Genomic DNA, 72,089 nt, shown 5'->3' with positions numbered 1-72,089 from the left:
CATCACATCCTCATGTAACAATGTGCAAAATTAGAAAAGGGGAATAAATGTCACTTTTTGAGTCCTTATTTAAGAATGAGAAAAATTTCCCAGAAGGCTTTTCTCTGTGTCCCACTGATCTATGACCATTATTGAGTCATTCACAGGCAAAGGGGAAAATACCACACCTGGGTTAAATTGGCCAGCTCTAACCATCTATAGTTGGATCTCTGCCCCCATCATGGTACCTAAACCGCCTCTGTGTTACCCCAGATCCTGCCTTGAGCCTCAATTCCTTGGACTTCTCAGCAACACTAGATTCTGTTGGCTCCCTGTTGTAGAAACGCCATTTTCCCTCTGTTCTCAGACATCGTCCTTTCCTTTGTTCTTCTCCATTGTTTTATCCCTTGGCCCATTTGCTCTCAACACTGGCCCCTTTCTCTCTTCCTCCCAAATTCCAGTCCACATGCCTGTGCTTCTCGTGTCGTAGAAAAGACTGTTCACAACAATGGCTATGGTTCCATCCTCTGTGTTATCTTCTGCAAAATTTACACTGCTGCTCTGAGTAGAGGAGATGGGATAATAACCTAGAAGTCTAACTCCACCCTCCACGCTCTTATCCATTAAGTTCTATTGCCTGTGGCAATGTCACTACCTCTAGCACATTCCTTCCATAGTCTCCTAAGGCTATATTGGTTCCTTGCTCATTCCTGCCACAGAACAGATTCTTAAGCAGCTGATTATGGAACAGCCTCCTTCTTTGGGTATATCTAGTCCCCTTTTAAATTAAATTTACTCACGACCATTAGATAAACAGTTTATATTCTAATTGAATCCATCATCTGTCCTGACCTTGTTTGTTATTATCATCTTGCAAAACTTTGCTATTTGTATTAATCAAGGCGGAAGTCTCCTTTTGTCCACATAGGTTGTATTTACCATTCTCTCCCTAATTTAAACTTTGTTAGGAGTAAACTTTGTTCACTGGGAATTTTAAAGCATCCTACACATCCAGGTTTGAAAAAAGGTGTTCCAAATCAATGGAGCACCATCTGCCAGGATTATTCTCATTGCTTCATCAATTGCTTTTGGCTTTGCTGTCTCATGAGAGGCATCCAATCAGTCTTCATGGGAAGTAACTTGATAGGTAAAAAGAACACAGGATTTGGATTTATTAATTTATCCAACTACTATTACTCAATAAATTAAACACTTAGTAGGTGATAGTTTCCATCACATTACCTATCTGGAAGGATGTCATGAGGATGAAAAGAAGTAAAAATGTCTTTAGGATAGTTTCTGGCACTTAGTAAGTGAGCCATCATACGTAAGTCCTAATCCCCATTTCTTCTTGAATAAATGAATGTATGAATGAATCTGCAAACTTTTTTCTCCTATGGCATTCTTAAGCTGTGTTTTTCCTCTTGACTTTGCACTTGGTACTTTCCTCACAATCTGCCTCTTGGCCTGTGAACTAAATATGATGCCCTGTAAATTCTGCTCTATGTGGATTATGCCAACTATTGGTTTTGATCCTGCTTACAAGCTCCACTTTATGCTTTTCATTCAACTTTGATTCATCAAATTTTTATAAAGTCCCTACCGTGTGCCTGGCACTGGACTGGGCTCTCTGTATACAATGGTGGCCAAGATAGATATGGTACCTACATTTTACGTAGGAAAGAAGCAGTAACAATTAAGTGTGAAAGTGGATAAACTTGGAAAGTACAGGGTGGTATGGAAGAACATACTCAAAGCAGAGCAAATACATGCATAACATAATATTCCTCTTATCCCACTGGTCTGGGTTAATTACCTGTTTTCCTTGTGTCTAGTTAAATCCTGCTTATTTTAGGGTGCTGTTGGTTGTAGTTACAAGGACAAATATAAACTCAAAATGACTTAAATAGCAAAGGACAGTTTTTTTGGTTCATATGATGGAAAAGTCTAGAGACAACTAATTTTGGGGGAAGCTACATACAGTGACAAGATAAGACCAAGAATTGCTTTCTCTCCATTTCTCAGCACCAGCTGCTCAGCATTGCCTCTCTCATTGGCAAGCTCTTCCCCCAGTGGTCCCAAAATGATTGCCATTGTCTGCCCAGGATTCATGCTTCCTAGTTTACAGAAAGCAAGGACTCAGGGGACATTGAATAAAAGTGCATTGAATAAAACTGCTGACTTTGGTATAATGGGATCCCCTTAAGTCCTATAGCTTCTCTATGGGCAGGTAGAAGAATTTCCACCTATGCATTTCTATACATAGAATTTACTACTGAGCCACATGCCCTACCCCTAGACCCAGGGGTGGTTCTCCTAAAATATACAATCTGCCTAAGGGAAGAGAAACCTGATAAGCATTGCATGCACTCTTCAGATTTATGGTTATTGCCAAACTGCTCTACAAATAGCTTCTAATCTAACTCCAGCCAGCAGCAAATGAGAGCTGCCATTTCTCCACATCCTCACAGACACTTGATATTTCCTAAAACTTATTTATATTAATGTTAAAAAAATGAAGAATGGAATATAATTGTTGATGGGCCGTTCTTGTCCCCTTTTTCATAAGTTGCCAGTTTTTAAAAAAATGCCTATTCTATAAATAGGTTGTTTTTCCTCTCTGTATTTATTTTTTATACCAACAACATGTTTTGCTAATAATTTTTACCTGTCTGTGTCATTCCATTTCAATGTTGGTCCATTTGTTATGCAGAGGCTTTGAATTTCAAGGTGTTCAAAGTTAATCAATCTTTTCCTTTGTGGTTTGGTCTTTTTGTGCCTTATTTAAAAAAAAAAATAAAAACTCCTTTTCTACCCAGTACCGTAAAAAGTAACCTCATATTTTCTTTGACAAGTTTTAAAGTGTTGTTGCTCACCTTTAGGCCCTTAGTTCACCTGGCATTTGTTTTTGTGGATGGTGCGAGGTAAGAACCTAACTTACTTACGTACTTATTTATTGCAATTTGGAGGATCAATTTTTCTAGTACTATATATTGGCTGGTCCATTCATTACTGCGGATTTTTCATGGACTAGTCTCCATTTATGAATGAGTCTAATCCTGGCTTCTGTATTCCATCCATTCATACTACTTTGTGCTTTCTAACTTCCCTTCTTTTTTCTTCTTTTTCCCTCTTCCCTGTCTTCTTTCAACTAGACGGGATTGTCTTGACTCCTACTTCTATTCATGCTCCCCCGACTTAAAAGTTCTCACACCTGTGCAGTTCTTTAGAGATTATCCTAACATCGTCGCACTTAACTTTGATTTAGCAATGTCAGAGTTTACGTTTGCCTATCCCTCCCAAACTACAAGCATTTCTTCAGCACCACTTTTTATCTTTCATGGTATTGATAACTAATATTTTAATTCCATCCTTTTTGCAACACCTCAATTAGTAATCATCTTTCTGTTTTCTACAGTCAAGCCTCATTTACATTCATCTACATAATTCTCAATTCATTTGCTCATTATTGCTCTTTGCATTCCTCTTATTCATCCTTGTAACACTTCGCAAATATTATTTCACTGGTTTCCAACATCTATTGCTAGTGCCAGTCTAATTGTTGGATATTCATAGGTAACTGTCTTTACTCCCTACTTGCTTTTAAAATCATTCCTCTATATTTGGTGTTCTGTATTTCTCCACTCTGTGTCTAACTGGAGTTTGTGGTTTTTAATATCCTCAAAATTTAATGTTTCTTTATTCTGAAGATTCAAAGTTTTCTTTAGTTGGGATACTTCTATAAAATATTACTTTCCTCTTTACTCTCTTTTTTGGGGATAACTTTCTAGATATATGTTGGACAAACTTATTCTGTACTCTGTAGAATAGCTCTTATTTCATATTTTCTATTGAAAATAGAAACTCTTGTTTCATATTTTCTATTTCTTTATTTTTGTGGAACCACATTTAATGTAATTTCTTCAGATCTATATTCATTAATTCTTTCATCTTTTGTGTCTAATTTGCTGTTTAACCCTTCCACTGAATTTTTCCCTACAGCTATAATTGTTCATATTGAGAAGTTCTCTTTGTGTGTATATGCATGTTTGTGTGTGTGTGTTTTATAAAATGCACCTGCCCTTTTGTTCATTGTACATCTTTCTTTCACTTTTGTCATAATTCCTTTTATACTTATCTTTATTATATTCAATTTTTAAAAATTTTATAGTCCTCAGATTATTCTATTATATTGAATTCTTGGTATGCTGTCTCCCTAGTAGTTGTGTTTGCTGTCTTGCCCTTGTGATATATCTTTTCTCAAATGGTTTATGATTGGTGTTTATGAGTTCATCTTCAGTGGTGGTGGATTCTTTCTCAGTTGGAATCTCACAGGCCAAGTTGTGGATGCTTTATACTGTCTTCAAGAGTGACATCCAGTTTGTTTGTGGATCTAGAACTAATTTTATATCAATAAGTCTGAGATTGCTATGCCACATGGGAACTGTAAACTCAGATCCTATAACCTCAAGTGGTATAGCCTTAAGTTTTTATTTCTTACGAGAGACATTTGTTGTACACTCAGGGCCTTGTTAATATAAGTGAAAACCCTTATAGGACCCTATATCTGCAAGATATAAGTTTCACCTCTGTACTGGACTCAGGCTCAAGCTTTGATCTTCCTAATCACATAGGGAACATTCAAACCTTAACCATCAACCATACAAGTCTATTCTGTATCCATTATCCATTCACAAGTTGCCATAATGTCAGCTCATATATTTCTCACTGTGATAATTTGAGTTTCTTCTTAATTTATAGTATTTAAAGACATCTTTCTTTTGAGCTTTTGCCTATGTACCTTTTAAAAAGCTTATTTATATATACTTGGTGTGAGGTTGTACTCTTTTACTTTGATTTTCATGTTATTAAAAGTTAAGTCTCAAAGTACATCTCTCTTAATCTAGTTAGCTAGCTATGTCATCCAGGAGACTGTGAGTTCCTTATGGGCTTGGATTTTAGCTCTTTTATTAATTTGGTAATGAACATGAATATTGGTAAGTTCCAACAATCCCACAATTAGGAGTACTAGTAAGTAATAAATATTCCGAGCTCCAGTTTCCTCATCTAAAAATGATGATACCAATGTCACCTCTTAGAATGGTCATGCAGATGAATTAAAATAATTCATTAAAAAATAAAATACACCAGCACAATGTTTGAAGTGTAACAAAAACAAACAGCAAACAAAAGCAGAGGGAAAATATCCTCAATAAATGCTAATTGGTATCACCAGGAAATTTGCTAAATGAGTATGTGAATAAATGAAAGAACCTTAGCAATTTACACATTGAGGGCTGTGCATCCAAGATTTCAGAAAGTAGAGTTTTCTCAATATGGAAACCACGGATTTTAGTCTATAATCAAGGGCGTGTTGGACTCCTCTGGGATCCAGGCCCTAGTGAACATCCAAGTCAAATTGCCTCTCCGAGGGAATCAGGCAACATTTCCGAGCTTCCCTCCACACCTTTGTAGAGTAACAGCTCTCTGCCACCCCACCACTTGTCAGGTGAGCTAAAATTGTGTGGGTAAAAGCTCCCCACCTCCTTTGGGAATTTTGTTACCCCCATGTAATTTGCCACTTGCATGTATTCACAATGTCATATTTTCTAATATTAGAAGAGAAAGAACAATGTGGGTTAACAGGTAGAGAAGAGGACTAGAGGTGAAGAGTAAAAGCAGGTTAATACCATATTAAGAACAAAAATTTCAATGAGGCAGCTCTTCTGGGGAGATCTAAAAAACCACTTCCCATTGCAAATGCATGGTGCTCAGGTTCTAATCTAAGTGTTACAAACTCATCAAATATTTCCACCCAGTGGGCTTCAATTCACCCAGGTTAAATTCCCTCAACCGTGCTTTAAAGTTTTCCCTTCTTAAGAGTAGAAGGGAAAATCAGAGTAGTGTCTCATAAAGTGTGTCTTTTTTGAGAAACGGAAATGAGGCTAGGTGACCAGGGTGGGGGGCGGAGGAGGGAGTCAAACCTGTGACTTTCTCCTTTGGGCTTTCCCACAGTGACCCAGGCAGCCATTCTACGGGGCCTACATCCAAAGACATGAAAAATGGCCAGAAGGAAGGTGAGGGAACTGGCAATAGGTAGCCTTGAGAAGAGACTGGAAAAAGATGCTATAAATACCCTTTTCTATCTGTACAGTGCTTGAGTAGAGGTAGACTTTATCTGTGATGCTTCCAAAACTCAAAGTGTATGTCATCAGTTATTAAGCTGTCACTTATTGAACACCTGCTCTGTACCAGGGTCTGTCCTGGGGATAGAAATACCAGTGGAAATTTAGTACAAGTGAATACTATATGCCACTATGCAAGGTGTTTTATTTTTATTATCTCACCTAATTTTTTCAGTATTGCAAGTAAGTTTTGCAGCATTATGTCATGTCCTTGAAAACTATAGTATGTTGCTTCCCAGTTGCTGGAAAGCAGAATTTCATTCAACATAGAAGGCACTGTGATTTAATTGAAATAAACAGGTTTTGTAGCTAGATAAGCCTGGGTTCATTTCCCAACTCTGCCACTTATTAGCTTTGTTACCATGATCAATTGATTTCAAATTCCCTTAGACTCAATCTGTTCACACATAAAATGGGCTAGTAATAACTACTTTATAGAAGACTCAGGTATATTTACTTAAAGACTATTAGAGGTTAACATTTATTGAACACTATTCTTGTGCCAGGCATGTGCTAAATAATTTATAAACATCTTATTTAGTCCTCACAACACCCCCTCTAAAGTACAAAGAATTTCAATTTCTTTGAAAGAAACTGAGACTTATAAAGATTAGTTTTCTGCCCAAAGCCATACAACTAAGCATCCTGGTTGGCATCCCAAGCCCGTCTGTCTTAGTCTACAACCAATGTTCTTAACCACTGTCCTTCAAAGGATTAGGAAAACACTAGTCTGAGGGTTTCATCCTTAATTTCCCACATATTCTGTTTGCCTTCTCTGCCACACACAGATACACATATACATATACACTATCCCTGAAATTATTCCATCTAAAAATACATTTGGATAAGTAAACCTCAGGTCTTAAAAATTTGACTATTGCATAGAGGATTAAACTGTACACCAGACTTTTCTTTTTTTTTAATTAGATGGATTTTATCATTAGAGCACAGCACAGTGGAAAAAAGACCCTTTGAGTCTGCCCTATTTTGGTTTGAAATGACTCTCTCTTATTCACTCACTCTCTGACCACGAGTGACGTATTTCATGTCTTTGGGTCTCATTTTCCTCTTCTAAAGAGAGAGGATAAGTTCTTCCTCATAGGACTGTTGAGAGGATTAAACAAGCTTCTGAAGTTGGACATGCCTATCCTCTGGCTGTCACCTAGAAGGGTCTTCAACAAACATGAGTCTCTTTCCTTGAAGAAAGTGAGGTTCAGGAACTGAAGAAAAGAGGGTTCGGTAAAGTGCTGCGGTGAAGTGAACAGGCAAGAGACCAATAAACCCTCAACAACAGACCCATATTTGGGCTAACCACACCCAAATTCACAGCAGCATACAAGTGAGACACATGAAAGTAATAAAAACATAACTTGGCCTCCAGGTGCTGGAGATATTTCTAGAAATCTAAAGTAGCAGGCTTTCTAGGCTCCACAACACAGGGTGGTCTCCCTCACGGGGCACTAGACACACCTGCCAAGGCCCCTTCCAGCTCTTGGGGATGAGGATGCCACAGGGGCTGTCCCTTAGGCTGAAGGAGAAGAAGGAGGCCCATTTGCTCTCTTGGAGCCTGGGAATCCCAACCATTCCCCCAGGGGAGGTCACTGGCAGCCTTAGCTGGAGTGATCTGAGTCCGGATGAACCATGATACCAAGTTCCAGTAACACCCACAGAATGTTCTAAACTTGTGACTGAGCCTGAGCTAAATAAACAACCCCAGAACCCTCCTCAAGGAGGATGGCTATGTACGGTATGGCCTAGTAATCTCTTGACTCAAAAAAATCAAAGAGCCCAGAGGCTAGGCTTTGCAGTTTTCACCACTATTTTAACAATTACATGTTCAGCCCCTATTTCGTGCCAGTCATTGTGTTAGGAGCTCTGTCAAATGGGAATGTTATTAACTGTGTTCTCTGAAGCTCAGGGCCTTCTCGGGACCACGTGGGGTGTGTTATGTAAGGGTGGAGCTGAGTAGGCTTTGCCCACCTTCTGCTCCCCCGGGTCAACCAGAACAGTTTCCCTTTTATCTATTTTATTTTATTGGCCTTCCCCATAATATTTTATTGAAGTGATAAAATGTAAAAAAGTCTGCTTTTTTTTAAAAGTGTGGAAACAGCATTTAGGGCAATGATATGAAGTTATGATGGACATATCATTTACAGCCAGAGAGAGAGAGAGAGAGAGAAAGAAAGCCAATATTTATTGTGTATCAGACATTGTTTTCAATTAATTTTCACATGGCCCTAGAAGTGAGTACTATTATTAGTGCCATTTTAGAGAGGATGTTCAGAGAATTTGAGTGAACTTACTTGAGTCATGTTGCCAATAAACAGTTCAGTAGATATTTAATCCCAGGATCATCAGTGTAAGAGCGTGTGCCCTTAACTGACACACTATGTTGTCTCCTCCTCAAAATCTCCCTGTGTGACCATATCCATCCCTGCACTTTGCCATTTTCAGCTTCTGCTCAGAAGTTCCCTCCTCAGAGGGACCTTCCCTGACTACCATATCTCAAATAGCACCCCTCTTGTCAGTCTGATTCTTCTTTTCACTCCTTCATTTTCTTTCTTAGCCCTTATCCCAAACTGATAAATATTGCATATGTATTTATTTATGGTCTTTGGTCTATGGCCCCCAAGAATGTCAGCTCCTTGAGGTCAGGGGTTTTGTAAGCTCCCAGATCATGGTTCATCCCTGACAACTGGATTAGAAAAAGGCCCTGTGGAAATAAGTCAGGGGGTACACGGGTTGAAGAGGAAAACATATGGAATGTGAAAGGCAAAATGATAGAGGGTCATAAGCCTAGAATATACGGTCAAACAGCTTCAATTTGAATCACAGCCTTGCTCTTAGCTGCGTGAACATAAACAAGTTTTGGTTTCCTCACTGATAGTAGGGTCTCAGTGCCATTGTGGGGATTAAATGAGACAGTATACACTAAAAATGCTCTTTATCATTTACTTAATTCAGTCTTTTTCCTAGAGTTGCTCCTGGAAACATAGATAAGCACATAGTAAGTGCTCAATACACACATGATGGATGAATGGAATGCCAGACCACAGTTCATGATTAGAGAGGCCACGCTATATTATGGAAAAAGGAATAAAAAAGAACAAGGACACCAGCAACTAGACCCAGTTCTGCAATATAACTAGCTGTGTGCCCTTGAACAAGTTGCCTTGCCTCTTGGGTCCATGTTTTCTCCTGGGTAAAACAAGGCAGTTGGACAGGATGATGTATAAGTTGCCTTTCATCTCTGAAATCTATGAAATCGAAAACATCCCACCATTGATCTGGTTTCCCTTGGATTTCTGGTAGCAAAACCTCCTACCCCGATTGTTGTCTGGAAGCTAAAATGAACTATTACGTTTTTAAAATTTGCTTCCTGGGTTCCAGTCCAAGTAAAAATTTTTCATGTTACATCAGAGAATAACGGTTGGTGGCTTGGCCAAAGGATACTGATATTTACAATGGGCAATTAATTCACTCTCTTATCTGGGTCCTCAAGGGTCGTTCTGGATTAGTGAGCCTCTTGATTAGGTTGAAGGAATTCCATCACCCCTTGTACTTGCCCTCAATGAGTGAGAAAGGAATGAGAGGTATCAAGGTTGTCTTGGAGACTTCTGTTGCAAGTCTACCTTGGAAAGTTCAGTGGTTTTATTCCTGTTCCGTGGGAAGGGTTATTGTTGCTTTTGACACGCTGATTTACTAGACAAGCCTACAGCCAAGGATCTTGCAGGCTTAGAAAGTCATGCTGGCGACCTGATGTGAAAGTTCTGTGTTCTTAACCATCACTTCCTTAGTCGTCATTTCAAAGTAACTGATATTTGAAAAACAAGGATTTCGTATACAGCACAGGGAACTAGATTCAATATCTTGTAATAACCCAGAGTGGAAAAGAATTTAAAAAACCAATTATATAGATATAGATATAGATATATAAAACCAAATCACTTTGTAGTACAATTGAAATTAATACAATGTTGTAAATCAACTATACTTCAATAAGATAAATAAAAACAAAGTAGCTGATATTGTACCTTTGTCCTGTATTCAAAAACTGCATAGCCAAACAAAACAAAACAAAACAAAAAACTATGTAGCCATAATGACTTATAAAAATTCAACAGAGTAATCTTTTTTTGTGTGAATTTGTGTCCTCTGGCCAGTGGACCAGCAAACACTTCTCATAAAATATGGATTATCTGAAAATGCATTTTAAGCCTCACCTTTTGTTTGACATTAAAAAAAATCAACAATATATAGTATTTTTTTGTTTACCCACAGGGACACAGAAAATCTCTAGGAAAGGAGAAATGACAGTAGTTAGCAGCAACCTGTTTGCATAACTGCCAGTAAAGTAAGGCCTGAGCTGCTTCCTGGCTCCATGCAAGCTCAGTAGGAATACACAGGTGGGGAGGTGGAAGGAAAGTAGGGACTTGGAAGACACCTGCTGAGGAGTCAGCTGGACCCAGGTTGAAAACCCAGCTATGCCACCTGGACAGCTGTGTAATTTTAGGCAAATGATTTCCTCTTTCTGTGCCTCACTTTCTTCAGGGATAAATAAGAACATTTCCTTCATAAAATTGTCATAAGAATCTAATATAGTAATGTACATAAAGTGCACGGCAGAGTCACTGGAACAAAATAGTAGCTACAATTAGGTATGATTACAAACAAATCATTTCACCTCATTGAGCCTCAATTCCTTTATGTATCAAATAAAGTGGTTGAACTAGATGAATTTCAATTTTTTTCTTCAAGTGCTATATATGATTTATGACTGTATTCCATGAAATGGAGAGAGATGGGATAGTTAAGGATTACCACTGGGTATAGGGATGGAGATTCTAAACTCCCACAGTCTGCAGGTGAGGGCAAAGCTGCTCCTGTAGCCTGAGGGATATCCTCCAGAAGGAAGATAAAGTCCAATAAAGTGGGGAGGAAGTGGGGCAGAGCTTGATGAAACAGTAGAAGGCATCTAAGGGAATAAGAGTGAAGTACCAATAGTATCCACTAGAGGCAGTCTCACGGATCAACCATCCAAAACCTAACATAGTGGCATGTCACTGATATATGTTAAAGTGTGTAGCAGGACCTTATGAGCAAGTAGAAGGTGGCTATAGTTATTACATCTCATTGATAATAAGGATAATATGTTTAAAAACTATTTTTTATTGAGCACCTGCTAAAATATGTATTATCTCATTAATTCCCCATTAAAACCCCTAAAAAGCAGGTAATATTAGTTCATTTTACATATGTAGGGAGATTAAATCTCAAATAGGTTAACTGACTTGTTTAAAGCCACCAAGATCATCCATGGTAGATCAAATTATGTTCCATCTGAGTCTAGCTTTCATGCCCTTTGCAGTATCCAGTGCTGGCTCTATGCATTAAAATAGCTGTTTAATCTCTATATGACCATTTTTTCCCTTATTCCATATCGACTTCTCTTTCTATGCTCATTCTTCTACCTAATAACAATATAATGAATATTTAAATAAATGTACCCTCTGCTACATTGTGTGCTTTTGTAACTAGGTGATCTATTATTATCTACTTAAATCTATGTCTTTATTGCATAATTCAGCATTTTAATATTCTCTTTGAAATGTGTTTTGAGTCACTTCCCTACAAAGGTGCTGTATTAAATTACATTCATTATTCTTGCTAAACACAGAAGTCATGGTTCAGGTGAACGAGAAAGTAACTCCCATTATCCCCAGCACATTCCATTGCATTCGTTATTGTCTGTGACATTTATCAACACAGCATTTAGACATTTTAAAGAAAAGGAAAAAGTCACTTTATATTCCAAAACATTTCACTAACACAGAGCCAAATTCTGCAGGTGAAAAAGTCACTTCCTTGATACAAATTACACATGTTGCCTTAACTCTTGGAGAACAATGAGAAGATGTAAAACAACATCCTAAGAATCAAAGTGTGTGAACTATTCAATCTATCTGCTGTGACTTATGTTGCATCATAATTATAAGTATGCTCGTGTTATTCTTAATAACATGTGACTCCCTGTGTGCCAAGGATAAGATGTTGTGTTGACATTCTCCTAGGTCCCTTTTGTGACCTCCTCATGTTATTTTTTTTCATCCCTGTGCCAATGCTGTCTTCTAAGGAGCATGCTATCTGTCCATACTGCCTTTCAACTGTCACCCTAGCTGGCATTTACTAATCTCATTTCCTTTATTCGTGGAGAAATCACAGCCTTACTACCTATTCCAACTTTAGTCATTTTAGGTGCTGGGTGAAGACTCAACATTATCCTAGGCTGGGGTCCTCTGAAGTGGATCCTGAGATGAGGATTCAGATTCAAGTGATTTATGAAAGCAGTACTTCCAGGAGAATCTGGTGGGGAAAAAAATGGGGAAGCAGTCCAAGAGGGAGATCTCAGATAAAGCCCTGTGGAAGGGAGCTTCATCCTTATCCTGCTGGAGACCTCTGTAGTGGAGATTCCACCTCAGAGCCCAGAAAGCTGGCTGTTCCTCCACCCTCACCCTTCAGCCATTGGTCTAGGACCACTGGGTATAGGGGTGGAGATTCTAAACTCCCACAGTCTGCAGGTGAGGGCAAAGCTGCTCCTGTAGCCTGAGGGCTATCCTCCAGAAGGAAGATAAAGCCCAATAAAGTGGGACAGAGCTTGATGAAACAGTAGAAAGCATCTAAGGGAATAAGAGTGAAGTACCAATAGTTTCCACTAGAGGCAGTCTCATGGATCAACCATCCAAAACCTAACCTCATAATTCCTTGACATCGTATTGCTTTTCTAGGGCTGCCATAACAAAGTACCATAAACTGAGTGGCTTAAACAACAGAAATGTATTGCCTCACAATTCTGGAGGCTGGAAGTTCAAAATCTAAGAGTTAGCAGGATGGGTTTCTTCTGAGGGTTCTCTCCTTGGCTTGCAGATGGCTGGCTTCTCCTGTGTCTCCTCTGTCTTTCCTCTATGCATGTCTCTTTGTCCAAATTTCCCCTTTTTATAAAGACACCAGTCATATCATATTAGAGGCCCACCCTATTCCAATATGACCTTCTCTTAACTAATTATATCTAATATCTACCATGACCCTAGTTTCAAACAAGACCACATTCTGAGGTACTAGGGAATAGGACTTATGTATGAATTTTAACAAGATACCATTCAACCTATAACAGTATTCTGCCATTTCAAAAACTTTATTAAGAAACCCACTTCCATACCCACATTCAACTTCTTACCTCCTGGTACTGTTGTCTGGGACCTTTAACTCTTTATTTTGTACCCTCATTATATCTGTTTGTTGTCTTTATCACAAAATTCAATACTTGATGAACACAACATAGGAGAGCTATAAAATGTAAAGAGTATGAGAAAATGCTTTGTAAATTATAAAGTCCTATGTGAGTTGTATTTGCCATTTATTAGCAATCGCTCAATAAATATGTATTGAGTGTCTATCCTGTATTTAGCAAATATTCCCTGGTGTTTCTGATTTTAAAAAACTCTGTAAGAGCACAATGGATTAAAGGAAGGAGACAGTAACTGTCCGTCTATTGTGGTATTGCAAATTAAAAAGGATGGGAGTCTGGAATAGGGAACCACAGAGTGGATCCCAAGAAAGCAATGTGAGATTTGGCCCCAAAGGACAGAGGCATAGACTTGGTGTCTCATTGCATATTAACAGAGACATCATGAAAGAAAAGGCAGATCTTGATACCCTTTTTTCTGTATCAAATACTAAGAGGCATCCACTTTTTCTTTTATTGTATTCCTACACTGCCACTGGTTCACTATTAATTGCCAAATAAAAGGCAAGGTTTTCAGCAAACTCCTTCCTAACCTTGCCCCTGCCTGCTCTCCAGCCTTATATGTCTCCATTTTTCCTCTCATACCCTTCTTCACACCTTGCCAAACTCCTTGGAGCAGAGATTCTCACTTTTATTTCTTACTCTCCCACCTGCTCTGCTCTCTTACTGGAAAGTCCTTCCCTAGTGTACCCCAGACAAATGCCCAAACCACAGCTGAGAAAAGGAAGCCTGATTGGACTTTCCCAATTAGTCTCAACCTCTCTGGCCTTTGTGCTACCTTTGCACCTTGTAAATGCTTCTATTATCATTCTTCTCACAATGGATAGAAATAATTTCTTATCACCCCCCTCATTAAATCATAAACTTAAAGACAATAATATGTTACATTCATCTTTTTTTAAACATCTTTATTGGAGTATAATTTCTTTACAATGGTGTGTTAGTTTCTGCTGTATAATAAAGTGAATCAGCTATACATATACATATATACCCATATCCCCTCCTTCTTGCATCTCCCTACCACACTCCTTATCCCACCCCTCTAGGTGATCACAAAGCACCGAGCTGATCTCCCTGTGCTATGCAGCTGCTTCCCACTAAATATCTATTTTACATTTGGTAGTGTATATATGTCAGTGCCACTCTTTCACTTCGTCCCAGCTTACCCTTCCCCCTATTCGTGTCCTGAAGTACATTCTCTACATCTGTGTCTTTACACCTGTCCTGCCCCTAGGTTCTTCAGAACCATTTTTTTTTTTTTAGATTCCATATATATGTGTCAGCATATGGTATTGGTTTTTCTCTTTCTGACTTACTTCACTCTGTATGACAATCACTAGGTCCATCCACTTCACTACAAATAACTCAATTTCATTTCTTTCTATGGCTGAGTAATATTCCATTGTATATATGTGCTATATCTTCTTTATCCATTCATCTGTTGATGGACACCTAGGTTGCTTCCATGTCCTGGATATTGTAAATAATGCTGCAATGAACATTGTGGAACATGACTCTTTTTGAGTTATTGTTTTCTCCAGGTATATGCCCAGTAGTGGGATTGCTGGGTTGTATGGTAGCTCTATTTTTAGTTTTTTAAGGAATCTCCATACTGGCTGTATCATATTACATTCCCACCAACAGTGCAAGTGGGTTCCCTTTTCTCTATGCGCTCTCCAGCATTTGTTTGTAGATTTTTTGATGATGGCCATTTTGACTGGTGTGAGGTGATACCTCACTGTACTTTTAATTTACATTTCTCTAATGATTAGTGATGTTAAGCATCCTTTCATGTGTTTGTTGGCAATCTGTATATCTTCTTTGGAGAAATGTCTGTTTAGGTCTTCTGCCCATTTTTGGATTGGACTGTTTGTTTTTTTAATATTGAGCTGCGTGAGCTGCTTAAATTTTGGAGATTAAACTTTTATCAGTTGCTTTGTTTGCAAATATTTTCTTCCATTCTGAAGGTTGTCTTTTCATCTTGTTTATGGTTTCCTTTGCTGTACAAAAGCTTTTAAGTTTCATTAAGTCCCATGTGTTTATTTTTGTTTTTATTTCCATTTCTCTAGGAGGTGGGTCAAAATGGATCTTGACGTGATTTATGTCATAGAGTGTTCTGCCTATGTTTTCCTCTAAGAGTTTGTTAGTGTCTGGCCTTACATTTAGGTCTTTAATCCATTTTGAGTTTATTTTTGTGTATAGTGTTAGGGAGTGTTCTAATTTCATTCTTTTACATGTCCCTGTCCAGTTTTCCCAGCACCACTTATTGAAGAGGCTGTCTTTTCTCCATTGTATATTCTTGCCTCCTTTATCAAAGATAAGGTGACCATATGTGCGTGGGTTTACCTCTGGGCTTTCTATCCTGTTCCATTGATCTATATTTCTGTTTTTGTGCCAGTATCATACTGTATTGATTACTGTAGCTTTGTAGTATAGTCCGAGGTCAGGGAGCCTGATTCCTCCAGCTCCATTTTACGTTCTCAAGATTGCTTTGGCTATTTAGTGTCTTTTGTGTTTCCATACAAATTGTGAAATATTTTGTTCTAGTTCTGTGAAAAATGCCGGTGGTAGTTTGATAGGGATTACATTGAATCTGTAGATTGCTTTGGGTAGTAGAGTCATTTTCACAATGTTGATTCTTCCAATCCAAGAAAATGGTATATCTCTCCATTTGTTTGTATCATCTATAATTTCTTTCATCAGTGTCTTATAGTTTTCTGCATATAGGTCTTTTGTCTCCTTAGTTAGGTTTATTCCTAGGTATTGTATTCTTTTAGTCGCAATGGTAAATGAGATTGTTTCCTTAATTTCTCTTCCAGATTTTTCATCACTAGTGTATAGGAATGCAAGAGATTTCTGTGCATTAATTTTGTATCCTGCTACTTTACCAAATTCATTGATTAGCTGTAGTAGTTTTCCGGTAGCATCTTTAGGATTCTCTGTGTATAGTGTCATGTCATCTGCAAACAGTGACAGCTTTACTTCTTTTCCAATTTGGATTCCTTTTATTTCTTTTTCTTCTCTGATTGCTGTGGCTAAAAGTTCCAAAACTATGTTATAATAGTGGTGAGAGTGGACAACCTTGTCTTGTTCCGGATCTTAGAGGAAAAGGTTTCAGTTTTTCACCATTGAGAACAATGTTGGCTGTGGGTTTCTCATATATGGCCTTTATTATGTTGAGGTAAGTTCCCTCTATGTCTACGTTCTGGAGGGTTTTTAACATAAATGTGTGTTGAATTTTGTCAAAAGCTTTTTCTGCATCTATTGAGATGATCATATGGTTTTTATCCTCAATTTGTTAAAATGGTGTATCACATTGATTTGCATACATTAAAGAATCCTTGCATTCCTGGGATAAACCCCACTTGATCGTGGTGTATGATCCTCTTAATGTGGTGTCAGATTCTGTTTGCTAGTATTTTGTTGAGGATTTTTGCATCTATATTCATCAGTGATATTAGCCTGTAGTTTTCTTTTTTTGTGACATCTTTGTCGGGTGTTGGTTTCAGGGTGATGGTGGCCACATAGAATGACTTTGCGAGTGTTCCTTCATCTGCTATACTTTGGAAGAGTTTGAGAAGGATAGGTGTTACCACTTTTCTAAATGTTTGATAGAATTTGCCTGTGAAGCTATCTGGTCCTGGGCTTTGGTTTGTTGGAAGGTTTTTAATCACAGTTTCAATTTTAGTGACTGTGATTGGTCTGTTAATATTTTCTATTTTTTCCAGGTTCTGTCTCGGAAGGTTGTGTTTTTCTAAGAATTTGTCCATTTCCTCCAGGTTGTCCATTTTATTGGCGTATAGTTGTTTGTAGTAATCTCTCATGATCCTTTGTATTTCTGTAGTGTCAGTTGTTACTTCTCCTTTTTCATTTCTAATTCCACTGATTTGAGTCTCTTCTGTTTTTTCCTTAATGAGTCTGGCTAATGGTTTATCAATTTTGTTTATATTCTCAAAGAACCATCTTTTAGTTTTATTGATCTTTCCTATCATTTCCTTCATTTCTTTTTCATTTATGTCTGATCTGATCTTCATAATTTCTTTCCTTCTGCTAACTTTGGGTTTTTTTGTTATTCTTTCTCTAATTGCTTTAGGTGTAAGGTTAGGTTGTTTATTTGAGATTTTTCTTGTTTCTTGAGGTAGGGTTGTATTGCTATAAACGTCCCTCTTAGAACTGCTTTTGCTGCATCCCATAGGTTTTGGGTCGTGTTTCACTGTTATATGTTTCTAGGTATTTTTTGATTTCCTCTTTGATTTCTTCAGTGATCTCTTGGTTATTTATTAGTGTATTGTTTAGCCTCCATGTGTTTGTATTTTTTTTTCCCTGTAATTGATATCTATTCTTATAGCATTGCGGTCAGAAAAGATACTTGATAGGATTTCAATTTTCTTAAATTTACCAAGGCTTGATTTGTAACCCAAGGTATGCTCTATCCTGGAGAATGTTCCATGAGCACTTGAGAAGAAAATGTATCCTACTGTGTTTGGATGGAATGTCCTATAAATATCAGTTAAGTCCATCATGTTTAATGTATCATTTAAAGCTTGTGTTTCCTTATTTATTTTCATTTTAGATGATCAGTTCTTTGGTGAAAGTGGGGTGTTAAAGTCCCCTACTTTGATTGTGTTACTGTTAATTTCCCCTTTTATGGCTGTTAGCATTTGCCTTATGTATTGAGGTGCTCCTATGTTGGGTGCATAAATATTTACAATTGTTCTATCTTCTTCTTGGATTGATGCCTTGATCATTATGTAGTGTCCTTCTTTGTCTCTTGTAATAGTCTTTATTTTAAAGTCTATTTTGTCTGATATAAGAATTGCTACTCAAGCTTTCTTTTGATTTCCATTTGCATGGAATATCTTTTTCCATCCCCTCACTTTCAGTCTGTATGTGTCCCTAGGTCTGAAGTGGGTCTCTTGTAGACAGCATATATATGGGTCTTGTTTTTGTATCCACTCAGCCAGTCTATGTCTTTGGTTGGAGCACTTAATCCATTTACATTTAAGGTAATTATTGATATATATGTTCCTATTACCATTTTCTTAATTGTCTTGGGTTTGTTATTGTAGGTCTTTTCCTTCTGTTGTGTTTCCTGCCTAGAGAAGTTCCTTTAGCATTTGTTGTAAAGCTGGTTTGGTGGTGCTGAATTCTCTTAGCTTTTGCTTGTCTGTAAAGTTTTTAATTTCTCCATCAAATCTGACTGAGATCCTTGCTGGGTAGAATAATCTTGGTTGTAGGTTTTTCCCTTTCATCACTTTAAATATGTCCTGCCACACCCTTCTGGCTTGCAGAATTTCTGCTGAAAGATCAGCTGTTTACCTTATGGGGATCCTCTTGTATGTTATTTGTTGCTTTTCTCTTGTTGCTTTTAATATTTTTTCTTTGTATTTAATTTTTGTTAGTTTGATTAATATGTGTCTTGGCATTTTTCTCCTTGGATTTATCCTGTATGGGACTCTCTGTGCTTCCTGGACTTGATTGACTATTTCCTTTCCCATATTAGGGAAGTTTTCAACTATAATCTCTTCAAATATTTTCTCAGTCCCTTTCTTTTTCTCTTCTTCTTCTGGGACCCCTATAAGTCGAATGTTAGTGTGTTTAATGTTGTCCCAGAGGTTTCTGAGACTGTCCTCATTCTTTTCATTCTTTTTTCTTTATGCTGCTCTGCAGTAGTTATTTCCACTATTTTATCTTCCAGGTCACTTATCTGTTCTTCTGTCTCAGTTATTCTGCTATTGATCCCTTCTAGAGAATTTTTAATTTCATTTATTGTGTTGTTCATCATTGTTTGTTTGCTCTTTCGTTCTTCTAGTTCCTTGTTAAACATTTCTTGTATTTTCTCCATTCTATTTCCAAGATTTTGTATCATCTTTACTATCATTACTCTGAATACTTTTTTCAGGTAGACTGCCTATTTCCTCTTCATTTGTTTGATCTGTTGGGTTTTTACCTTGCTCCTTCACCTGCTGCGTATTTCTCTGTCTTCTCATTTTGCTTAACTTACTGCGTTTTGGGTCTCCTTTTCACAGGCTGCAGGTTTGTTGGTCCCTTTGTTTTTGGTGTCTGCCCCCAGTGCATAAGGTTGGTTCAGTGGGTTGTACGCTTCCTGGTGGAGGGGACTGGTGCCTGTGTTCTGGTGGATGAGGCTGGATCTTGTCTTTCTGGTGGGTAGGCCTACATCTGGTGGTGTGTTTTGGTGTGTCTGTGAACTTATTTTGATTTTAGGCAGCCTCTCTGCTAATGGGTGGGACTATGTTCCTGTCTTGCTAGTTGTTTGGTATGAGGTATCCAGCACTGGAGCTTGCTGGTCACTGAGTGCAGTTGGGTCTTAGCATTGAGATGGAGATCTCTGGGAGAGCTCTCGTCGATTGATATTACAAGGGGCAAGGAGGTCTTTGGTGGACCAATGTCCTGAACTCGGCTCTCCCAACTCAGAGGCTCAGGCCTGACACCCGGCTAGAGCACCAAGATGCTGTGAGCCACACAGCCCAGAACAAAAGGGAGAAAAGAAAAAGGAAAGAAAAAATAAATAAATTTATTTTAAAAAAATAGGTCTTCCCTGGTGGTGCAGTGGTTGAGAGCCTGCCTGCCAGTGCAGCGGATGTGGGTTCAAGCCCTGGTCCAGGAAGATGTAGCCAAAAATAAATAAATATATAGAAAAATAAATAATTAAATAATAAAAATAAATTATTAAAATAAAAAAATTAAAAAGTAATTTAAAAAAAGAAGAAAGCAACCAAACCAATAAAATCCACCAATGATAACAAGCACTAGGAACTATAGTAAAAAAAACAATGGACAGACAGAACCCTAGGACAAATGGTAAAAGCAAACCTATACAGACAAAATCACACAAAGAAGCATACACATACACACTCAGAAAAAGAAAAAAAGGAATAAAATAAATATATATATTAAAAAAAAGGAAGCGAGCAATCAAATCAATAAACAAATCTACCAATGATAATAAGCTTTAAATACTAAACTAAGATAAACATAAAAGTAGATACAAATTAGACACAGAAAGCAAACCCCAAGTCTACAGTTGCTCCCAAAGTCCACCTCCTCAATTTGGGATGATTCATTGTCTATTCAGGTATTCCACAGATGCAGGGTACCTCACAATGATTGTGGAGATTTAATCCGCTGCTCCTGAGGTTTCTGGGAGAAATTTCCCTTTCTCGTCTTTGTTTGCACAGCTCCTGGGGTTCAGCTTTGGATTTGGCCCGGCCTCTGCACGTAGGTCGTCCTCTGGCCTCTCTCCTTCACCCAGACAGGATAGGGTTAAAGAAACATCTGATTAGGGGGCTCTGGGTCACTCAGGCCATGGGGAGGGAGGGGTACGGATGCGGGGTGAGCCTGCGGCAGCAGAGGATGACAAGATGTTGTACTAGCCTGAGGCGCACTGTGCGTTCTCCCTGGGAAGTTGTCCCTGGATCACGGGACCCTGGCAGTGGTGGGCTCTACAGCCTCCCAGGAAGGGAGGTGTGGATAGTGACCTGTGCTTGCACACTTCTTGGTGGCTGCAGCAGCAGCCTTAGCATTTCATGCCCGTCTCTGGTGTCCATGCTGATAGCCGCGGCTTGCGCCCATCTCTGGAGCTCATTTAGGTGGAGTTCTGAATCCCCTCTCCTTGCGCACCCCAAAACAATGGTCTCTTGCCTCTTCGGCAGCTCCAGACATTTTCCCGGACTCCCTTCCAGCCAGCTGTGGCACACTAACCCCTTCAGGCTGTGTTCATGCCACCAACCCCAGTCCTCTCCCTGCGCTCTGACCGAAGCCCAAGCCTCAGCTCCCAGCCCCGCACGCCCCAGCGGGTGAGCAGACAAGCCTCTCGGGCTGGTGAGTGCCGGTTGGCACCGATCCTCTGTGCAGGAATCTCTCCGCTGTGCCCTCCACACCCCCCACTGTTGCTGCACTCTCCTCTGCGGCTCTGAAACTTCCCCCTCCGCCACCCGCAGTCTCAGCCCATGAAGGGCCTTCCTAGTGTGTGGAAACCTTTCCTCCTTGACGGCTCCCTGCCATTGGTGCAGGTCCCGTCCCTATCCTTTAGTCTCTGTTTATTCTTTTTTCTTTTGCCCTACCCAGGTACGTGGGGAGTTTCTTGCCTTTGGGGAAGTCTGAGGTCTTCTGCCAGCGTTCAGTAGGTGTTCTGTAGGAGTTGTTCCACATGTAGATGTATTTCTGATGTATTTGTCAGGAGGAAGGTGATCTCCACGTCTTATTCCTCTGCCATCTTGAAGGTCCTCTTACATTCATCTCTGTATCCAGTTTTCTTAGCACAATGGCTTGTCCTTGAAAGGAGTCAAGAAATAGTTGTTAAACGAATAAGTGAATGTAGACACAGACTAAATCAGATGCTGAGTAACAGTGCATTCCACCCCATCCAAGGGATTTTATGGACACTGGGAAGTAGATGTAGGAATCCTTTGGAGGGTGCTTTCCTGATTCATTTTTTGAATCGGAGAAAAAAATATATTTCACAGAGGTGCTTTCCTCTAGTGCCTTCAACTGTATAATGTTGATGTGTTTGACCCTTCATTTAATTACCAGATACCTCCACACATTAGCTCAGAACACCTACGTGGGAAGCTTATGAGGTGTTCTGGCAGCCACTGTGGATGCCCAGGGCATCTCCATGGTGTGATCACACCATCTGTGATAGTAGAGGCTCCTGATGTAGGAGAGATCGGTTATTAGCAAGACAAGCTCCCTCCTGGCTAATGAGCAGCTTCTCACACAGCTGAAGCTGCTGAACTTCAACTGTCGCCCTGTAAATTAGCTATTTTTTTCCCCACCCAATTAGGGTATTCCTATTCAAATTACGATAGGAATACATGGATTCACCCCCAATTTTCCATTTTTCTGAAGGACTCAAACACCAATATCTGGATCCCTGTAATCAAGAAAGCAGAGTGTAGCAAAAAGCACATTCAGTTTAGAGAGAGAAATGTGTGAATTCAAAACCAAGCAATGCTAATTAATAGATTTTTGACCTTGAGCAAGTTACTGAAAATCTTAGTTACCTCATCTGTGAATTAATGGTAATAATAACTGACCTTATAGTATTTGGTAATGATTAAAAATTATGCAACCCACATTATAAGTCCTAGCTCTGTGTTTCCCATCAAAAGTACTATTCACATTCGGGGTGGGGAAAACCCCCTTTTGTGCAAGTCTGTTGCACACATTGTAGGACATTAAACATTTCTGGAAGCTGAGTTCTAAATAGTAGTAATACCCCTAGTCACCAAGGCAACTGAAAGCACCCCCTGCTCCCTGCCCCTTCTCCCACCCCAACACACATTGCAAAAACTCCATCATAATAAGAGATGAAACATATCAAGTGCTACCACATGCTAGGGAGTGTTCTAAGAACTTTATTTGACTGATCTAATTTAATGATCATAAAAACTTTATAATGCACTGGAAGATTAAATAAATTTCTAGGTTATATAAATGAAGAGTTGAGAATCTGGGTTTGTAGCTTTGTGAGTTAAAGCCTCTGCACTGTCTTGACTGGGAGCATGGTAGGTAAACATTCTTTTCCTTTCTTCCTCCCAATTTGGTTTCATTTCTAGTGTCTTTGACTAATTCATCAGTAAGCTACAATTAGATTTTTTCCACACATCCCTCTCAGGGACCCCAGATGCACAGACTTCATTGGCCCAAGCCCAATTTTGACAAGACTGAAGACACCTTTTTTTTTTTTTTTCTAGTGACAGATATCTCAGGGACAAATCTGTCTTGCTGTAACATGGCATAGCTCACTGAGGGTTTTCACAGGGGATAAATGAATAAAATATTAGCCCACACATTTTTCCTCCTGCTGATTCTTCTTCTTCCTTTCCCCCAGGGCCCTCCTATTCTTTGGGTAGCATCTCACTTGATTGATTTTTGTTATTGCTGCATTTGGCTGGGAGGTAAGAGTTCTGCACCCAGTTTCAGTGGGGAGGGTTCCCCAAACATCTAAGCAATACTCCAATACTAAATGGGTGTCTTACAATTCAACTCAATTCTGACACTATGTACCTAGGGTTAGAGGCAAATTCCACAGGCTAAGGGTTCAGTTCTACAAGGCTGCCCCCAACCCAACTACAGATCCCAATCCCAAGCCCAGGTTGTCATCTGTGCTTCTGACCAGCAGGCTATAAATCAGAGTTTTCTACAACTCCCTCCCTGAGTTCCACTAAGTTGCTAGAGCAGCTCACAGAACTCAGAGAAACATTTTACTTACTATTTCACCAGTTTACTATAAAGGGATATAACTGAGAAACAGCCAAATAGAAGAAATGAATAGAGCAAGGTACAGGAAAGGGCAAAGCTTCCATGCCCTCTCTAGGTGTCCCATTCTCCCCAAATCCCCAGCTGTTCAACAACCCTGAAGCTCTCTGAACTTCATCCTTTTGTGTTTCTATGGAGGTTTCATTATACAGGCATGATTGATTAAATCATAGGCCATTGGCAACTGACTCAACCTCCAGCCCCTCTCCCCTCCCTGGAGGTGGGTGGGTAAGGCAGACTGACTGGGGCTTTCCACCAGGACTGAAGGTTCCAAACCTCTAATTTTATGGTTGGTTCTCCTGGCAACCAGCCCCTATCCTTAGGTTACCTAGGAGCATTCCAAAAGTCACCTCATTAACATAAACAAAACCCTTGATTTTTCTCATGACTTAGGAAATTCCAAGATTTTAGGAGCTCTGGGCCAGGAAGGAGGTCCAAGACCAAATATTTATTTCTTACTATAAATCACAATATCACAGTAAGCTTTCAAAATAAAGTCAGTCATGTATACTTGTAAATAGCAGTCAGGAGTCCCTGGCCCAGAATCTTCCTAGCCCACCTGATATAATGCAGAAATACCCCAATCAATTCTAACATTGTAGGGCCGAGATGCTTTTTGCCACTTAGTGCAGCTGTAGGAATAGGAGCTGCAGTGTGGTTTGATTGAGGCAGTGGGAGTCGGGTAGGAAGAATCCTGCACTGAAGAAAGAACTTCCTCTGCCATCAGCTCACTTCGTGAATTCAGGCTCCTTCCTAAAACAAGAAAGCATTAAAATAAATGCTCCTTTATCTATTCTACTTTAAGATTCTGATAATTGTTTTAAAAACAGGCTTCAAGTCAATAAAAGTGCTGCAAAGACAAGAGCAGGAAACAGAGATGGACAAAGTACATGGTAAGCTCAATTCAAAGAAGCAGGCATTGAGGCCCTGCCATGTGTCCAGAGGGTACAGGGAATTCGAAGGGGAGTGACATCATCCACCCTAGATGGGAGCTCATAGCCAGTGTGCTGGTTATTGGTCTAAATAAGAAGGAAAAGATTGTAGATTATTTAATTTTTGTCTAATTTTGTCTAAGTTCAAGGAGACTTGACCTAAGAAGACAGTGTTGGAATCATTGAGAGGCTGGCATGGGAATCAAGGTGTCTTAGGATTGCCCCCAACATTCCTATATATTCCAACGTGGCACCATCTCTGAGATAAGAGTATCATATGGCAGAGCCGTGTGGGGTCTTGATAGTCTTCAGGATCTGGTTTACATCCCAGTATTTCCACTTTTTGGTGTTATGACCTTGGATATTTACTTGCTCTCTCCCAACCTTACCTCCTTCTTCTTTCAAGTGATGATATCATTTAACTCCAGGGTGTTTCTGTGTGTGTGTGTGTGCATGTGTGTGTATATATATACACGCACATGGACATATATCACATGTATATACATACGCATACATATATGAAGTACTTTTCATATAATATAATTTGCATATAATTACTACTGCTTGAAAAACTCTCAGAAATCATCCCATCTACACTCAGAAAACAGGTGTGGGAACTGAGGTCCAGTGGAGCAGTCACTTGTCCAACGTCATACTTGCCCAGGGTCCATTCCATTGAAACCTAGTTTCCAAAATTTCACACCCAAGTTGAAATCAAACCATGGACCAACTAGATGCCTCAGACTGTGCTAGTTCTTTTCACAGTTAACCTCTTAGGATAAGTATGATTATCTCCATTTTACAAATAAGGAAACTGAGTCTTAGGGAGACTGTAAGGGACCTGCCTTCCTGAGGTCACACAAATTGCAAATGATGGTGATAGAGCAGAACCTGCACTGCCAAACTCTGAGTTGATGTCCTCCTTGTTTAGCTATACTTTTGGACACAAATTACTCATTATTTATAAAAATTCGATGTTTGATTTCCAGAGCAGGGGCATCCTCAATTAAAAGGACATACAAATTAATTTCACTTGTTCAAGTAGGTTCTTCAAAAGCCTTCAGAGAAGGGAGTCTTTGGCTTGACCTGGACCCATATTTCTGTTAATTGCTCTTGTTGCAGTTTCAGCATTGTAGAAACTAAATTTTACCCCAGCAGCATTAAAAGGTCCAGGAAAACAATCAGAAAAAAGGAGGTTTTCCTTATTTACTTAGCCTTACACAGAGATACCTTTGTTCCAGATAAGTTCCTCAGAAACGTGAATGGCCATTATGATTGCATTTATCTATGAGATAGCAGATCATTTCCTGAAAGGGGAAGCTGGATCCTCAAGAATTCTGCAGAGACCAAAAAGCAGAAGAGGACAGTAGAATCAACTTCGATTTCTCTGAATAAAGAGACAAGAGATTTTTAACATCTTGCTAAATGAGGTGGCTCTGGAAAGGTAGAGGAGACGTGTACCTGTCAGTCAGTGTTTTCTGGACCCAGAAGTAAATGAGTCCTTAAAAGTTAGAAATGAATGGGCTCTAAGACTATCTCTTTCTGGAGTGGACACCCAGACACATCTTGCCTTTCCTGACAATAAGGACAGAATGACTCACTCTCAGCAAGGCCTGCATTTAGCATCATTTGTCAGGAATGAAATGGATTTATTCATTTGTTCCATCTTTCCATGCATTATTAGGCCTAATGCATGTTTCAGCACCATGCATAGTTTCCCCTGCTGAACTGGCCAAACTCACGACCATTTGTACCTTTGTGCATAGCTACAAAGTGATGATCCATGGCTACAGAGCTGAGCAAAGTTGCGTAGCCTTAGGCAAGATAGTTCTCCAGTGTGACTTCATTTTCCTTGTCTGCAATATCAGAAGATTGGACTAGATGACCTCAGACCTCTTCCAGCTCTGACATTTAAGGATTTGAAAGATGGTCCCTGGGGGAGAATAAAAGCCATGTCCATAGTCCATGAGGTACTGTGATCTCGGTCAATGACACATCCATGGCTTCTACCCATTAATCCATTAATCAGTTCCTCACTCTCCCATGACAAACATGTCCTGAACATCTCTGTGTATGTGTCAGCATCTCCTCTGTGTATGTGTCAGATTGTGTGTGACATTGATGAACTAGTGTGCTGCCCTATCCTCTAGCAGTGAAAATGGCAAGGGGCCAAAAAGGATAGAGATCTCCTTCCATCTGGATAAGATACAGATAAGATTTTCAGTAGAGAAAAAAATAAGCCAAGAAGAGCCTGGACCTCACATAGAGCTAGGAATGAGGCAGCTCTCAGCTCTGTCACATACTGAGTGAATATGAGCATGATTTTCATCTCACTAAGTCTGTTTTCCCATCTACTCTATGAGGGTGGTGATAACACTATTTAAAAATAATAATGATACTTCCAAAATGTTTGGGAGGATTCAATGAGATAACCAATGAGAAAATACTTGTTAGACCGTAAGAAAGTTTGAAAATCCTTTTTTTTATACCCACTCCCTTTTTTTTCTGATCCTTACACAGAATATAAGACTAAGTATACTTAGAAATCCTTACTTGACATTCTTTCTTCATAATGCTCATGCTTATCTCCAGCCCAAAACAGTGAAATCACTGGATTCATTCTCTCTCCTTAGAGATTTCAAAATCCCCCTACCACTTTAAGCCTTCCTTTTATGACCTCCCAGAGTCTAAGAGAGGATTAGCTTACATTTATGACCATGAATACACCCTGCCCATTTGGAGGGCAGAAGCTGATAGAACAAATCCCCAGCAATTGATTTCCCTCCCAACTTTAAGCTCACAGTGCTCTATTTTCCTTGCCCCTCTGTGTTATCTTAAAAAATACTATTTCATGATGCTCATTTAATATTTGCAGCAGAGGGAGACAATAGAGGTAAAATCGGCATGATGGATTTTAAAGAATTCTGAGCCAGAAGTTAGAATTGGGGAACCAGGCTTAAGATCCAGCTCCAGCCACTAATGAACTGTGAGAACTTGGCTAAGCCATTTAATGTCTCTGAACCTCCATTTCTTCATCCAGTCTTATAAGATTGCTGTAGGATCAGAAAAAAAGAGATGATAAGTATGAACATATTCTTCAAATGCTAAAGCCCTGTATAAACACTAGCTCTCTGGAAAATTAATGTTAACACTGATAATAAAATGTGTTGATGCTTACTGAGCTGTATCTAGCAAAAGCATCAGAATGAATTTTCCATATTCATTCCTCATGACAAATTATGGAATAATACGGGAGAGTGTGACCATGTTTGATGATAGCCCTAGGATGCCATAGAAACAGAATCCATGAGAACCTGAATGGCGTGGCCATCTCCCCAAGTCTGGTGATATAAAAGGCAGCAAGACCTCAGTTTCTTTGCTTTTCCAACCTGGTGGGGCACTTATTCTTTGCAGATGGTGTTGATCCCTAAGCGTTTCCACACCTCCATGGGAGCTCAGGAGGCACTTACCTTGTTTATTAAATGGTTTAAGCATCAACTTCAACAGAAAACAACTTAAGCTAAGTTTGAGTCGTCATCCTTCTCCGCAGTTTTTGAGTATGGGTCAGCCCTGTATCAGCACAATTCAGAGATACTGTGGGTTCAGTTCCAGACACCAGAATAAAGTGAATATTGCAATACAGTCACACAATTTTTTTGGTTTCCCTGTGCATATAAAAGTTATGTTCACACTATACTGTAGTCTATTGAGTGTGCAACAGCACTATGTCTAAAAGAACAATGTACATACCTTAATTAAAAAATCATTTTATTGCTAAAATTGGCTATAACCATCATTTGAAACTTCAGGAAGTCATAATCTTTTTGCAATAATAACATCAAAGATCAGTGATCACAGATCACGATAACAAATATAATGATAAGGAAAAGTTTGAAATGTGATAAATACCAAAATGTGATACAGAGACACAGAGTGAGCAAATGCTGTTGGGAAAATGGCACCAATAGATGTGCTGGATGCAGGGTTGCCACAAACCTTCAGGTGTAAAAAATGTAATATCTGCGAAGCTCAATAAAGTGAGGTATGCCTGTATTCTGACCTGAGACTGATCCTCACTCACATATCTGTGCCTCTTTTGTGTACCTTATATAAACTCCTATCATGGCACCCACAAGATGTCACTGCATTTGTTAGTCACTTGCCAGGCCCAGGCCGTTAGATTCCAAGCTTCTCAAGGGCAGAGACCTGCAATGCAAGTCTTTGACACATAGTAAATAGTTAACATGATTAGTGTGAATGCATAAATGAATGAGTCAGTGAGGGAGCAGATGACTGGATAGATGAACGAAGGTGTCCTGGCTGCTTAGAACACAGGGCAAAGGAAACGCATGCCATTTAGATTGCTTCCTTGTCCTGGCTATTGTAAATAGTGCTGCAATGAACGTTGGGGTGCATGTGTATTTTTGAATTACGGTTTTCTCAGGGTGTATACCCAGTAGTGGAATTGCTGGCTCATACAGTAGTTCTATTTTTAGTTTTTTAAGGAACCTCCATACTGTTCTCCATCTTTTTTTTTTTTTTTTTTTTTTTTGCGGTACGTGGGCCTCTCATTGTTGTGGCCTCACCCGTTGTGGAGCACAGGCTCTGGACGCGCAGGCCCAGCAGCCATGGCTCACGGGCCCAGCTGCTCCATGGCATGTGGGATCCTCCCGGACCGGGGCACGAACCCGCGTCCCCTGCATCGGCAGGCGGACTCTCAACCACTGCACCACCAGGGAAGCCCCTGTTCTCTATCTTTCAAAGTAAGTTTGACTTTAATGTCCGAGCAGGTGTTTGAAATGGCATGACTTCTGTCCCTACACTGGTCCCTAAATCCCTCTACCACCACCAGCACCACCACGGACAGCCTCGTATTTTATCTTCTCTTCAGTGTCTCTAGAAGTATTCAAGTTCAACCCCAGTTCCGTCCCTGAGTACTGAGGTCCATCAGCTGACCTCTCCATATTTAGCCTCACAGGGGCAGTTACTCTTGGGTCTGGCTGTTATGGTCACCAGTGATCACTCCCTTCACCTCATCACACAAAAGCCAAGGAAGCTGAACTCTTGGGAGGCACTAAAACCAATCAGATGTTTCCCCAGGCAGTCTCTCTGTTTTTATCTTGTCTATCTGCCATAGACTGCAGAGAAATCCCAGCTCAGCCACTTAAAGCTAAAGGCAGTCTAGGACACAGATCAGCAAGTTGTGGCCCACAGACAAAATCTGGCCTGCTGTTTATATTTGTAAATAAGATTTATTGGAACATAGCCCTGCTCATTTGTTTACAGGTTGTCTGTGGCTGCTTTTACGCTAGAACTGCAGAGCTGTGACAGAGACCAAATGACCACTAAGTCTAATATGTTTACTATCTGGCCCTTACAGAAAAAGTTAACCACTCTCTTTTAAAAATTAACTAATATGTATAAATTCGTTGAACAACTCTGATGGAGTTGGCTTGGCACTAGATTTGGTGGTGAGTGGGCCACCATGCTTTTATTCACAAACACTCCAAATTCTGACACCACCAAATTAAAATGTTGGCATGGGATGATGGAACTCCAACAATTCTAAGTTCTAAAATGGAAGGAAGGAAGGAAGGAAGGAAGGAAGGAAGGAAATAGGAAGAGAATGCTGCAAAAGACATTCCTGATACTAAAAGATCCAGCCAGGGCTTATAAGAACAGCCTTTTAGAATGAAAAGAATGTGGACAAACTAACCTGTGTTCTCTATTTAGTTAATACTTACTACCTGAATGACTGTGCACAAGTCCCTTATCTCAGTCTCAGTTTCTTCACCTGTAAAATGGTTAGAATATTTACTTATACACACAGTATTTGAGATAAATGTAAGTGAAGCAAAGAGGAGAGAATGAGCTTGCCTTGGAATCTGGGCACAGGTCTTCCGAAGGTTCTTTCTCTGGGTACCCTAACTCCTCCATGCCCCACAATCACAAGAAATTTTCCCTATAGGCACTTTCTATTTTATGACATTCTGATGTCAGAATGACACAAGTCACTGCAAATTAGGTTCCAGTATGTGTTGTCACCAGCCCTGAAAATGTGTGGATTAAAAGTGGCAGAGAGTAAATCACTGACATGGCAGCCACAAATCACAGCTGGAGCACATCACAGGCTGGAAACCTAATTGAACCAAATGCCATTCACACAAACGGAAATCTGGGAATCCTGCCAGTATCTTCCCAGAATAAGTTTTCATTTAAATTCACCCCATTTTTCCCCCCTGAAGGCAGACCTTCTCTATCATCATCTTAACTGCCTAACTCTTCCTCCCCTCTCTTCCCTGTTGTAGAAGCAACTAGATTCTTCCTGCACCTTCCCAAAGTGAGTCCAATGGCATTTCATGACTTTTATCATTTTACACATGGACCATCATCTACGGGGATTTGAAAGTGGCTAGATTGGAAGTTCATCTTAAATCTAAAAGCCTAAAATATCATTTGAGTTAAAAAGAAAATATAATTGGAACTTTGGGCAAGGATGCATTTAACTCATACTTGACTGTTAAAATAACATATACTGTCATGTACAATCCTAGAAATTTGCCAACAACAACCTTAGAGATGTACTTCAATTCAATTAATGAATTAAGTTAATTCACTCAGCAAACATATTTCCAATGCCTATTATGAGTCATAACTATATAGTCATAACTATATAAAAATAACATTGGTATAAAGCATTAACTTTATAGAGTATCTCATCAGCTCTCAAAAAATTATCTGATGATGGCGATACTGCCATCCTTATTTTACAGGTTAAGGAACCAATTCTTCAAGATCAAGCCCATTTATTCAAGGTCATAGGCTTGAAAGTGATGGAGCTGTGAAAGAAATTTATGTCTTTTGACCCCAAATGTCTGAATTCATGCCTATCTGCTCCCCACCACCTTAGCTAATTTCACTGAAATGCATCTTAGTTCTAGATCTTCCAGGCTATTTTTTCCCATGTTCTGATGTTTAGTTTTCTCAAGTCTAATTTACTTCCACAATAATATTTATCAGTTCAGACCTTCAGGAGTCTAACCCCTAAATTTGCCTCCAGAGATCAGCTCTTTAGATTAGGGGTCATCAAATATTTTCTGTAAAAAGCCAGGTAGTAAATACTTTAGGCTTTGTGAGCCATATGGTCTCTGTCACAAGTACTCAACTCTACCATTGTATTGAGAAAGCAGCAGTAGACAATATGTAAACAAATGAATGGCTGGGTTCCAATAAAGCTTTACTTCTAGAAACTGGCAATGGACCAGATTTGGTCCAAGGGCGGTAGTTTACTGACCCCTGCTTTAGATCTATATTGCTTCCAGTAATCTCTCAACTAGTTAAAGTTCTCAAAGTTAGGATTTTTATTAACTGCTGAGTATCGTAGTCATTTATGGAAAATGATGAAGTTTTCTAACCTTCATGTCAAAGAAAGCACATGTCAATTAGAGGCAGAAAGAAGCTACACAATAAGGATCCAAAAGATGACAAGATAAGTGGCTACCAACACACAAGCAGAACAGTAGCTCAGCTCATCCAGGGTGAAGTGTAGAAAAGGACCTCATAGTGCTTTGATATGAAAAGTAAGTCTAGAAAAGGAGTAAAGCAAGGAAAAAAATAATCATTTTTAAGTGTTTATCATGATCCAGCCACTGGGCCATTGTCCATGGCTGCTTCCATGCTACAATTGCCAATTTGAGTAGTTGTGACAGAGAGTAAATGACCACAAAGTTTAATATATTTACTATATGGTCTTTTAAAGAAAAGTTAACCAAAGTTTTATATTTGGTTATGTTTCATATATATTTTATATATTTCATAATTCTCAAAACCATGATTTTACACCTTTTTAGATCGAGAAATAGAGCCTTGAGTTACTGAGCCTCTTGCCCAAGCTCAAACAACCAGCAAGCAGTGAAATTAGAATTCAAACTCCCTCTTGTCTAATTCCAAAGTGCACATTCTTTTGAGTTGCCTTGGGGACCACTTAGGAAGGAGCTAACATCCTTCACGGATAGAAATGCAAGCTCTCGTGCATCCCCAGCCCTGAACACAAAATAATACTAAAAGCAAGTTTATTATAAAGATATCATTGAATTGGTGAGCATTTTGTTCAACTTCTACTGTCAGTGAAAAATCGATTGAACATTTAAGCTCTCCAGTATCATTTATTCTGAGCCCTTGTCTCTTCTGTTGCTGATCCAACTCAGATGAAAAGGCTTTATGGTCATTTATGAGGGAAAAATACTTCACTAACCCATGTGATTAACAAGTCAGCAAAACAGACGTCATGAAACAGTGAGTCAGCTGTGGGCTAAATCAGAAAGCAAAGCAGGTTCCAGGACAACCAAGACATTTCCCAGAGCTCATAAACAATAATGATGCATGGTTCTATGTCTTCGGGTGAGTATGCAGGGAAGATATTCGTGCTTAGCAAAATATGTCTCTATAGCACAACATCTCTATTTTTTCATGTAACATGGAAAACACAGAGTTCAGAGGGCAGCAGATGATAGGCTATTTTCTGAAGCAGTTGTTATTTCTGTTGATTTTCCATAATTGTATTTCTTTTTTACAGTGGTGTGGGAACACTGATCTGAATAATAACCTCCTTTTCTTCGTATTTAGTGTGCACGTAACATTCAGTCTTTCAATCTTAGTGTATTGTTAATAAGTCTTTTTGTGATGTGGATCCCTTTCTGTCTACCATGGACAGTTAGTTTGTGATCTTTCTGTCTCCTCTGATCAGGATGCCCTATGTTCTTACGGTGCATCACAGTTTGCTCAGAGTGTTGCATACATTTTTGTATTTGATTCTTACATCAGTCATGTGAGATTGCTCAATTGATCCACATTTTAGAGAGGGGAAAACTGAGATTCAGAAAGGTTAAGCAGCTCACCCAAAGTCACACAGCGAGCAAAATTTGACAAAGTTGAGACAACTTGCAGAAAGGGATAAGATATGATCTGTCTCTGTATCCTTCAGAATACCTTGTTTTTAGCAGGCACATAAGATATTTATGTTTAATGACCAGCTGAATTAATGAACAAGTGTATAGGATTTAACCTTCCTAATCAATTATGGTCTCTGTCCTAAATAGGACAGGATTTGAAATCATGTCCTATGAGAAATGATAGAAGGATATGTTTAGATCAGGGGGAACATGTCTTAGGGTAAAGAAGGCAGTTGGAAAGAATTGAGAGCTGCCATATGGAACAATGATTGAATTTGGGCTCTTTGTCAATGGAGATGCAACTGGCATTGTTGTATGAAGGTCATAAGGACTTCAGTTTGGTATAAGAGCACATGTTCATAGAATTGTCTAGACTTTAGGAGAATCTCGTGGGGAAGTGAGGTTTCCATCCCAGGGGATGTTTCAATAGAAGCTTGACAAACCTGGGTTAGAATATGGTGAAGGGACTCATTGTATATGGCAGTTGAAGTGGCTGAACATTATTTCAGTCTCCTTTGACTGTAGGAGTCTAAGACTCTCTATTTAGATGCATTTTGATATCTGTATTTCTTTCGACTGTCTCCCCAACGTGTCTATCGACTATTTGAATTGACATGCCGCTGAGCATTCTGCAGTACTGACACAAGTGTCTACGAATTCTACATCTTTGTTCCGTCTCCCAGCAACCATTCTTGTTTTGATGTCAAAGCATCTGAGCCTTAGCCACACATATGGTAAGAACAGGTGTGAGCCATTTAAAGATGGCTGCATCATAGTATCAAAAAAAATGAGGTTGATGTCACTGGGACAGACTGCTCAGAGACAACTCATTACAAGAGGGCTTGGCCTCTTCCTCAGGTCCTGAGTCAAGAAATTGGATACTCAAGAAACAATTCTAAGACACGTTTCAATTGCAGGTCCATGGGAGAAGGAATTCCAGCTAACCCCCAGTTTACCTTTTTTCAGGTTAACCTGAACACACACATCATCTCATTGACCACTGAAGATCGCTGGCAAGTGGGCAGTGGGAGAAGATGTGTTTATAGGTTTTTAGCTCTCACTGCATAGGAGGTAAGAAACAGGTGACACATGAAACAAAGCTGAGTAAACCTGGCAGGGAATGAAGAGATGACAAAAATGAATTCTAAATTTTATAGATGAGGAAACTGAGGCAGAGACGGTAATTGATGGGTCCAAAGTAACACCAGGTGAACACTGGAACTCTGGCTCCAGATTCCTGCACTCTCCGGCCTCCCAATCCTCTGAGGAAAAGTGGAAAGTACAAGCGTGCATCTAAGTCAGAATCCAACAACTGCATTGCTTATTGTAGTGGAGAGCATCCCCACCGTAGACCTTGGGAGGATACTGAAATGTCCTAATATCAGGTACAGTTGGGTCATTCTACTTTCCTAAACCTTATTTCCTTTCTCTATAAAGGCGGGGCTTGCCAGTGAGTCATTCAACTCACATTCATGACAAGCACAGAGAAGCAGTAAGGCTCAGTGGTGAAGAGTGGTGACTCTGAAATCCGAGGGCTACATCTACACCACAGGTTCCCTTGCATGTGCCTCTAAATCCTGCTAAGCCTCAGTTTGCTCTTTGGGTGCTCACCATGCACTGAGCCCTGTTCTAAACACTTTGCATGTATGATCTCAATAAGACCTTACACCTAAGCTCTTGAGATAGTACTGCAATGATCCCTATTTTACGTATATGGAAACAGACACCCGAAAGTTAGGTAGTGTGCTGAAAATTATACTATCTACCTCAAAGTGTAGATCTTAAATCAGATAATGCAGGTAAAGCCCTAAACACAGAGTAAGTTTTCAGTAAATATTACCTTCTTCTACTAAGATTTCTTCTTCCTCTACCACCACCATAATCAAGCCCATATCTCTAATACAATATTTCACACTCTCTGTAAGGTGCAACGTATATGAAAAGAAACACCACTCTTTTTATCCTTGGGAGCTCATAGCTAGCAAGGGAGCAAGTTAGTTGCATGCAGTGAATAATATAGTGTGAGACGTGGCCTCAAAATATTGTTGTCTGCAGATTTCCTTAGAGTGGTCAAGACCTGTGGTTTATTTACCCAGCCTCCTCCTACTGGTCATCAAAAAAACAACAACAGTGGGACTTCCCTGGTGGCGCAGTGGTTGAGAGTCCGCCTGACGATGCAGGGGATACGGGTTCATGCCCCGGTCCAGGAAGATCCCACATGCTGCGGAGCGGCTGGGCCCGTGAGCCATGGCCGCTGAGCCTGCACATCCGGAGCCTGTGCTCCACAATGGGAGAGGCCACAACAGTGAGAGGTCCGCGTACCGCAAAAAAAAAATTAAAAGAAAAACAACAACAGTGACAACCACAGCATCCTGCGACGTCCTGCTACCTGTCATTTCTCAAAGTCATCAACTCATGAGGAACGCCCTTCAATCAGAAGTTAGGAGGTTATCGTTATTATCGTTAACATATATGGGAAATCTATATAAGTTGGTGATATGCTAGGTTCTCTTTGGCATTACCTAATGTAATTCTTATGATTCTTTGAGGCAGTTAGTCTTGTCCCAATGAGAACATAGAGGGTTAGAAGGTCCAAATTTACTATGCTGGAGGCAGATCCAGAATTTGGACCCAAATTTATTTCCAAAACCAGCACACTTGCCTCAAAAATAAATATTAAACATTGCTGCTAATTTATGTTTAAAAATGTTATTCACCACTATGGAGAACAGTATGGAGGTTCCTTAAAAAACAAAAAATAGAACTACCATATGACCCAGCAATCCCACTACTAGGCATATACCCTGAGAAAACCATAATTCAAAAAGAGACATGTACCAAAATATTCATTGCAGCTCTATTCACAATAGCCCGGAGCTGGAAACAACCTAAGTGTCCATCATCGGATGAATGGATAAAGAAGATGTGGCACATATATACAATGGAATATTACTCAGCCATAAAAAGAAACGAAACTGAGCTATTTGTAATGAGGTGGATAGACCTAGAGTCTGTCATACAGAGTGAAGTAAGTCAGAAAGAGAAAGACAAATACCGTATGCTAACACATATATATGGAATTAAAAAAAAAATGTCATGAAGAACCTAGGGGTAAAACGGGAATAAAGACACAGACCTACTTGAGAATGGACTTGAGGATATGGGGAGGGGGAAGGGTAAGCTGTGACAAAGCGAAAGAGAGGCATGGACATATATACACTACCAAACGTAAGGTAGATAGATAGTGGGAAACAGCCGCAGAGCACAGGGAGATCAGCTCGGTGCTTTGTGACCGCCTGGAGGGGTGGGATGGGGAGGGTGGGAGGGAGGGAGATGCATGAGGGAAGGGATGTGGGAACAGATGTATATGTATGACTGATTCACTTTGTTATAAAGCAGAAACTAATAAAAAAAAATTGACTTTCAGAGACTATAAGCAGATCAGTGGTTACCAGATGGCAGGGGAGAACCAAATAGGTGAAGCACAGGGGAATTTTTTTTTTAAATACATTTATTTATTTACTTATTTACTTATTTTTTGGCTGTGTTGGGTCTTCATTGCTGTGCACGGGCTTCCTCTAGTTGTGGTGAGCGGAGGCTACTCTTTGTTGCAGTGTGCAGGCTTCTAATTGAGGTGGCTTCTCTTTGTTATAGAGCACGGGCTCTAGACACGCGGGCTCCAGCAGTTGTGGCTTGCAGGCTCTAGAGAGCAGGCTCAGTAGTTGTGGCTCACAGGCTTAGTTGCTCTGCGGCATGTGGGATCTTCCTGGATCAGGGCTCGAGCCTGTGTCCCCTCCGTTGGCAGGCGATTCTTAACCACCATGCCACCAGGGAAGTCCCAGGGGAATTTTTTAAGAGTGATAAACTACTCTGTATGATACTGTAGTGGTGGACATATGACATCATGCATTTGTCAAAACTTACAGAAATTTACAGCACCAGGAGTGAATCTTAATGTATCAAATTTTAAAAAAAATCACTTAGGAGGCCGAGGGATCCTAGACAGAATGTAGAATGTGACAGAATGATCTATCTGTATTACAAATGTATGAAACAACCTTATTGAAGTGGGTGGGAGGAAACGTGCTAACCTAAGTAACTCTGGAAATGAGTGGAGTCCATAAAACTAAAAGCAAAAGGGATTGTACATAAGCCTTGTACTCTAGTTGATAAAGCTGCTTCCCACAAGGATATGGATTAATAATTCTGATATTGCCATACATGATTACTGGAACTGAACAATTAAGCAAATGGATGGGAGACTGTGGAACCCAGATTTCTCACTGTTGGAATAGGAGGTTACAGATAAGCAAGAAAAGGTCAACATCAATAACGATATGGGACTTCCCTGGTGGTCCGGTGGTTGAGACTCTGCACTCCCAATGCAGGGGCATGCGTTTGATCCCTGATTGGGGAACTAGGATCCTATATGCTGCGTGGTGCAGCCAAAACAAACAAAAAATAATAATAATGATGTCATGCTGATACTATGATATCTTAGATAGATGATATGTCATAAACATATATGATATATATTTTTAAAGTTTTGGTATAGCCACTTTATTTTATTTATTTATTTATTGTCCACATCATGCAGCTTGTGGGATTTTAGTTCCCCGACCAGGGATCGAACAGGGCTCTCGGCAGTGAGAGCGCAGAGTTGTAACCACTGGACCACCAGGGAATTCCTCATATATGATATTTGACACCCCTGATATAATGTGATGATAATGGCATTTTACCTCTGTGGTCTTCTTCCCCCAAACCCATAAACGCTAATTATGAGAAAACTAACAGACAAATCTTAATTGAGATACATTCTACAAAAAACCTGACCAAAGCTTCTTAAAACTGTCAAGGACATCAAAAACAAGGGAAGTCTGAAACTGTCACAACCAAGAGGAGCCTAAGAAGACATGATGACTAAATATAATATGGTATACTGGATCAGAAAAAGAACATTACGTAAAACCTAAAAAAATATGAATAAAGTACGGACTTTAGTTAATAATAATGTATAAATATTGGTTAATTAATTCTGACAAGTGTATCATACTAAAAGTATAAGATGTTATAAGTGAGAGAAATTGAGTGTGGGGAATACGGGAACTCTCTGTACTATCTTTAGAATTTTTTTCTATATATCTAAAAGTATTCCAAAGTAAAAAAGTTTATATAAAAGATAAAAAAAAAATGTTATTCAGTAAAGAATTGATTATATGATGGGATATTATGAACCTATTAAAATTTATGCTAATATAGTAAATAACTCAGGTAAATTAATTGAAAAAATGGAGAAATGTCATAGTAAATGATTTTAAAATAATATATCCATATTTATACACATATATACATTGCAATTTTCTTGAAAGTTCTATGTGAAATTGTTACCTGTGGTTACTTTTAAGAAGTGGCACATAGGTATTCAGGGTAGGTGAAGAAGGATTTACTTTTCACCATATGCACCCCAGTGCAGTCTGAATATTCTTTTTTTTTTTTTTTTGCGGTATGCGGGCCTCTCACTGTTGTGGCCTCTCCCGTTGTGGAGCACAGGCTCCGGACACGCAGGTCCAGCGGCCATGGCTCAGGGGCCCAGCCACTCAGCGGCATGTGGGATCTTCCCGGACCAGGGCACAAACCCATGTCCCCTGCGTCGGCAGGTGGACTCTCAACCACTGCGCCACCAGGGAAGCCCTGAATATTCATTAAAATGAAGATATATTATTGTACAATACAAATAAAATTGTATTTAAAAATTAATTTTAAATAAATTTCATTTAGCTAAATAAATATTTGACATAGTCACAAGGAAGACTCCCAATATAGGAAAATGTGCCCCATATCACTTAGCAGCCTGTGAAGGTGTAAGGGAATGGAGGTAAGATTTTCTGGGCCCTCACAAAAGACAGGCAGCATCATACTGCTTCCTTCACACAGGCAGGTAGGCACAATGATATGTATTTTATAGATGAGGCCACCAAAGTCCTGAAAGGTTAAGATATATGCCCAAGGACACACAGTTGGTTGGAACTTCAAGTGTGAGCTTTAACCCCGGGTCTGTTGCCTCCTCAAATGAATGCCCTTCCCAGCACACCACAGTGATAATTCCAGAAGCACTTTGAAAACCATTTTTTTTTTCACTCTCAGAGATGCCATGGGAAGAAACTCTTTGTGAGGTTCTTCAGTGGCAGAGGATAAATGAAACATAGATGTACATAAAAGGTATCTTTATTAATAACAATAAAAAGTTTAAATTGTTTCAGGGGGCAGTGAGGTGCTTGAAAGTCATCTGAATTATTCATTTTAGGGAAAGATTCATTCCCCTGTGTTTCTGGGCAGGGAGCCCAGATGAATAAGATCATAAATGCCGTGGCTATTCTGAGGTCATCATGAAAAAAAATAGATCCCGATGATAAAAGAACTAGGTAGTCATCAATTCCATTCCCTTTGCCAATGAAGAAAGACAATATTTATAGAACAGTCATCATTTGTATTTAATTTAGACTCAATTCTTTGGAAGCAGACCTGAAAATACTCTATCTACTAATATGACCTGAATTTCTATAGCTTTCAATGAATTTTAACAAATTGGAATTCCCCATAACTATCCTTGTACGATTTAAATAAAGAATCTTCTACAAAGTAGAGCTTATCCTTTTGCACATAACCGAGGGAGCTGAACGGTGGAACATCTAGAGCATGAGTTAGAAAGAAATGACTTAGAATTCTGGTCTTGCCAGTTACAGCCTGTGTGCCCTTATACCTAAGCAAAACCACAGAGGGCTGGATTGGGACCCAAGATTTCTGAGAATGTTGACTGGGACTAAGTTTAAGGTTACTTCCATCACTAAACAAGTAAACAAGCTTTGTAGATGGAACACAAGACAAGGATACTGACGAAAGGACACAATTCTTTGTGCTTCTCTTGTTGTCTGTGCCAAGTGGGACTGAAGTGGTCCCATGGGAGGTGGGAATGGGAAAGTCATTATGTCAGAGGAGTAGGAAAAGGGAGGGCTTGCTGTTGTTTATATCACTAAGTTGGAGCAGGGGCAGACAACATTCAAGGCTTGGTCTTTGTGGTGCCATAATTCACACACTTTCTATCTAATTCTCACTTTGCTTGCTGGGACTCCAGCAGGCTGCCTATGACCTACAATACCTAGGGTAAGTTATTCAAGCTCTCTGAGCCTTAGTTTCTCCACTTGTAGCATAAAAATAATAACATCTCCCTCATTGTCTTTGTATGAAGCTTAAGGTAAATGAGATCACCTATGCAAGACAACATGAAGCCAAGTAAGTAAGTGCTAAAATGATCACTTTCCTTTCCACTCTGCCTTTATGCCCATCAAGGATACCTATGCTCATTCTTACACTCCCACCTTTCAAGGCTCTTGTGTCTACAGGAACAATTGTGCTTTCAACTTTGTCACATTGAAGGAAGGGAAATTCATTCACCCCTGAATGTTTCTTGCAGGGCTCCCACCTGGACATGTAAAAGCCCCCACCTGGATTTTGTGCAACACCTCAAGACTTTCATATTTATATAATGCTTCCTCACCAGCAAGCAGCACTCTCAAATAGAATCCTCTTTTGATCTTGGAGTGGAAGCAAAACAACTCTTATCACACCCATTTTACAAAGTCCAAAATTGAGACATAAGAGGCAGGAACAGAATTGTCTCTGTCTAAGGGGTTCTTGAACCATTCATCTCAGCTCCCTATATAGTTTACCCAGCCCCTCAGTCCCTGCACTGGAAAACCAGGCAACCATCGGGGATGAATTATATTACATTGGGATGCCAACAAACAGTTTTGTCACCTACACTTTACAATAAAATAATGTATCAACTCATTTAATTAACAGCAAACTTAAAAGAGGCAGAGAAAATAAGGAGGATCTGATAGAAAGAATCAAAATCATATTCTACATTTTACACATGAGAAGTCTTGGTCTCAGGGAGATTGAGTGTCACAGCTATTAATTGACAGGCCAGGATTAGAAGATACAGCCCAGCATTCTTTCCACAGGAATACACTTCCCTGGGGAGTTCACTGAGCATTTCCAGCAGTGGGTTCTCACTGCCTCACGAGGTCTCCTTGGCTCTGATAATTCTTCCTTATTATAAGTTCAACTGCCCCTGTGTCAGTGTATGCTTTGGACCATTAATTAACTTGGAACTTCTATGTAAATCTCTAGAAATAGAACCACTTTGCCTGAAAGTACACTGTTATCTTCCTGATAGGATGGAAAGCAAGATAATGAAAATTACTTGAGGATGTTGCCTGTTAAAACTTGTACCTGCTTTACTAATCTTTTAGGGGTATTAGGCACACTACTTGATTGGATCTGGAACTGGAACTCAGGACTCACAATTTCCAATCCAGGACATGTGAATATCGACAAAAACTCACTAAGTATTTATCCTGTACCATGTACTATATTAGGATTAGAGGACTTTTCTTTCTTTTTTCTTTCCTTTTTTTTTTGCGGTACGGGGGCCTCTCACTGTTGTGGATCTCCCGTTGCGGAGCACAGGCTCCAGACGCGCAGGCCCAGCAGCCATGGCTCATGGGCCCAGCTGCTCCGCGGCATGTGGGATCTTCCCAGACCGGGGCACGAACCCGTGTCCCCTGCATCGGCAGGCGGACTCTCAACCATTGCGCCACCAGGGAAGCCCAGGATTAGGGGACTTTAAATAAGACAGACCTGACTCAAGTGAATGTATAATTTATTGTCCAAAATGACATACTTTAGAGAATGGAAGGGACAATTATAAGAGTCAGAACAACAGGCATACGGCAGGAGTATCCAAATAAATTAAGGTAATGTAGTCAACCAGGCAGAGCCTCTGTCCTTACAGTGTGTTCTTTCTAGTTGAGGAAGGCAGGGAATAAAAAAGTAAAAGTAAAGGTATGTGATATGTCTTAGGATATAACAGGGTGATGTGATGGGAAGTAGCTGAAGGAAGGAGAGCTACTTTGGAAGGGATAATCCCTTAGTGGAAGTCTTCTCCCACTGAAGAAGTGGTATTTGAGTGGAGCTCTTAAAGATTAAGAAGGAAGTAGTCATAGATGTCAAGGAGTGTAGAGAAAACAATAGCTAATACAAAGAACTTCCAATGGGAAAGGATTACTCTGCTGAAGATACAGAGAGGGGACGATTGTAGGAGGTGTAGGTGGGGTAGCAGACAAGAACCAGAACATGTAAAGAGGTGTAGACCATAGGAAAGAATTCTCTCTCTGGGGTGTTTTAGAAGTTTTACAATATTCAACTCAAATATCCATAACATATATACTATTTTTAAAAAACTATCACAGTAAGCACACTCAAACATGTTAAATTTTAAAATCTCAGACACCCGCTAATATGATATCTTGGGCTAAGTTAACTAGGTTTTGTGCAGAACTTAGAACTTCTTTTTCCATTTCTGCACATACGGCTAAACTTCATGGAATTATAACATTATTTAGAAAGCTTTTTACTTGGAATTTCTTCTTCTTGGAATTCAGCCCTGTACACATCTTCTTGCATAAAGCAGCACAAATGAGCACACATACACTGCATTCAGTTAAATGCTAGGCAGGGCTCTAGGTGCTCAGAGCATACTTTCAACACACAGGGTGGTGTAGGTGGTCCAATAAAAAGTTACATGAAACACCAGAGCATCACCTTTTTTATTTTAGCACTTGTAGGTTTTGGATCCTCTAACACTTGTGTTTATAAGGACTATGGGCAGTAGTTAGATGTTGTTAGTGATTCAACTTAGAGTAGAATAGACTCAATGCTCTTCGAAGCTTCTTAGTCAATTTAACAAGAGAACGTACAGCACTTTGCAAGACAAGTCCTTCTCTTACTGTAACTTTTACATCTCTGTTTCCATGCGAGTGGAGGCTTACATAAGACTGCAAAACCCAAACAAGAAACAAAAAACTAAAGTAAATGGAGTGAAATAATTATCATCTCAGATCTGAAATCCACTTATTTATTTCATCAAAACTGCCTGAAGATTTTTTCATTTATTGATAGTAAAATAAACGTTAAAAAATAGAACTTCTGAAACAAAGGCATGCCAATTGCTTTAATGGGTTTAAAAACTGGGTTTCTCCATAACACTTCCTTTGAGAAAAGGATTCATTGCTTAAAGAATTTAAAAACAAGGGAGTTTCACTTCCTTTTTCCCTATCACCTATTTGAATCTTTTGGGGACATTTTATCTTGGTTAACCTCAGTTGGTTCATCAACCAAACAGGGTTAATAATAGCTCAATGACAAGGAATTGAACCAAGTGCATGTTGACATTCCTGTTTAAAAATCAACAATTCTACAGTGTTGAGAAGGGAAACTTCTAGGACCTAGTATGTGGTAGTTGACTTCTCAGTGATCAGAACTATGTCATCGTGTGAGGCCCACATAACTACAACACAGGCAAGCCAGAGTCCTTTCAGAAAAATGCGACTGTCAACATTAAGAGACAAGTAAGTGCTGTGATTCTGAGCTTCATTGAAAGAGTCACATTCAATCCACTGCTTCTTTGAAAACTGACTTTATTACCATGGCTCCAAGTTCTACAGGAGAAAAAAACCACAAAGTATGCACAAACCAGATGAACAGTCTCTGCTGATGACAGAAAAAAATAGAAGGGCATTGAGGTGCAGGGCAAGCCTGACAAAATGTCTTTTGTGTATCTCTTGGAAACATGGGTAAGAACTAGGTGCTAGAATCCACATCTTTGATTGGTGGCTGCAGAGAGGCAGAATAGTGGCCAGTCTTCTCCAGGCCAAGCAATGGAGCAGGAGGTGGTTTGGATTCAGGAGTCAATAAGGAACAGGGCAACTTTGCAATACAGCTTCTGGGGCAAAAGGGAGAAATATGCAGGGAAGGGGAAGAGATAATTACCTTCTTTTACATTTCCCCTGACTGGAGACCAGAAAGGAAAGAAAACATGTTTTCCACTTGCCTGGAAAAGATTAAGAATTCATAGAATTGGGTGTTGTTTTTTTTTCCAGATTCCAACATTGATCATGAGATTTCAAGCACCTCATCCAAACTCTCTGTGACTCAGTTTTTTCCTTTTGTAACAAAGGGAATTAAAATGTCAACAATGTGATACCTGATATACATGTGTGAAAATGAATCCTTGGAACTCAAGTTTAGTACTTCTATGATTTGTGAGAATTCCTGAAATTTTGAGTACCACTCATATAATTTCTTCCATAAAATGCAATGAAGTATAAATGAAAAATTGAAATCTACAACTTGTAGATACTTGGCAAGTGTTACAATATATATGAAGTTGAGAAGAGAAAAACAAAGCTTGGGAGGACTCTGAATTATGATTCAGTGAGTAAATGGCTCCAAGTACCATTGGTACCACGTGGTACCCCAGTGAGTTGTTCTCAGACTTTCAGATTTCATGGATGAGCAAAAAGGTTTTTTTGCTTGTTTTTTTAACTAGGAGACTAAGTTTTCCAGGATTTTATTTTAACAAAATAAAATCACTTAAAATAAAATACAACTACTCTACTATTTGGCATCATTTTTTAAAACAAGAATCACTTTAATAAAATAATTTGAAAGCCATAATCTCAGAATAAAAGAAAGTCTTTCCCAAGGCAGTACAGTTGGTTAACCAACACAAATATATGAAAATACAGAAAAATTCCAATATGCATTGATAGATGATAGTATTAAAAAGAATATGCAATTTTTGATGCTTGTTTAAAATTTGGATATCTGTATTCAACATTCTCGCATAAGGTAGAACTAGAATATGCAACTTGATCTGGAACACCATTGTGAGAATGAGAACAATGCCCTGAATTCTATTCCTTCAGTTAAGTTAGAATTTTATCTGAGACCTTTACTCAGCTTCAGACCCATGACATGGGTCTTGGTCATGAACAACCCTGCTTTACAGACCATGATGTTCCCAGCTCAATAAAATTAGAAATTAAGCCCCTTATATATGGAATCTAAAAAAAAAGTAAAAAATGGTTCTGAAGAACCTAGGGGCAGGACAGGAATAAAGATGCAGATGTAGAGAATGGGCTTGAGGACACGGGGAGGGGGAAGGGTAAGCTGTGACGAAGTGAGAGAGTGGCATGGACATATATATACTACCAAATGTAAAATAGATAGCTAGTGGGAAGCAGCCGCATAGCACAGGGAGATCAGCTCGGTGCTTTTTGACCGCCTAGAGGGGTGGGATATGGAGGATGGGAGGAAGGGAGATGTAAGAGGGAGGAGATAGGGGGATATATGTGTATAAATAACTGATTCACTTTGTTATAAAGCAGAAGCTAACACACCATTGTAAAGCAATTATACTCCAATAAAGATGTTAAAAAAAAAGAAATTAAGCCCTTATGAGAAATTATTACTAATCCAATATTTCACAATGAGTCAATGAAGCCATAAAGAGATTAAGTCATTCAAAGTAGCACTGTTCCTAAGTGGTATCTGATTCAAAACCAGTGATTTCTGGGGTCCTAATTAATATAATCAATAATACCTAATAATAGCTAACGGTTTGATTATTTATTTTGGACAAGTCATCATGTGAAATAGTTGACATTCATTATGTTATCAGATTGTCACAGTGATCCTATGAGATGAGTTCCATCTTTATTCTCAATTTACAAGAGAAGAAATAGAAGCCCAGTGGTGAAATCCCATGTCCAGGGCCCAACAAAAGCTGCATGGCAGAACAGGAATTCAAACCAAGCAATCTGACTCCAGCCCTGCCCACTTTACCTCTGATATGTACCTATGCATCTCAGATGTGTAATTTCAGTGATGATGGTGACTTCCATTTCTAAGGAAGTAATCATAGGCCTTGCTTCTACTAAAAAGGCTAGAAAAAATTAAAGTAAGTTACTCCCCTCCCTCAAAATCATAATTTTAATTACATTGGCAAGCTGGGGGAGCAAAGAGGGCTGGATGAGCTAGCACTTAGAGAGGAGTCTTTCTTAGGTGAACTGAGATGGCCTAATATTTTCTTCCCTTGAGGGTGTTTGCCGATTCTGGACACAGGCTGAGGATTGGACTTGGCCTAAGCCAACAGCCCTCAGCAGGGGAAAGAGACACCTGTGGGGTTTGACAGCCACAAGGGCAGGTAAAGCATACTGAAACCTAAGCTGAGTGCTGGGGAGGCATGGAGGCTGAGACTGGCCTGAAAAGGCAGAGTGAAATGTCCTTGTGGTTTCACAAGGAGATTGTCAGACACAAAGTCCCGATTAAAAAAAAAAAAAAAAGAAGACTGCAACAAACAGAAGAATCCTACAGGTTTTCCCCTCCAGACATTTGCCGTATTTTAATGCTGTCTCTGGAGCAAGAGGCTAAAGGGATAAACTTCTGGAGGACAGAGGTAATTTCCCCCGAAAAAGGGGAGATAAAATGGAATCACCGGGCTTCCCTGGTGGCACAGTGGTTGGGAATCTGCCTGCCAATGCAGGGGACAAGGGTTCGAGCCCTGGTCTGGGAAGATCCCACGTGTCACGGAGCAGCTAGGCCCATGAGCCACAACTGCTGAGCCTGCGCGTCTGGAGCCTGTGCTCCGCAACGGGAGAGGCTGCAATAGTGAGAGCCCCACGCACCGCGATAAACAGTGGTCCCCGCTCGCCACAACTAGAGAAAGCCCTCGCACAGAAACGAGGACCCAACACAGCCAAAATAAATTAATTAATTAATAAACTCCTACCCCCAACATCTTCTAAGAAAAAAATGAATCTTTTTTAAAAATACTTGGTTAATCCAGCAGAAGACAGGGGAAGAAGAGTAAAGGGCAAAGAAACAGGACAAGTAGGAAACAAATAGTAAGATGTAACGGTGAGCCCAATTTTATTCGTAACTAATATTCAATGTAAATTGGTGCTTCTTTCCAATTCAAGGACAAAAATTGTCAGCCTAGACTTAAGGAAAAAAAAAATCCAGTGATATGTTGTTTATGAAACACACTTAAAGTTAAAAGGAAGTTAGAAGTTGGAAGTAAAAAGACAGGAAAAGCTATACCACAAGAACACCGAAAGCAAGCTGATGGGGCCACATTCATTTCAGACAGAAAAGAGTTGACTTTAAGGCAATAAGTATCATTAGAGATTTCTTTTTAAAAGAGAGATTTTATAATGATCAAAGATTCAGTTCAACAAGAAGACATAACCATCCTAAATGTGTACACACCTAAGAAAAGAGCTGCAAAATATACAAAGATCATGGCAGTGGACAGGAACCAGAGTGGAAAAGAGGCAATAACACTGTAAGAATATTTGCAGAAATAGACCTGTCTGGCCCTACAGTACATGTTCCTCTTACAATGCCAATACTGTACCTACTTCTCACCCTCAGCCTCGCAGGAGCTGTTATTATTGGCAATGTCAGCAGCAGCTATGTTCATGTGGGCCATTGCATAGTTTTCCTTGCAATGCTGTGAAATGTGAAACTGGAGAGACCGAAGGAAGTTGCCCCAGGCAAAAGCACATGCGCGCTAAGTCCTTCAGGTTTTATCTGTTTTGCTTGGATCAATAGTACCCGGCTTAGAACTCTTTGCAGTTGATGTGATAACCAGTAACGGCCCGTGTTTACTTTGTGGAAGGATAAGTCTCATGTGAGTCTAACGTTTGGCACAGTTTGATTAGCATGTGCACAAATGTCACACCTTCCATCCTCGGGCAAGGAGCTGATTAACAATCATGAATAAAAAGGCCGAAGGACCATAACTGTTTATGGTTTTGTGCAGACCATTTTTGTTCCCTCTGAACTTTGCCCCTTTAAAAGGTTCTTAATCACACCCAGAGATTTGCTATCTCCCCTCAATTTGAGGGTAATTTAAGACATAGGCGGTGTCAAGGCCAATCCTCGGCAAAATTATGAGGAAGGTGCTTTTGCACTGGCTCTGGAGTGGAAGGAAGCACCTGAGCCCATTGGAGATATCCCCTCCAGCCACACCCCTTCCCAGATGACTACAGGTCTCATTGTATCTGCTCCTACCTCCATCAAAACCAGCCTTCAATTCTTTTCGTTCTATTTCTCTTCAGATGTTTGTGACTCAAGATATTTTAGAATGTATGCCCCTAGAGGTATTTGATTCCTACTAAATGGAAAACCCAAACTAAAAAATGAAGCTTGAATAAAGTAGGTTTCAATAAAGTATGTACTTGAAGCAGACACCAAGGACACTAAACTGGAAGATAGTGTGATGGATTCACATCACAAAGCCAGATCTTCGTACACCTGTAGGGGGGTCCAAGGCAGATCTTGCCTCTTGTTTCCAGAGTCCTGTCACTTTTCCAGTCTCTACCCTCATCCCTGGATTTTATATCCTGCTGTTCATTCATTTGTTTAACTGACACATTGGGCACCTACTCTGTGCCAGGCGCTATGCCAGAGCCTGGGGTGAATCACAGAACAAGAGCATCTCATCCCTCAAGCCCACCATCTAGTGGGCAGACCGACTTAACTAAACAGCCCATCGCAATATGCAGTATTCACAAGGGGTGAGGAAGGCATTGAGAAGGGTGCCTCTCCCATCCTGGAGTGTTTGGGAGAAGACTTCAAGGTGAAGATTACACCTGCAAGAGAAATAAAAGAGCATGACTTAGCCAGAAGAGAAGGAGTTCAGGGAGAAGGGCATATCATGTACTAGAGATTATGTAGATAAAAAGAACAGAAGCAAAATATTAGCATATTGTTTTGGGAAAAGTATAAGCCATTTGGAGTTGCTTGAGAATGGACGGCAGAAATGAAGCTGAGGCAGTGGGCAGAAGTACTACACCATCATTATCATCATCTTCATCCTCATCCTCCCTCTCATCAACATTTTCATCATCAAAGAAACTAACAAAATTGAAAGCTTACTATGTGCCACACACCGTTCTAAACACTTTCCAAGTTACAAGTCATTTAGAACAGATTGTGTAGGGTGTTATACGCCCTACAAAACAGCTTAAAGTTTGACTTGTAAGAAAGATGGGAAGCCACTGAAAAATTAAGTGGAAGGGCTGGCTTTTTTTTTTTTAACATCTTTATTGGAGTATAATTGCTTTACAATGGTGTGTTAGTTTCTGCTTTATAACAAAGTGAATCAGTTATACATATACATATGTTCCCATATCTCTTCCCTCTTGTGTCTTCCTCCCTCCCACCCTCCCTATCCCACCCCTCTAGGTGGTCACAAAGCACTGAGCTGATCTCCCTGTGCTATGTGGCTGCTTCCCACTAGCTATCTATTTTACGTTTGGTGGTGTATATATGTCCATGCCTCTCTCTCACTTCGTCCCAGCTTACCCTTCTGCCTCCGCATATCCTCAAGTCCATTCTCTAGTAGGTCTGTGTCTTTATTCCTGTCTTACCCCTAGGTTCTTCATGACTTTTTTTTTCTTAAATTCCATATATATGTGTTAGCATATGGTATTTGTCTTTCTCTTTCTGACTTACTTCACTCTGTATGACAGACTCTAGGTCTATCCACCTCATTACAAATAGCTCAATTTCATTTCTTTTTATGGCTGAGTAATATTCCATTGTATATATGTGCCACGTCTTCTTTATCCATAAATCACACTGTTATATATGGTAAGAATGAAAAGAGGGAGAAACTGAGACACCAATAGAGAGGCACCTAATATATTGAAGCCAAAGAGTAAGAAGTTCAGATTTGGGGCAAGAATAGTAGAGATACAGAGGAAGGGAGAGATTCAAGAAATACTTAGAAAGAAAAATTTTGATTGAATGATTGGATTTGGAAGGTAATTGAGGGAAGAAGACAAGAACTACTTTATTGTCTATGAGGATAATAGCTTAGGATTCTAGGTCAATAGCGGATGCACTGTATTTGAATGACCAAAGAACATCCAGAGCATTGAGTTTTCATGTCTCATGGTCTCAGTAATAAGGTTATTTGCTCAGAAGAGGTTGGTAAGGTACTTGGAGCGGGTGTTAAAATTTTGAAGGAGTCATTGAGGGAAATGGAAAAGAGCTGCCCAGAAGACTGATGGAGAGCATGGAGGCTCAGCCGGATTTGGGTTGGTGGGAATCATTTCCCCAGGTTTAGTAGCTGAGAAGACAGATCGTAACTTGGTTCCAAGGCTGATACTTCGCTGGGTGGGAAGGCAGAAGAATGGAGTATCTTCTGCTTCTCTTCTTTTCATCCCTACTCTCACTGAGTATCCAATGTCTTTATTTAGCTGAGCACATTTACACAATAAAGAGACATGCAAATTTGGTCACATGGAAGTACTGGGGATGCAGCATGGTATTGTGAAAAGGCCTAGAGTTCAAATGCTAACTCCATCAACATGTTGTTAGCTGCTTGACCCTGATTCTAAGTTACAGAATCACTTTGAACTCCTGTTTCATCATTTACAAAAGAATTTTAAACGTTAAGTAAGCTTATATCCATACAGCCCCTAGCTCATAGTAGGCATCAGAAAATGAATGCTCCTCTTTTCTTTATCAACATGTCATGAGGGGATATCCCTTGTAAAACTGGACCCAGAGCAACCCAAACCTAGGAAATGACTTGTTTGTATTTGAATTTCATCACGGCAGAACAATCCACTTGGAATAACGAAGACCTATCTTCCATCCACTTGATTAACCAGGGAGAACACGGATGATCCTTTAAAAAAATAATTCCAACCCCAACCTTCCATCTTTTCAGGGTCTTGATTCAGTAAGAGTGTCTATATTACTTAATGCACCACTGAATACCACTATATCCACTCTCCACTTCCCAAAAAGGCTCAGACTGAATTAAGCCTGCAGCTGTCTACTAAAATCTCCAATCCAAATCTCTGGTTTAAAAAGACGAGTTTACAATTCTAAGAGATTATTTAACTCATATTTCTAATAAACCAGAGCTTCACATACTTCAGGGCAGGCAAGTCATTCCAAAGCAAAGCTTTTAATGAGTCAGTCCTCATAACTAATTACATAAAATGATTAAATAGAAGTCTCAAACCATCAGCATCCATCATTGTCCACTGTCAGTCATTGTTACTGGAAGGGAGGACACGGCTAACATTTTCCTGAATAAATCAAATTATTTATTTCCAATTTGTGAGACAGGAATTATCCAAAGTTCCTTCTCCCCTACCGTCAATACCAAGGCAGACGATCTTGTGGATTCCATTCAACTGTGTGGTCAGTCCCCACGTGAGTCATGTCTATTTCTGCAAATGCTCTGAGTGCTTCACTGACTAACAAAAAGAAGGACATTCTTGTGGGATCTTCTTTTCCATGCCGTTCAAGTGGCTGTTACCTGCTGTGGTTGTTGGCTGTTCTATTTTCCTTTGCTTTTTAGTGCCCAGGTTGAGAGCCTAATATCTACTAGGCTCTCAGAAGAGAGTTTCTTGAATTGAATCCTGACCTGCTTCAGGGGAAAAGGGTTTTCACTGTTGCAGGGGGAAGTCCTCTTAAAAAATAGGAAGTGAGCTGAGTTTATCTTGGTGCATTGGAGCCAAGGAAGAATTAAGTGAGATAATTGCAAATATATGAGATAATGGATATGCAGGGGCTTTTAAACTCTACATAGCTCTACAGATATTGACAGTAATTATAAACGTGGAATTATGCATAGGACAAGAGTGAAGCTAGGTGACCTTTATGTTACAAATATTTATTGAGTATTTAGGATGTAGCTGGTACTATGCTGAGTATTAAGGATGTATCAGTGAATCAAATAAACAAGAGTCTCAGCTTTTTGGAGGATCCTATAATTTAGGGGTTTTTTTAAGGCATCTTTCCATTGTTCTCTGATCCTGGACTTTTCTATGACATCTGTACTGGGGATGTGGGGAGGAAGGGTTGACATAATGAAGAGGTAGGTGGCCCTTAATTTTGCACCATTTGTGAACCCTTACACTTTTTGATCTCTCCCAAGATTGTGCCTGGTGGATTTATTGTCCTTTATGCAGAAACAACATGGAACATTCCTTCCAGCCTGTTGCAGCAGAAGTAGGGCAATAAATGAGGGTAATCAGGAAAGGTAGGAGATGCTAGGTAAAGGAGAAATGGGAAACAAAGCAGAACCACTGAGAAGGAAACAGTAGTGGTGATTAGAGGCAGAAAAGCCTGGAGTGTGGTGACTAGCAGAGCCCCCAAGAAGTGTCTTATCAAATCATTCTGTTTACAAGATTGGCAAACTAAGGTTCAAAGGCAGTAACTCATCCAGAGCCACGCGTTACACATACAAAATGGTCCACCTTTTTACCTGATGCTTAAATAGTTATATTTCTTTTTATGTACCTTGCCTTAAATGAAGTTGTAACCATCCTGTATGGCATGGTGGTTAAGAACCAAGGTGTTAGCTCCAGACTGTGAGTTCAATTCCCAGTTTTGCCACTTACTACCCTTAACCTTAGGGAAATCACTTAAATTATTTGCATCTCAGTTTCTTCATCTCTAAATAGAGATAATCTTGGTATCAGGGGATTAAATTACTTAAAATACAAAAACCTTAGAACAGTGCTTTATAATATACTAAGTGCTATGCAAGAGTTTATAGTATAAATATGTATACGTGTATAATTTTAGTTGAGTCATCCCTGAAATATTGGTTAAATTAAGCGAACCATCTTAGTAAACAGAATTTATTTCTTCCTCATTTATTACTTGACTGTTCTGTTTCATCTGTTTTAAATGTTCAATATGTCATAGTGGTGTGTTTATTCAATATTCTTTAGAAAATGGGCTAGGTTTATATATACAAATCTGTTCAACAAATAGATGTTTATCCGGGATGGAGAAGCCATCCTCCAGGACATTTGCATCACTGCTCTCAGGACATTACTAACCACTCAAAAAAATGTCTCCCCAAAGAGGTGCTAACTCAAACCAGGCAATGCCCATGAAATTAGGATGAAAGCTGGGATTCTGAACTCTTTGGAAAGCAATACAAGTGCTCACCTTACTCACATTCTCACCTCTTCTGGAACAAGCTAAGTTTTACCCAGAAGTGAACACTTCATTGCAGAATGGAGAGAATCACCAGGAATCTCTATGCCAAGAAAAACATCTCTTTTTATCTTCCGCCATTCAAATCTAGGACAATGAGTTCTCCTTCCTTCCCCTGCTGGAGGCACAGAACGGCCACCTCTGCTGTTTAGTGGGAAAGAGGCAGGAAAGGGGGACTATCTCAGTCTCTAGACAGCTGTCCCGTTGCGCTTCCCCAAAACCCCCATAGCCACCTTCTCTTGCACCCCCAGGACACTCTTGGCTGTGAAATTCAGTAACCACGAGATGAAGGGAGTGTTCCTGATTGAGAAAAAGTCAAGTGGTCACAAGAGCTGACATTTATTGAATACTGAGAACATGCCAGGCACTGTTCTCAGCCATTCACATGCATAAACTCATGTCACGTATACAGCAGCCCTTTATGGGGGCCACTATAATTATCCACATTTTGCAGAGGAGGAAATTGAGACAAGGAAAGGCTCACTGGGAGAGAGCAGAGCTAGAATTCAACCCAGGTCAATGGACTCTGAAGCCAAAAAGATGGTCTGGGGACTGGTCCCAGTCCCTGACCTGTTTCCATCGTGTGATGAGATGAGTAGAAAAATTGAGAGTGAGCCATTCAGCAGACATCCAAGCGTGTGATCAGCAAATTCATATGAGTGAACAAGGTATAAAGCAGTTCTGGTATTGTTGAATTCACATGGTAACATAACTGTGATGTATGCTGCATGCTGGTTATGCACAGTAGAACCACACATAGATCCATGAGCGACTGGAAATTTAAGAACAAGTCCTTCACCAGAGATGGTTTGATAACCACTGTTCTAAAGCATTACATTCTATGGTCCCCAAAACCTCACTGCTTGCTGTGAAAGTAATAAACCTGTGAGGTATGAATGTATACAGTGAAAGGAGCACCACATTAGGAACCAGTAGGTATTAGACAATGGGCATGATCAATAAATAAGTGATAATTGCATGTTAAAAATTAATAAGTGTCACAGGAAAACTTAAAGCGTAGAGCAGGTTAAGGGACTCAGGAGTTGGGGGAGGGGCCCCCAGTATTAAACAGGGAAATCATTAGGACAGTATGTGACCATTTTCCAGAGGCAGATAAGCCCCTTTGTAAATGTTTAACTTTGCCTTGGCTCCTCCCTGCCCCTCCCTCTCATACGTCCTGGCTTTTCTATTTTCTTTCTGAATCTGTTAACACAGAATCATTGGAATAATCAAAGCATAACAAGGCAATTCATTCTGTGCCAACCAGGAAAGTCCAGTCCATCATCATATGTACTCAAAAGCTAAGTTATGGGTTTGGAATAGATAATCTCTACGATCTTTTCCAACTTTGAAATCCTATGACTTTGGCTGAAAGAACTGTTGTGTACTGCTCTTAGGGAACTAAACCTTTATATCAAAAAGGCTCATTTATATGATTCATTAATTTATCCATTCATTTATTTAATATACACCTGTTGATCATCTACTATGAATCAGGCATGGTCCTAGGCATTGATGTTACAGGGATGCTTGTATAGACTCTGCCTTGAGAGTTTCAGAGTTCAGCATGAAAGCTGGATGTATAAACAAACAAACAAAATGACAATATGGGTCTTAAGTGCTACAGCACATGTCTGAACAGAGTGCTATGAGAAAAGAGATGAGGGCGTATGTAATTCCTCTGGGTAGCAAGAAAGGGAGTATAACTGACAGGCTGAGAGGTAGTGATATGCGCTCTAGGTTTTGAAGAATGATCCTCTTGAGGACGGAGGAGGGAAACCAAATCAGGCAGGAAAATAGACGTGGAGACAGTCAGTAAGGTGACAAGTTTAGGGAACAGAAAAATGGCTTGGTCTTGTTGTAAGGTAGGAAGCAATATGTGGACCATGATTGGTGAGAGAGAAAACAGAGCAAGTCAGATGTAAGAGATGAAGCTAAAAATACTAGTTTTTTTACCGATGTTGTATGAATATCTGTTTTTCCTAGTGAGTGATTTCATACACACGCACAGTCATGATTTACCTTCTTTGGTCTTCTATCCCTCGTTAATAACAAGATGTGGAATCCCTGGGTCATTAAACTGTAACCTCCATGAGCGATTCACCATTTGAGTCCCAGTGCCTAGCACAGTGCCTGGCACATATAAGCGCTCAAACTTGGTTAAATGGATGAATGACCCAATAAATGAAAGAGTCAATTATCATCAGTATCTTTTTCAGCTCTGTTTGCCATTTCTGGAAACTTTAGCTGTTTCCACAGCTTTGGATGAATGATTTGTCTGCATCCTCCTGACAAAGGAATTCAGCATGAATATAAATATATCAATACTTACACATATTTAGATAAATAGATGTCAGAACATTCAAGAGTCATTGGTGGGGGCTCGCGTAAGAGAGAAACAGGACAGACCACAGAAAAGCTTGACTTTCAAATTATTTTTGGTGATTGAAGACCAGCTGTCTGTTTCTCGTCACTTTTCCCCACTTCCCCTTCTATGAAATAGAATCTTGTTATTCTGCTGTGATCACACGTTTGGATTTCATCTCTCAGTCACACTTAGAAAATGAATGGGTTCCAGAATGAAGCACAACAATCCTCTTCTTGGCATGAGGTACTTGTGATGTTTCCAAAAGTACTCATTGTTCATAAAGGTTTTCTAGAAGCTCCTCCACACCCCCAGGATGACTTCATTCTTTTACATGGAAATTTTTGAAGTTCTTTTATTATAGAAATTTTCTAACATAAAAAAAAATACTTGAATGGACCCCCTCCTATCAAGGCACTCAGTTTCAACAATATTCATGATTTTGCCAGTGTCACCTATCACCTATGAGTGCCTCCTCAAATTTTGTTTATTTCTTTGCTTGCTGGATTGGTTTAAAGCAAATCCCAGATGCCTTGTCATTTCATGTGTAAATGCTTCAGTATGAATTTCTGAATGATAAGGTCATGTTTTGTTTGTATGGTTTCCCTAACACCATGACAGTAATGCATCTAATAAAACTAACAACAGTCACTTAATTGCATCTTAATTTCATATTCAAATTAAATATGAAATCACTTAATTTCATATTCAAATTTCTCTAATTATGTAGATGTCTTTTTACAATTGATTTAGGTGCATCAGGACTAAACAAGATCTATGCATTGCATTTTGTTGTTGTTGTTTTAACATGGTAATCTTAAGCTATTTACTTGAAGTATTTACTTTTTCTTTTCTTATCTCATGGCTAAAAGGCTGAAATCCTCAGAGAAGAATGACTAAAACTGCCATAGTACAGCCTGCTGCAACAGCACCATTTTTTTCATAAAGATTTTCACTCAACGCATGCTAATGGCAATCCATAATATGTAAATGTGAAATGGAGTCAACATGTATTAAACACATAGGTCTTCACATTCTTCCTTCTAGGAATACAAATCAAGGGAGATACACTCAGGTGAATACTCAAAAGGGAATCACTATGATCCTCCTACTCTGGATTCACTTTAATTTTCCCTGATAATTATTGCAATAATAATGCTATGTTATATTTTATAGAGTGCTTTAGAGTCTCCATAGTGCTTTCACACCTAATTCAACCTAATACAACCAAGAGTCCACTCTTTACAAAAAATACTTCATCTCCTGCGATTCTCCAAATGAGCTGGTGAAGGAAGACAGGGCAGTTATAATTCTTTTTTGACAGAATTAGAAACAAATTCAGGAATATTAAACAACTGAAACCCCACAATCAATCAGTGGACTTGAACTTTTGTTACAGTCCAAGCAATATCAAGTCCAAAGAACTTTTGACCAAGTATGCCACACCTTAACTTAACATAGGAAAGCCCTAGACCAGCCTCCTGCAAAACACCCTCTAGCCAGCCACTATCTAGTGAAACGTTATTTATTCCCTTTAGGGCTTTCTCCAACTTGGTATCACCTGGGTACCCATTTTCTAGGAAGACACATCCCCACATGCCTGTTCTAGGTTTAAAGTACCAGATGCCTTCCCCAAACCCAAGAAAATTATCACATAGACAAAGCAATGGCTTAAGTGTTCAGCAATCTATCCCACTAGCCCTAAGGGAAAATTTGTACACATTAAGTTAAAACATTCATGGTAGAAATATTTAATGCTCAGTCATACCCAGTTTTCCCCTCTTTCTATGAACATGGAAAGATTACACTTTCCCACCAACCCCTTTTTCTAGTCAGCAGGGCTATGTGATGACTCTGGTTCATGGTTCTGAAGAGAAGTGCTATGTGTCCCTTCCAGATCACCCTAGTTAAAGTTTAATACAAGACCCTCTAGCATATTATTCCTCTGACTCAGCAGTTGTGGAGGTAGGTTCATACTGAAATGGCAGCAGCAAAAATCAAAGCATCCTGGGATCACAAAGAATGAAGGACTGCTACTAAAGACAGTCACCCTGGACTTGCAGTATGTTACATGTGAGCAGGAAATAAACTTTTGGTGAAGCCACTGAAATTTAGGTGTTGTTTGTTACTGCAGCCTACCCTAGCCTACCCTTACAGATAGAGGACTCCTTCCTCAAGGTAGTTTACTTCTTATCTACTGAAAAAATTGACATAAAAGCATACAATTCAACAATGGCTACAGGATGTAGGGTTGCTCCTGGGGTTGAGTAATACACAACTGGCAAACCATAAGCAACAGCCCTGACAGCAAATTTACGAATTTACTCCAGAGTGTCTGGAGTCCAGTACATAGGGAGAAGACAAGAAGACCTGATAACTGTGAGGTATAAGTTTTGATGGGAAAACAGGAAACAAATCATGCAGAGAAATACAGACCAGTTAAAGGCCTGGGGCTTTATCACAAGGGCAATAGGAAGCCACTGAAGTATTTTAAGTGAAGTGAATGGTATGGTCAGATTTTGGTCTTTTAAAGGATCAATCTGGCCATCGTAAAATGGGAAGTTTGGAGAACAGTTGGAAAACCATTAAGGTAATCCAAGTGAGAACAAAATGACAGATTAGATTAGGAATAGGGAGAAGTAAATTTATTTAGGAAATGTTTAAGAAATAGACATAGAATGGTCAAACTTCCCAGTTTTCCCAGAACAGACTTTCAGTGTTGAAACTGGGACAATTCTGGGCAAATATAGATGAATTTGTCACCCTAGACAGACGCATAAGAGCTTCATGACTGACTAGGTAGAGAAATTTAGGAAGAGGATTGGGTCACCTTGGATAATTGAATGGATGGTGGTGCCATTTATTGAGATAGAAAATAATGGATAAAAAACAGATATGAGAGGAGAGAGAAGATAGTAAGTTGAGTTTAAGATACAAAACCAAATAAAGATGTCAAATAAGCAATTGAACAAGCAGGTAAACCTGGTATATTTTGATTAATTACAGCTAACAGTCGAGTACCATCTATGTGCAAGGAACTGTTATAGTTAGCATATGTTAACTCACTTACTCTTCTCAGTAGCCAATGATAATTTCTATTTCATACTAACAAAGGCAAAGAAGTTACTCTAGGCAACACTATTTGAAATGATGGAACTGGATTGAAACTCAAATTAACCTGGATTTGAAAGTGGCTTTTCCTATTTCCTAGTTGTATAACCTTGAGTTTTATCAACTCAGACTTTAAAAAATGGATGACATGCTGGGAACAGGCTATCAGGGTTGGGAGGGGGGAAAATATCCATTAGATCCCAGACCCAGAAGAGGCTAATCTTATAATCAAAGTTACTGTTAGAAGCTAGAATAAAAGTAAGGGATGCAAGCTTCAGGAAAGCAAACTATAGGTCAAATGCATAGGAGAAATGCATAATCCAGGTATTTGTTCAAAGGAGACAATACAGCATAAAAGTCAGGTGGTATGGTTTCTGGAGTAGAATTTCTGGGATTCAAACTTTGACTTCACCATTTACTAGTCGTTTGATGAGTAACACACATTCTTTCAATGGAATGTTCTCAGCTGAAAAATGGTAATAATTATGATAGTTCCTACCCACCCAACTCACCCACTGATCAGGTCAAGGATTGAACAAGATAATTTATGTAAAGAACGTAACATATGAGTCTGGCAGTGTCTAGCCAGGAAACAGGCATCACTTTAGATATTTCAATAAAGAGAATTTAACACTTGGTATTAGCTACATCAGTGAGGAGAAGTCAGAGAAGTGAAATATGGGACAATGAGACAACTCAGAGATGCACAGCAGTAGTAAGCCAGTACCATTGCTAAGAGTGAAGGGACACTGTGAAACTTACCAAACCACAGAAGCCAGGGCTACAGATGGCAGCCAGAATGATGGGGATTGTACAGTGAGAAATGGAAGCTTAAAGGAAGGGGCTGTCCGCTGTTGCCGGTCCCTAAAGTGTCGGCAAATACACTGACTTTTCCCACTAGCACCTACTATTAGCCAAACTTACTTCTCGGTAGTACAGAGAACGATGGATCTGGGTGAAGAGTAGATTTGGGAGAAGACAGCATGGTACCTGGCACATAGTGAAAGCTTTAAAAAATGTTAGCTCCTGGGAGTTCCTTGGTGTCCAGGGACTCTGCAGTTAGGACCCTGCGCTTTCACTACTGTGGCCTGGGTTCAGTCCCTGGACGGGGAATTAAGATCCCATGAGCCTCACGGCATGGTCAAAAAATTAAAAACTAATTTCATTAAAAACAAAAAGTTAAATACCTAGGTAGCTATCATGTGGGTAAGACATATAATGAAATATTGATTATTTCTAAGACATCTGGAGTCTCCAAGCTTGCCACCTCTAATCATAAACAGTTTCATTTACTTCAATATGAGCAAAATAATATTATTCTTTAATGTGCCATGTTGTGAAAAAGATTAGGAAGTACTTTTCTATACATTGATGACTCTCAAATTTAAGTCTCTCCCCTGATATTTTCTCTGAGTTCCAGGTATATAGATACAGAAACCTACCTGACATCTCCACGTGCACGCTAATGGGCAGCTCAAACTTAATCTGTCTAAACCAGGGCTCCTGACTTCTACCTCTTACTGGAATTTTCTTCTCTCCCAGTGTTTCCTCCCATCTCAGGAATAGCCCTAATCTCTATCCATTTGTTCAGGCCAATATTCTTGGAATCATTCTTGATCTCTTTCTTCCTCTGGCATCCCACATCTATTTCATCAGGGAGTCCTGTTGGCTTTGCTAGAAAATGTATCTTTTTTTTTTTTTTTTTTTTGCGATACACGGGCTCCCCACTGTTGCGGCCTCTCCTGTCGCGGAGCACAGGCTCCGGACGCGCAGGCTCCAGACGCGCAGGCTCAGCGGCCATGGCTCACGGGCCCAGCCGCTCCGCGGCATGTGGGATCCTCCCGGACCGGGGCACGAACCCGCATCCCCTGCATCGGCAGGCGGACTCCCAACCACTGCGCCATCAGGGAAGCCCTAGAAAATATATCCTTAATCCAACCATTTCTCACCAATTGCACTGCTAGGGACCCAGTCAAGTGACTGCCCTCCATTTCCTAGACCGTAGCAAGAACTTTATAACTTGTCTCCCTGCTTCCACTTTCTGTCTCTCCACACCTCATTCTTCCTACTGCTGAGTGATCCATTTAACATGCAATTCAGATCAGGCCATTCTTTTACTGCTCAAAATTCTCAAGAGGCTTCTATCACTGACGGAGTTAAGAAAACATCTGTACTGTGGCCTCCAGGGTTCTCCATCAGTTGTCCTCGAGCCTGTGTTTTAAAAAACGCCAAACCTGAAATCAACCCAAGACTGACTGACTCAGGTCAGAACCCTGGGCTACACCTCCAGCCTCAGTCATGCCCACTCTGCCCCTTTTTATGTTCCTCTGGCCTTACAACTTTTCTCAAACACATCAAGCATAGGCTTCCCCACGTGTTTGTACTCTTGTTCCCTTAGCTCATTGAGTATCTGCTCAGCCGTGGCCTCCTCTTAGCCATCTTGTCTATCTTGTTTATTTAATTGGTATGTTTATTGTCATCTCCTTCTCCTGGACTATAAGCTCCATGAGAGCAGAAAATGTCTCTATCTTGTTCATCCCTGTGTTTTCCAACACATAGTAGGTATTCAATACATTTTCGTTAAATGGAAGAAATATCCACATGTAGTTAGGCCTGGGGCCCCAAGGATCTAGTCTTCAAAGGCACAGGGATGCAGACACAGGGGGAAAAAAAAGAGAAGTAAATACCTAAAACCTATATATATAAATTAGAACATTATCTCAGGCAAGGCAGAGGTCCAGTCACTGGAACTGAAGACCTTAGGTAGGACAGGACTAAGAGGAAGAAGAACTCAGGGCTGTATCCTGAGAGGGACTCCTGTGAACCTATTTTAAGCCCTATGAACAAAGATAACTTTGGGGACTTCCCTGGTGACACAGTGGTTATGAATCCGCCTGCCAATGCAGGGGACACGGGTTTGATCCCTGGTCTGGGAAGATCCCATATGCTGCGGAGCAACTAAGCCAGTGCACCACAACTACTGAGCCCGAATGCCACAACTGCTGAAGCCTGCACACATAGAGCCTGTGCTCTGCAACAAGAAAAGCCACCACAATGAGAAGCCCGCGCACCGCAACGAAGAGTAGCCCCCGCTCGGCACAACCAGAGAAAGCCCGCGCACAGCAATGAAGACCCAACACAGCCAAAAATAAATAAATAGAATAAATAACTTTATATTTAAAAAAAAGATAACTTTGGTGCTTGAGCCTGAGACTGAGCAGAGCCTTCTGATGGACGACAAGAGGCTCCAGTAGAGAGAAGAAGCCTGGTGGGAGGAGCACACTTTCAGACCATTGCTAGACAGAGTGTGAAATGCCATGTACATCTTTGACTTTTCTTCAAATGCAGGGCTCTGTGACTCAGTCTTGTAGTATTTTCTTTATTTCATACATAAACATTTTGCTGGAAGATCTCAGTAAGGTTGTGTACAAAGATGACAGGAAGCATCCAGCTCTGTTAATTGTGCATCTTAGTGTGGTATAAGGACATTTGTCACTCCGGTACACTTCTCTGTGCTTCCCACCCGAGATATTTCAGGAAATCCAGTTAATCTTCTGGGAAATTAACCAGCAGTAAGATTCTGTAGTCGTCCTAGTCTAGACTCTGATATTGATCATGGAACAGACAAATTGGAGGAATGAGGTAAAGTGGCCTTCTTATGTCTTAGACTTAAGTGCAAATACTCAGTGGAGAGTGACCTTTAACAAATGCAAATCTACTTTAAAAAGCATCACGTCTGTGACTCTTCAAAGTGTGTGCTAATGGTCAGCTAGATGTTCCCCTCTCAGCTTCCTGTGATTCATTTAGGAAAACTCCTGAGAGCCCACTAAAGGGTTTTATATGTTTCTCATTGATGTTTGCTTTTCAAATGTTTGTCAAGTTCAGGCATTTGTATTGGTCCTATTAGTGTTTAAAGGATTCAAGCAGAGAAAATGACCCACAATAAATGGACCAAAATAGAGACTCCTAAAGACTATGTATGCTAAGCCCAACATGTTATAGCCCCAGGAAATTTGAGTTCCCCCAAAACTGAGGTGTCAAAATGGCAGATGGGTTAAGCACCTGGACTTTGAATCTTAGCCCTGCCATGTACTCATTGTACATCATTGACCCCTTTATTTAAATTCTATACATAGGAAATAATGTCACATCTACCTCATAGGTGTTATATAAACATCTAGCATATAAGCATTCAACAAATAATAGTTATTTAATTAGAAATACTTATCAAACACCTGGTTCTAAATAAATCGAATATGTTCTATATCGAGACCACAGAACAATAATTACTGAAATGTATGAATCATTATTTACTTATCATTTTATTGCCAATGCTAACCATTAAATTGGAGTCCTTCTCACTTGACTATGGTTTTAAGGCTTACAGTAAATCACAGATATAAAGTATTAGAGTTGTAAAGACCTAAGAATCTTAAGGATCCTCAATCTAACCACCCACAGAATGTTAACCCTATTTCTTTAGCAAACTTGGTCAATGATAATCCTGTAATTACGTGCAAAACCATACTGAGAGCCCAACAGACACCCAGACAAATTATTACATGATAAAGAACTGAAGGTAGACTTTTATTCCCTCAGAACAGATGAAAAGTACCTCCTTATGATTTCCATATACAAGCTGGAGCCTCACCACCAGGAGCCACTCAGAACACAGATTCTCTACAATATCTTACAGAAAGACCCGAATGAATTTTTTGGACAGCTCAATATTTGAGAGCCGATTTCTCTTTCTCTGTGGTCTTCTTTACTCTTGACAAAGGTCCCCCATTTCCTAAAGCCAATCTTTATGATTTCTAGACCAGTTCTACTCTTACTCCACACCACCTACCATACTGGATGTTCACACTTGCACTTGCTCAAATTCATTGATGTCTCTTAGGCAGAATTGCCAACAGTATCCTCAGTTGTGGTGGAAAGATGTGTAAGATGGCCATCTATTCAATGTATTTCCATTAATGGAATTCATGGCATCATCCTAAATGTTGGACTTTAATTTTCTAATTCACCTCTCTGGTTTCTTCCAAAATTTTAATTTTTAAGGAAATTTTGAATTGTATAATCTTTATATTTCATATTTCTCCCTTCTATGGCATCTCTAAATAACAGACAAAACTGTTAAATAGTTTTTAGTCCTCATTCTCTGCTTGAGAAACTTCTCCCCTGTGACACTGAGCCACTATTAATATTCTTCAAGTATAGCCACTCAAACTTATTCCACAAGTCATCTGCCAATAATGTCATCCTGGGCAACACTTGTCAAAACGTCATCCATGGGGACATCAGAATACACTTTACCAGAATGTTTTCCAAAGCATTATTCAAGTGAAAAGGTATTTGGATTGTATTTTTGGTTGAATTGTCATGTAACAGTCCTATATTCTCAGAATTTAATACTCATAAATCTTGGAGTCTTAGAAAAGTATTTTTATAGATTGCAACTTGGAATTCTCAAACAAATCCCATCCTAGGTGTTAAGGTAGATTAGATCAAAAGTTCTTAACGCATCCATGCATGGACCTCAAAAATTATAGTTCTCCTAGGATCATAGGCAACATATTAAATTATGCGCATATGTGTATTTTTCTTGGAATAAAGTCTCCAGCTTAGAAGAGTCCTATACACAAAAATTACCATTGAACAAGATTAAGTCTAATTAAAAATGCCCCAACTTTAAGCCTGTCTTATTCCCACTATATTTTCTATTTGTGCTCTGCAGCAAGAAACTTGCTATCCCACTTTCATTCTCCATTCCTTCCTGATGGCCCAAGATAGCCAAATGCACTCTACTTATGCCTACAAGGATTACTGTGTTTTGAAACAGTGGCACATTTTCACACGGACACCTTCAAAGATTGAATTTAACATAAATAAAACTTCCTTGAGGCAATCACAACTTCTTCCTGTGAATTAGTCTTCTGATATCTAGTGTTTATGAGAAGAAGGCTTTTTTTGTTGTTGTTGAACATGAATCATGAGGACAAGAATGGAGATATGTGAAAGATTTTTTTTAGAAAATAGGGAAAACTAAGTGAACTGATTCTGGCTGGGGTGCAATAAGCAAGACTAGTCCCTGAGTTAGTCCCTGGGGCTATGACACAAAGCATTTGGGTGCTCAGGAAGGAAATGTCATTTTCTGGGAGATGGATAAAGTCTACATGGATGGCTAACTATGAATCGAGTGAGCAACCTGAGTCAATATCAGGGATTGGAAGATAGATAGAATCTCTCTTGTTCTTGTAGCACTTCCCAGGGTAATTTTAATTATATACACAATTTCATTTTAAACACTGACTTTAGACTCTAACTTGTTGAAAGACATGAACTCACTGTTGCTATAGGGAAAAAAAGGCTGGACTTGGAAAGAGTGTAGGAATGAGGAAGACTGATAGACAGGAAAGAATTTGTCTTAAGAATTAGAGACAAAGACAGAGACTCTACTCAGGGTCTCTGAGGTGAAAGAAGACCACTTTGTGGAAGGATTTCATATCCCTGTCATTTTTTTCTTTCCATGTGCTAATTTGTGTACTGAGATGCACAGGATGAAAATCATGTTTATTCAGTGGAGGTACATCAAATTTGTATTTTACTCAACTCTCTAGAAAGAGTTTTCTGACCACTTAGATTTAAATGTCCTTTTGGTGCTCCTATGTCATTGCAATCCAAGGTAGCAACTGCTATGAAATGGTTGAGATCGTTTCTATATGTTCTGATATATTAGAGGGAAAATCCACATTAGCTATAAAAAAGAAAGGATAAATAAACACTTAGTGGATTAGCACATAGCTTATTTCTTACTTACTGCATGGGTCTATGGAGATCTCTGGCTCTCCTGGGTAGCTCTCCTTTAAACAATGATTCAGTGATCCTAGCTCTTCATAACTTATGATGTCACTGTTTTCAGTATATGACTTCCACTGTTATCATAGAATGGGTGATTAGTCAGAAAGTTTTACGGTTCTTTTCCAAATAGTGTTCACCACTTCTGTTCACATGCCATCGTTCAAAAAGTAGTCACATAGATATATACCCATATGGTAGTTCTATTTTTAGTTTTTTGAGGAACATCCATACTGTTTTCCACTATGGCTACACCAGTACACATTTCCACCAACAGTGTACAAGGGTTCCTTTTTCTCCATATCCTTGTCAACTTTTGTTATGTGTGGTCTTTTTGACTACAGCCATTCTGACAGGTGTAACCTTTACTGAGAAGGCAAAGGGCCTCTAGCCCACTCACTATAGACTTGTATTTAAGCCGAAAAAACAAAAACAAATTGTAGTTGTAAACTATTAAGATTTCAGCAGTGTTTGTTACCACAGCAAACCTTAGCCCATCCTGACTGCATATCTACCCAAAAGAAAAGCAACTTTAGGCTAACTAGCAATCCATGACATGTATGGTTTAGTAAGCATCACATGCATAAGATCTCTTTGATTAGCAAATGCTCAAAGCCCATTCAATTTGGCTCGTATAAGAGGATAGGGTTCACACACAGCTGGACCCAGGAGCTAGAGTGAGGTCACTGAGAATCATATTCTTTCTTTTTCCCTTTATAGCTCTTCTGCCTCCTATAGTGCCTTTATTCTCAGGCAGGCTCTTCTAATTTGGAGGGCAAGATGGCTTTAGGCTCATATTTTACCAGATTAGCAACTTCAGTGAAAAAGGAAAATCTCCTTCCTGATAGTTACAGGAAAAGTTGCAGGTATTTCTCTCACTGCCCTGTTGGGATCACATGTTTATCTCTAAAGCAGGGGTAGCCAGAAGGATACAGTCCTCTCATTAGCCAAGTTTGGATCAGGTTTTTACTCCAAGACTCAGGATTAGTTTCATCCCCACCTAAACTGCTTGGACAGAGTATGGGAAAACATGACTCCCAAAGGAAAATTGGAATGTCATAACCAAGAAGATGAATGGACGCTTGGGAGAAAATGCAAAAATGGTCACCAAAATGCATAATGCTTAAATAAGGGCACTGAACTTGGTTTTCTATAAGGTCTCTTCTAACTTTGTCTATGTCTCTGCTTTTCATTTCTTCAAAATTGTACGTTAATTTTTACAAACATGATAATTAGTCACTTTTTGTGATTAACGGTACTTAATAATAGCTACGGTTTAATGTTTCAGTATAATAAAATGGAAAAACATTTCATTCTCTTTCTTCTATTATTAGTCTCTTCTATATAGGCATTTTTCCACACCCAGTGGCATTATATCCTAACTGCAAGAAAAGTAGCTAAGGGTGACGTAAACCCGATTGTGAGCACTGGCTCCACAAACTCAAAGCCGTAAAGTGACCACAAACCACATAGGGGCAATAAAGTTGGCCCCTTCTTTCTATTCAGGGATACTGTGAGAATAAATGTTTGTAAACTCTTTAACCTTTCAGGGAAAAGGTGCTATATAAATCCAAGTGATTATTCATACCATTATCCAACACAAATTGAACCTCCATCCCTTGGAGACTGTTTCATTGCTAATTTCACTGACAGCAGTTGATAAAGTTGACATTTGGTTTTAATGGCACTGGCTAATAAGCTGTCAGAAGGTTTCACACTCTTATCAAGTAATATATTACATTACAAATATTAAAAATTGCTCTTGGAATTAACATAATCTACTTTGGACACTCCATTGAATTAATCTGATAGGATATGCCAAGTTTTGTTCTTTCCTTGTTACCCTAGGGAGACTTACATAGTCATTGGATATGGGAATGAATGTTTATAGAGTTCTGTACATTTGTGTGTGTGTGTGTGTGTTTGCTGCATATGTACTTCTGATGATGAATACTCAGTCTGCATCAGAGTGACTGGTATTTTGGCTTGATGTTTTGAACTTTTGAAAATACACACAAACCTGCAGCACCTGGTTCTGCCCAGATCCCTGTATAGCTTTCAGTTTTTGAGACTACTCCAATCATTATTATGGAAAGAGTGTAGCATTTAGAAAAAAAACTGAAGATGGAATCACAATAATTGCTTCTATTTATTGAAAGTCTCCTCTGGATTAGTGCTTTTCATAATTATTCATTTTATCCTTGCTACAACCCTTTAAAGATAAGTTTATCAATTTAAACTCATACTTTCAAGTGACAGAAAACCCAGCTCAGACTGGCTCAAACAAGAAAGAAAATTTATTAACTTGCCTGCAAATTCAGGACAGAATCCAAGAGCCGTAGACATGGCTCAACCAAGGTCTCAAATGATATCCCTGGGATCTTTTTCTCCATCTTCATCTTCTAGGTAGACTCTGTTCTCAGAGTCCTTATGGTGAATGTTAGTTCTTAGCTCAAACTCACAAATAAAGCACTCAATCCAGCAGACAAGAGAATCTATTTGTTCCATCAGCTCAGAAAATATCTACCAGAATTCAATTTTCCTGGTTCCGATTGGCCAGATTTAGATCATGTGACCAGCTCTAAGCCAATCATCAAAGCCTGAGGGATGACTGCTCTAGATTGTACTGATTGGCTTAGCCTTAACTTATGTCACCTGTTTGTACCCTGGAGGGGAAAGACAGAGACAAATTCATTCAAAGCCCAAGAACAAAGAGTGGGGTGGAATCCTACCATCAAAACAAAATTGTGATATTGTTGCCATAACAGTGGAATGGGGGGAAAGAATGGATACAAGGTAGCAATATCAATAAGTATCCATTACAGATTGACACTGTCTTTGTTTTACCCAGGAGGAAACAGAGGCTCAGAGAAGCGAAGTGACTTACATGATATCATACATCTAATGAATGACAGGGCCAGAATTTGAAACAAAGTCCCTGTGTCTTAAAGTTAATGTTCACTGTTGTCTTCTGAGACACAGTGAAGTGATAGCCTATATGGGAAGCAGCATATCTTACTGAACCTGAGAAAGTCAGGTCCCAGGTGTCCACTTTCTTTGGGATAGAGAGAGCTAGAAAGCAGTGCCATCTGTAGTGCTGTTCATCTACACTGTATGCCAACCATGAAGCTAGTTCAGAAGGAGAATCAAAGAATTTGCATTTAGTGGAGTGGGAAGAAATTGTCATCAAATGCTCTGTCCAAATTCCTGTAACCTCCACCTTCCAGGGATGACTGGGAAGGTGGTGTATACACTATACTGCTATAGAAGAAAGTTATTTTCAGGAATGTGTTTCATCAGGAATACATTTATCACATCCCTTAGTATATTGAGAATGTTCAAAAAGGCCTCATAATCACTATCATCAAAGTATATTGTAATTACCCATCCTTAAACAGACCAAGGGACCTTGGTAATGAACTCATTCAAATCTCTTAATGCACATGGATTTGTACAACTGTCCTTACCCCCGGGAGTTAATATATGTGATAGTTCTTTGTAAAATATAGAGTCTTCTACACATGAATGTGATTATCATTCCTGTTTCTAAGATTACAACTTTAGACTCCCCAAAATGATGTTATAAACTAATATGTTTAAGATAAAGTAAGCAAAAACAAATTAAATGAATTCAGGTCATTTAATAATACTAGTGTTGGGAATGGAATAATGTCCAATAATTATACCAATGCTAATAAGAACTTTACAGAAGAGAATAGTATGAATTTATGTAGATTTAGGACTGAACATTCAAAAGTATGCTATAACCAAATATCTGAAGCACATTTCTGATGAAAAGTTTAGATGAACAGAAAAAGTGGTCAGTGGGGCGTTTAGTGAAGAGAGGATGGTTATTGAAAGCAGTAGCTATATTGTTACTAATTTGACTAATACCAAGATGATATAGCTGTTGCTGACTCTCCCAGTGGCAAATCCATTCTGACTAACTTCCTGTCAGCCAAGCCAGCCAATGTCTCTCTTCTATGGGGACTTCACTGTGCCATAGCAGATTTGCAGGCAAACTCTGTCTCCAGCTAAAACAGAGAAGGTTGACTGTTCTCTCTTGTAGGACCTTAATGTCAGTCCAGTGAAATCTAAAGAAATAATCTGATGTGATTAGAACACATAATTAGAAACTGATATAGCAGGGACTTTTAGATGTAATTATTCATACGTTTACTCAGTAAAAAATATTTGAGCAGCTAGGAAGCACTGACACCATGCTGTGCTGTGGTGAGTTCTGGAAAGCCCTGAGGTGTGGACATTGCTGCTCTAGCATGCATGAGATTATGTTAAAAAGAGACATGTTTTTTAAATCAATATCTGATAAGTGCTTTGATAGACATAGGAACAGAGAAAGATGGGGACATGGAGAAGGGAACAGTTTGGCTGCACAGGAAATAAACAGGTTTGGCCTGCCTTGACTTTCTTTCAGGATGAGTCATAGTTTGCCGCCTAAATAGACTACTTGGACTAAACCTCTCACTTATTCTAATTTTCAGTACACCCCACTGCTTCCAACCCAATTTTGCTGAGCTCTCTAAATTCCTGACACACTACTATCTACTGACTCTTGTTACTTCCTCAGATACGATGAGGTGATGTGATGAATTGAGCCTGATAGTCTTGGGCTTGACTTTTGTTCATGTCACTACCTATATACCCTTGAGCCAAAAGAGTAAACCTCTCTTTAGTAGTTCTCGGACTTCCCCGGTGGCACAGTGGTTAAGAATCCGCTTGCCAGTGCAGGGCACACAGGTTCAAGCCCTGGTCCGGGATGAGAAAGCCCACGCACAGAAATGAAGACCCAAAGCAGCCATAAATACATACATACATACATACATACATACATAAAAATCACTTAAAAAAAAAACTATCTTTAGTAGTTCTGCATCAGATGAGCCTTCCAGGAACGGATGTTGAGATAGAGTTACAAGTGCAAGAGGCTTATGGAGTGGGTGGTGGGAAGAAGCCTGTGAATGGTAAAAAGGGGAGGACATAGGACAGGGCAGAGAGAGCCTCAGACTGCAATGCAGATCTGACAACGTCTCAGCCAACCCCTCAGAGAGTACCAGAGCAAAGACTACCTGTTAGAGCAAGGGCATCCCTCCCCAAGCCACCGTTGGGCAAAAATGCTTAGGTCCTAAGGCCCCAGGAGTACAACCTTGCTCAAATGCCCTGGCCAATCCAAGGATTCTATAGCTAGAGTATGTCATCCGACTTCACTCCCCACAAATAAATAGCAAGTTCTTGGCTGAAGAGCTATCTCAGCCCTGCATCTCAGTGGTGACCACCGATTCTCAAAGACTTGCTATAGGGCCACCTTCTCTCTAGTGATCACTGAGTTAGCCTATGGATGGTTATGCTTCACAATGACTGGAAATTTGACTCTAAATCTATCAATAACCCATAAGACAGGTTAAGCAACCTCAACTACTCTACATTTTAAACAGTTGAAATTAGTTAAGGTGTCAAAAAAAAAAAAAAAAACTATGGCCACCAAATGTCATTTGTTTGTATGCACAGACACAAAATGATCCTAGTTTTCACAACAAGCTATTATTTTGAGACCTGTGTAGGCAATCATGAGAATGTTTATTGTGTGAATAAATTACAGCTTATCATATCACATAGTGGAGAGAGACAGGGCAACAGCAGGCAATAGTGGAGAAGGAATGTATTTACAGTCAAAGCTAGGTTTGAATCCCAAACCTGCCATGAAAAGCTATATGTCTTCAGGAAAAAGTACATAGTTTATTTGAACCCCAGTTTTCCTCACCTGTAAAATAGAGTTAATAATACACATCTCACAGCCTGTGCGTATAATGGAAGAATCTCTATGATGGATTAAACAAGCATGTGTTGATTCCTAAGGATCCCTGGTTGTTCCTGACTGTTCTGCAGCCATTTTCTACCTAACAATGCTCAGAAGGAAGACATCACTGTCAATCTCTGAGTTCCGAAATAAAGTGTTGTTTGCTTAAGTCTACAGGGAGATAATAACCGTGAAACCCAGACTGATTCAAGAAAAAGAAAACGGTGTCTCAGAACTCCCACAGTTTTTTTTCCTTGCTTTTTTCCCTCTCTTATTTATGTCTTTAATATGTAAGGACCTGGAACTTGGAGGAGTCACTGTATGGAAATCACAGAGAGGGGAGAATAAAGGACAAG

Source organism: Hyperoodon ampullatus, assembly GCF_949752795.1.
Source record: "Hyperoodon ampullatus genome assembly, chromosome: 17".
Classification (NCBI taxonomy): Eukaryota; Metazoa; Chordata; class Mammalia; order Artiodactyla; family Ziphiidae; genus Hyperoodon; species Hyperoodon ampullatus.
This window is presented reverse-complemented; position numbering follows the sequence as displayed.